The 72089-nt window shown below is 39.4% G+C and overlaps 2 protein-coding genes and 1 long non-coding RNA gene across 3 annotated transcripts in view; all 3 read right to left on the minus strand.

The window, feature by feature from the left end:
• Positions 1–12879: 12879 nt before the first annotated feature.
• Positions 12880–41803, minus strand: LOC141904288 (heparan sulfate glucosamine 3-O-sulfotransferase 6-like). The gene is made up of 2 exons (XM_074792867.1): positions 40771–41803; positions 12880–14112 (listed from the first exon to the last, which is right to left on the minus strand). The coding sequence occupies exons 1-2, from the start codon at positions 41556–41558 to the stop codon at positions 13497–13499; spliced, it is 1404 nt and encodes a 467-aa protein (XP_074648968.1). The 5' UTR covers positions 41559–41803; the 3' UTR covers positions 12880–13496.
• Positions 41804–53685: 11882 nt separating this feature from the next.
• On the minus strand, positions 53686–61685 carry LOC141904290 (rhodopsin-like). The gene is made up of 3 exons (XM_074792868.1): positions 61546–61685; positions 58223–58359; positions 53686–54608 (listed from the first exon to the last, which is right to left on the minus strand). Exons 1-3 carry the CDS (start codon positions 61683–61685, stop codon positions 53686–53688), a joined length of 1200 nt encoding a protein of 399 aa, XP_074648969.1.
• A 9367-nt stretch (positions 61686–71052) lies between these two features.
• The window catches only part of LOC141904079 (uncharacterized), a 2607-nt gene continuing 1570 nt past the window's right edge, over positions 71053–72089 (minus strand). Inside the window, exons 2-3 of the long non-coding RNA XR_012619122.1 lie at positions 72041–72089; positions 71053–71106 (exon numbers count right to left, since the gene is read on the minus strand). The exon at positions 72041–72089 is cut by the window's right edge and continues 144 nt beyond it. This is a non-coding gene — a long non-coding RNA (uncharacterized LOC141904079). The remainder of the gene's footprint in view (positions 71107–72040) is intronic.

Consider the following 72089-nt stretch of genomic DNA (forward strand, 5'->3'; position numbering starts at 1 on the left):
TCATCATTTCAATCAGAATCAAAAAGGTTGATTATGAAAATGCAGTTTAGACTGAAATTATTGGAGGGGGGCTGAACATCACAACTAATTTGAGATGAAAAGTCAAACCCCAATACGATAATAAAGATTTCCCCCTAATACGATTCATACGAATGTAGTTTACGAGAGGTGTCTTGCTCTCCATAGCAGAAAAACGTGTCAGATTTCTCAATTCAGCGTAATACGTAACACTTCAATTACAACATCGACGCCTGCGTATGGTCACCTTACCTGACTTTTATGTCTTCAGGTCTCGGTTGTGAAGCACTACCTAGACCTAATTCCATCCGTAACCGAATCTCTTAAATGCCGCTGAGACAGATTACTATACTATAAACACCTTAAGCACGATCTGTAAGAAAGAAATGTAAAGCATGTTTTTCAAGTATTACTTGTATGAGTATGGGTATGGGTATGAGTATGGGTATGGGTATGAGTATGGGTATGCGTATGGGTATGGGTATGGGTATGGGTATGGGTATGGGTATGGGTATGAGTATGAGTATGGGTATGGGTATGAGTATGGGTATGCGTATGGGTATGGGTATGCGCATGGGTATGGGTATGGGTATGAGTAGGGGTATTTGTATGGGTATTGGTATGGGTATGGGTAGGGTATGGGTATGGGTATGGGTATATGCGTATGCATTGGTAACTGGGCAAAATGGTTTTTGACATTCGTTCAGAATTAGAGAGGAGATTCGATACTTGGCGGAAACTGAGAACACCGCGATACTTTACGTAAAAGCGGGTTTTGACGGAGAACTTTCTGATTCGACGCGTTATTTATGGTGTTGCCGACCCCAATCAGATTCTGAAAATAGCCGTAAAAATCGATAGGAATCATTCCAGGTTGTGCATTTCATTGTCAAGTCTTTCACATTACTGTTTGATAAACGATCGCATAGTTTTAAGACATCCGGTAGACAGCGAGGAGCGAGCGCAGAACGAGCGCTGAGGAGAGAGAAATCTTATACCAGTTACAGCCCATAATTCAATAGCGTTTCTCTCGCCGTCATCGCGAGCCCGTCTTTCGCTGTCGATGCCATTTAGACCGGCAACAAATGATTACTGTCCAAAGCCTCGGCTACCAGTTGAACTCAATCAACCTCAGCCGGTTCATTACGACCGACCAAGAATTACTGTGTTATTAGTATTAGATCATTCTAGCAAATACTTTTCCATCGATAGGCAATTCTCCGAGGACGCAGATATGATCGGAAACGCATCGGATCTTGTTGAGTAATCGGCGCATCAATTCACCAATGGTCGAAACGAAACCGTTATTACCAGTCTTTAAGTATGTATATATACATCGAACGAGAACTGGTGGCATTTGATAATTAGATTTTCGCGCATTTCGCAAAATACAATGATATTAAACGCGATCGTATCGTAACTGGAGTCAATTCCGCCGCGCGGATCTATCTGATATAACCGCGACAGAGATTGCAGCTGCAACATAGAATATCGCGGCCTTGTGTAACCATCTCCGTGGCCGTAATTTCGTTATCGGAAAACCCGAGTTGGAAACTTGTAATCAAATAAGTTAGTATCGTAGATTCCCCTTTTCGTCCATCGAAATATATGTGCATCCACAAGGCCTTTTTTCGATAGCTTGGTTTAGACTTATTTAGATATCATTTCAGAAGAGGGAATGAAAAGGTCCCTTGGTAAAATAAAATCACTTTTTGAAGGAAGAGGGAACTGTCGGTAGGGCAATATACACATGTCCAAACAAATGATTCTTTGAAAGTTCGAATTCTGCACACTGCGATCACAAAAGAACCTCGCGTTATTCATTTTTTTTTATCTTCAAGCCAGCATTCTCATTCGGCAGAGGTGCAAACATCTTTTGCTCATTTTTTCACCGAATTCGTTCCACGGACGGGAATGAAAAAAGATGAAATTTATTTTCATTTTACGTACTTTTCTTCAAATTTCGGAGGCGGTTCCCGTAAACCAAGCTATTAAAAAAGTTTTACTTAATGATACTGGCCAGTCTATGAAGCTGGTGCATGTGTCTCTCATGTCTTCATTATAATGATTCGAAGGAAGTTAACTCTGGTTTTGGCATGAGAAAACAAACACAAAGGGCCTCGATGGACAAGTCAGGAACTAAACCGTTATTACCGGGGGTAAGTTACCCTTATTTTGAACCTTCTCGGTCGTCAGACGCGCGACAGAACAATATGACAACCCCGGCGTACTTCGGACAAAAATAGACAATAATTGTTTAAGGCGATTACAAAAAGACAAAGCGTGCCTCTGTTTTCTGAAGTCGGATAACATGATCCCGTGGGGCGAGTATTTCAGCCAACCGGAATCTTTTTGTTGATGTTTTGGGTCGTCAGAATTCGATAATTACCGCCTGACGAGAATTCACAATCTCTGCATATCTTTTTTATATCTTAGATAAGGATGGTTGTTCCTCTTATTAAGTTGGTTGATTGGTTATCATTATTTGGCGCGCACGAGCATATGAAATATCCACCGCCACACCCGTCGGTGCGAAGAGGGCCTTTCATTTTGAAATCGGAAATTGTTGGATGATTGGTCGAATTGATATAGTAGTTCATACATTCAAAGTATAATATATGCAGTAAACCTCGCAAAGGACAAACTGGGACCGGCAAAATCGTTCTGAGGTAATCATCGAGTTAAGATTTGACTCTGAGTCAACTCATCGAAAATGAACTAACTTTAATTCGGAGTTAACTCTAACTCACGACTGTGGAAATGGGACCATGGTTTCAAGTAAACTTCCATTCAGCCTATACTGCCATTCTACGAGTGAGAGAGACTGTGGCTGGGTTTTTTTGTTGACTGCCTTTGACACAGATTTGGAAATACCCGAGATCGTCAAGATCGCGCGTCGTCCGTCTTAGTATTTTTGGTCATTTTCCACGTGTACTATTTCGCGTGAGTCTGTGCTGAAATAAGCAAATATGAAAGATGGCAGTGTTAGTGGTTCGTAGCTCTATCGTGGCTGAGTTGTGAACGGTTAGTCGCTGTCCATGAAATATGTATCGCGTGAATTATGATGGATGTTACTATGAATACTCGCGTATAGGTTTTTGATATTGATATACGACCAGAAAATAAAGGGCGTGAACTCCAATAATGGTTTTGGTTTGTAATTATTGGTATGAACGAAAGGATGAAATGTGCGTCGATGCACACGTAAAAAATAATGGTTTATGCTCTAAAAGCACTATATACGTGCTGAATATGAATTGCTACAAAAAGAAAAGCAAAACAAGAACCAAATTCGTATGCATTATACCATTAAAGTCAATTTTTGAGACCATAAATAAGACTTTTACGACTAAAGTTGTGAGATTAAGACCAGCGCGTACGACTTGGAAACAAGTTACTTGAGCTGACGATCGACTGCGACACCATGTGAGGACTATGCTTTTTGGATTATCTAATCATGCACCAAAAAAATAATTGTTATGATTACTACATGTCCTCAGTAGGAATACTGTACGCCACAACACGACCATCATGGACCTCAGTGGCGGATCCACGGCCGGGCGCACCCGGCGCGCTCCAACAGTACCCCCATTTTTCGGCCGACCAAGCATTTCAAAAACATACTTAGTCATAAATACTGCTCTCAAAACTTTGGCACAAAATTCGTCACTACAATCTTTTGATTTTTTTGGCAAAAAATGCCCAGAATGCACCAGAAAGCATCTAATTTTCAGGTACATGACCCAGGCCCCGAGTTGCAGTGCGTTCGGCGTTCGCAAAAGGGTGGTGCACGTGTTATGCGCTCTTTACCGCATCATCTTAGTTCAATTGTTCCAATTAAGACAGCTTTCCAAAATCACGAAACCGCCCCTGTATATGAATTCTCAAAAAACATTTGAAAATGGGATAATAGAATGAGTGCGTTGAATACAGTACAAATGCCGAATGTAACTATGTAAAATTGAACATCGGTCGTTTGTGAGTTCAGAAAAAAAGTTTTACTTTTACTTTGAAAAAGAATGGCCAATGCATTTATACATAGCGCCTCCATGTATTCTGCCTTATGAAGAAAAGATGATCGTAACCCGGACCGATCACCGAGGGAAACCAGCAAGAGCGCTTTGTAATAATGAAAATTGCCAATTGTATCGGTTGTTGTCGGGTAGGAAACCATTATGTTCGCGTCTATCTGCACCCTACCGGGTCGTAAATTCGGTTCCGTTTCTGTTGCTTATTGACCCAGCAGGGGGCGCTATACTTCGAGAAGCCTTTGCTATTGTAGACGAGGAAATGATTGCCTCGGAAATTTGTACTCGCACCTCTGATCATTAATACATTGTAAGTAAAATAGGGGGTAGATTATGACCTATCCATGCGTACCTATACATAATGATGCCCTTCGACAGCTGTATTGATATCTAATTTATGATACAAGAGGACCATAAGAGCCTAAAATCCTGGGTAGCAGCGTGTTTAAATAGCAGCGTCAATATTGTCATTTTCGTATTTTGTCAATTTTTCGTTCGTCTAATGTGTTTCTTGGCTTTTCCATAGATCAGAGACAGATATTACGTTGTTTGCATCAACATGAAAAAAATTGCGTTCGCGAAACATATTCGTATCTAGTTCATACGTATACATGAAGTTGTCAATGGTAACAATATGATGGCTGCCATTAGCGATGCTTCATATAGAGCTTACACAATTCTACCTGTATTTTCACATGATCGATCTTTTGTTCTGAGAAAACATTATCATTCGTGCCGAACAATGCGTTGTAAGGCTCGACTCGTGTTTCCGCCTCACGGGAATTATTTTACGACGAACGGAGGGAGAAGTCGCGGAGGCATTTCCGCCTGTCTGTTCTGGGTCTTCATTATCGATCCTGTTGCATGCAGCGTGACATACCTGCATCCAGGTTCAGCGCGGCGAACTGTTTTTTTCCTTTCTGGTGGCCTCCGGCATTTTCAAATTTAAACGCAAGACCCGGATCGATACACCTGTCGAGCTCGGCCATTTTGGTGTTATTGTCTGCAGAAATTTATGAAACGAGTTTTTAATAGCTTCGATCAATCACCCCGATTGCGAGGTATGCGCTGGAGAGCTTGGCAAAACCTCGGAGTAATCATTTGATTACTCCGAGCTAAAGCCTGTGGAACTGACTCCCCGTATACAGGGCCTACATTCCGTTTTCATCCCATTCTTCGTAGATCAGCGACCTTGCCATTTCTCGCCATTTCGAAATCAGACGAACGTTATCGGCAATGATTCGGCACTGATGCCGTTCAAAATTGAATTTCTATCGAATTCCATATCACACGGTGATTGATGATTGCAGATCGAGCAAAATCATGAATATCACACAAAATCCCGGCTTCATCTCTCAGATATCGTATATCGATATATCTAGTGAACTATTCGAATATCAAAGATATATCATGCGTTATTATCTGATGGTAATGTAACATATCAGATGCATTCATCTGTGTGATCATTGTGCGCCATTTATACCTGACACATTCTGGCTCCGCGATAGAGAGAGACATCGGATGAATGTTTGATGGGAATCCAGCATCGCTCCATTCTTGGCTCCGTTCGTTCGCCATGTTCAATGAAATAGTGTATATCCAAAACTAGATTCTACCCGATTTTTACACCCCAGATTGAATACCGAGTTAGCAATTAATTACTTAAATGTCGGGCCATTTTGCATACATTTTCCTTTGTATTTGCATTAGGCCTTTTTGTATTTCCTTTTTATTTGCATTTTCAAATTTCATTCGCAAGACTTTATGCCGAGAGCTGATAAGGAATCATTGATGCTGGGGCGTATCCAGAATTAGACATAGGGGGATTACAAGGTACATTCTTATCAACTGCAAGTGCCGAGCGCCGAACCTTTTTTGGCGGGGAGGGGGTCTGAAAAATAGGAGCCTCCAGATGCATTTTCCTGCATTTAACCGTTTCCTGTATTTAACATTTAGTGACGTTTAGGAGGGAATAGCAGTGTTAAAAGGAAAAGAACATTTTTTCAGGGGGGTTCCATGGTGTTTACCATCCCCCTGGATCCGCCCTGTGATGAATTATTGACAATGTAGGCCTACTGGTGCATATTCCACGGGCCGTAGTAGTATAGATGTCTACGGTTGGGATACAGTTTTTTTATTTTATTGCTCCGGTTTTATGCGGCCGTGTGTTTGTATATTGGTTGTGTAAAAAGCTCAATAGATCATTCATTCATTATAAATGACTCTGTGATAGATATGTTTACGCAACTAATATCAGGTGAAACGAAATGAACACGAGTCTCAATTATTAAAAAACAATTTTCATTCACGTATACGGTATACGGTACCGCGGCTGCTCGCGCGGTTCTCACATTCCTACGGGGAATATCAGAATAAACATATCAATACGCGAACATCGATTAAAACAACCGCTTTTTACATAATCGATTCGCTTGTAAAATTCATATCGGTACATCATTTTAATTGGATGCAGGCTCAACAAGTAATATTTATGGCCATAGCGATAAAATGATCTGGAAAACGCGCTGTCGTTGACAACATAACCGAGCCACACGATATAAGGGTTCCAGTTTTACAATACCCGTGCGGGTTACAGTTTTTTACCTATAAATGCAATTGATTCACTACGCATCGAGAAATTGTATTTCGCTTAATCATTTAGGAAATATGCAAATGACCTGGATGCAGGAATGCCACGGGCTACAATGACATGTATACATATATATCTGTACACAATATGGACCGCAGCATATGTTTTAAAATGTTAATACCCAAATGTACAAATTTGATAGAAGGCCATTTGGATCCGATCATGAACACGTATAGATTATATTCTAAGTTCTTCGTCCACGATCTGATGGTGATGTGGTGAAAGATGCTATAACTTTTTACTGCATTTTAGTGCCAATTCACGGCCCGTGTCGAGCTTTTTAATGGGCAGTTCTATTTCCAGAAAAAGGGCCCTTTTTACCGTGAAAATGACATTTCCTATTGAAAGAGGACAGATCTTAACATGAAGTGCCCGGGTACCCAAACCTGAATAGAACATTTCAGAATGGATAACTTTTTATTTTCTAAAAAAAAATCATGAAAATTGTATCCAAACTTCCAAAATCTTGACCCAAATTTTTTGACACTAACTTTTTGAAGGGCACTTTGAAAATTTTAGGGGTTCGTTCGCTAACCCCGAACCTCCCCCCCCCCTCCCTCTCAGCACGGGGCTAATCCACTGGATCATGCGTGGACATCGGCTCTGGCATAAGACATTCTATTTCGATTCCCATCCCAGGAAAATCACGGATAGACTTTATTTGGTGGTCGTATAGTTGTAATGGACTATTATACGGCAGGTATCGTTAAGCCGGGAAGTTACCAATACCGCCTACTGGGTTTAGTTCTGGGGATGATGGTATACGTATAATTACGCTAAACTTACCGGGGTGATGAATGAAGTAACAATTTTCGCTCTTTCGGGCTGATGGTGTATGTTTACCGGGAAACTGTAACAGTTGCTGCAATCCTGCAAACAGAGTCTCTATAGTTAATTACGGATAAACAATAATCATACAATTACTGAGGTGGTGCAGTTATTTATATCATTATACAATCATCATTACGCTACTGTTAGCGGTATATTAACAGCCAGTCCCCCTGCTGTTTATTGCACTCGGTGAACAGGTTTTCATTTTTCCTCGACAAAACCGAATCTTCACAGCACAACAAACAACCTAATCCCATTGTTATACCTCTTTCACACGGAGTCTCGTACTGTATCACTTTATCTTCTCCGGCAGAACAACGCTGAAAAAAGCTGAAAGAAAAACAACTCACGAAATTTGAGCTGATCATTGAACTGTTCATTATCTAATAAGGAGTCTGCAGTCGACTGTGGACGTTGAGGATTCGGCTTGTGGAATCCAACAGGTTGCAGCAGTATGAATTCGGACAACGATGCCGAATCTTTCCTCAGATTCAATCAGAATCGGTCCAAGATTTCTCAATTTCTACACGAATGAACGCTTAAGATCAGTCATAGTTTATCAGAAGATCACGATTTGCCTTACAAATTTCTGACGTAGGCAAAAGATCTCGACGAAAGCCATTCGATAGGATAAACTAAATTTTCATCATTTTTTCTTAGTGTTAAGCACGCCATCTGGTGGCGTTGCTGACGACACGGCGTCCTCATCGATACGTCAAGCAAAAAGAAGTTTCTAGTTTCTCAATCATTCAGACTAGAAGAACTTACCACTGTATAAGCGTGTGTAAGTACGTATTCAAGGGTAAAAAGAAACGTATTTCGATAGCGTGTTCAGCGAGGGGAATTATGTATATATGTGACGGCATTGAGTACTCGCGTTGAGAATCTCTCCTGTGATGATGATGATGAAAGGCTATGTGAACATCATCGTATAAAACAAACCTTACCCCACTATTTGATCAAATGATCGATAAATATATAGCATATCTCCTCTCGCATCATCCGTACCTTATCTGAGGGCTGTGTCATAGCAACCGTATCCATATACAATCGAAAGCAACAGGTTTGTATCCGACTATTTTGAAAATCGGCATTCGTTAAAAGATTTTGACGTTGTTTAATTCAGAGCGGAAAGTGAAGCCCGAATTTATTGATATTCATTTTTGTTATTAAAATATTCAAACCATTATGTTTCTTAGATCTCCTATCGGCTGCTGCCAATCTTGTGCATACGTTTACAGGTAAATCTGGGACCAGTTGCTCAAAAACTGGTTGAAAACAACCGGCAGATAAATACCATATTTGCAATGAACTTTTAATTGCCACTATGTCAACTATTCACTGTTTAACTCTAACCAACTTTTGAGCAACTAGCACTTGTTGTCTAACAACCATATCACCGAATTGAAGGGGAGAGGCTGTTAAGAAAGATGATACATATCCCTATTTTCAGAACATTAAACTATGAACTACCGGCATATTTTATCTTTTGCTAACTAATAATCAACACGGAATGATTTATATGTATCGATATATTTCCCTTCATTAAGGTACACATTAAGCTAATGACGGATTTTCTTCTTAGATTCTTTGCAGACGCATCGCGCACATCGTCTTTTCATCCCGACACGCGGATTCCACGGCTATGACGAACGCCGCATAGCATAAATCGTGATGGAAATGTTTGCTTATTAAATTGATTAGTCGTGTCTCATGTAAAAACCGTCGCTGTAATTAATACACTAAACGTACATTCTGAAGAGACATTAAAATGTGTACACTTCGACAGACCTTCATTAATCATCTTATCTCCGGAGAAAATCCTCAGATCGACGGCAGAAGCGACGATTGAATATGACGAGATGCCAGGCAACAGGATCAACTAGTAGTCTCTGCAGCACTTGAAAAGTAAACGACGAATCTTTATGTAAACGTGACTGTGAGCTCTTCACCCAGCAATTGATGTTTGGATCCCAGAACGTTAGCGAAGCTTGATCCTGTTTCACTGTCTGGCGTGTCTTCGTAAATGGTCGTATGTACAAATTGACAACTGAATAGGTGCGAGAAGATGAACCAAATTCTTCTATCTGCTTAGATTCTTTAGACTATTTCTATTTGAGTAAAAACCCTCCAAACAAATGCGCGGGCCGGGTTTACAGACTGGTATTACCTTAACCTGGGGGCTAACCTAATTCATTTTCAATTTGATTAGCCCCTGGGGTAAAGGTAGTACCAGTATATAAAACCGGGCCCAGAATATCAAAATGTATCTGAATTTTCACGCATTTGGCAAATGGGCGCAGTTCTTTTTATCGCTCTCATGTCGCAATTTGAGAAATAAATTTCCCATATATATCTGTGATTTATTTTCATCATATTTTGAAGAGTTAATCAACTTATAACAAATAAGCTCGTGACCTTTCAACTTCTCGACGAATATGAATATTTCTTTGCACATGGCAAGACTCTAATCAAGACTGGCTGTTATTGTCATCGGAAAACCTTGGCGGAAATTAACTGAGCAACTGAAAGAATTTTGCGATCACGTGTCACTTGTTGACGGTAGCTGTCTTGTTCGTATCTCCCGTCTATCGCGCTACACTGAATAGAGTAACCATCAGTAATTATTGGTTGAATCCACGGGGATTTCTTTGTGTGTGCAGTACCAATTACTTGGCGCCCTCGGTTGCGCGGATGACGCTACACGCCGTTATAGATCGGGGCTAAACTTCGATTATTTCAAGTAAATACTGACACTGCCAATTTCCTTATTACTCCCGCCGAGCGGATAGTTTACTTTGGTTCGTCTGTAATAAGGTCGCCGCCGGAAGTCTATTGCAAATGGCTACCGAATGGTCACGTGACCGCTATCGCCGCCAATCACACATGATCGGTTTCAAGTTTTGAATTCAGTTCGTCGCTCCAAAAAAGGTATGCAACGTTTCCAACTGCCAAACTGCCACAAAGTTGTCCTTGCCGAAGACCAGATTGGAATGAAAATGTTTTCCATCGATTTTGTAAGGTATATATACCTGTTAGCAAAAATTCATAAAGACTAGACTAACAACAGTTACCCGGAATAATTTGACTTGTTCTAGAATATGCCACGGGCCCGGTACGACTTTTTGTTTGGGCCAAAATCGGCCCGTTTCAAACACGGGCACGAACCGGGGGCACCGGTGTGTGGACGACTGGCCCGAGCCTAATATGGCATGGGCCGAATTTTGCCCGGATCATAAAGTGCTCGTGTGATCGGCGCTGTAAACAGCTGCGAATTAAAGGCAAAAATGGAAAAGAAACACGTTTCCTTTGAATCGGTGAAAATATTTATTTTTGTATGGTAAACAACAAAACAATGATCAGGATTTCGTTACGTTATATTTATGAATTGTCTGTAGCAAATTTTTTTTTTATCATACGAAAAAATACACTATATACAACGTACCAACCGATTATGATATATGTATACAATGCACAAAGTGCATGCATATAATATATACGTATAGGATGGTGTGTGAGAATATGAAAAAATATTGTGATAACTTCAAACGAGACGACCAATTGGAAAAGATGTAAAATCGTGATTACGTTGACATTAATTTCCGGACACGAGCGATATTTTGAAAAAAAAACCCAGAATTACAGTTGCTGAATGACATCACGCGTTTATTCCACAGTCGAAACATTCATTGCTTTGGGATAATTTTTAAGAATCACGGAAAGCACCAAAATGACAAAACACTTTTAGATTCGCCTAGCTGTGAAACATATAGGTTTCATCGTTTGGTCGTTTAGTTATTGAGGCTTAAATGGAATTCTGGAAGTGTGAAAAATCAGAAATGAAATTCGTAGGGCTACACGTTCTCGAGTTATTCAAGTTCAATAATAGCGAAATGAACAAGTGACATTCCAATGCACAGTATAACCTCGTTTTAACGAGTTCGGATATACCGATTTATCGGTTATGACAAACTTTGAATTTTGTACCAAATACAACAATATCGATTACTTTCATACTGGATACAACGAACTATCGGTTATGACATGGACTCTTAAGAGTCCATGGTTATAACGAACAAATTTGCTGGTCCCCTGAAGTTCGTATTAACGAAGTTCCACTGGTAGAAGGTATTTGAGAAAAACTATCAACAACATTTTCTAATACGAGATGGATGGTGAAAGCTGCAGACATCTTGCAATTCGTCTCGGGATTATGTAAATACCAATTTATCGATGTTCTAAATTGAATTAATGAAATACCGCGGGAGAGTCAACTGTGTCCTAATGATGGTCAGTGAATGTATATGCTACAGGCGGCGGATAAACTGGATTATGCAAACTATCTACAGTAGCTACAGGTTGATATAACTTTCACAACCTTATTAGCGACAACCGAGCAGTTATAGACCAAATCGTTAGACGTATAGCAAATTCACGGATCCATCCCGATGCTCGCGATACTTCTACGACGTTCATCCCCAATTCGATCCACGAGCAATCATGCCAACATCGCTCACTGATTCGATGTTGTGTAACGGTATACATCGACACTGATGTAATAAAGCACATTTTCGATACAGTGGATAAAAAAATAAATCAAAACAAAAGAGCTTAGTCGGAATCTTAAGTTGATGAGAGAGTAACGTAACTACCATTTGGGGGATCTAAGACATAGTTTGATTGGATCTCTATTTGGTGGCAAATAACAAGTCTGCAAATTATAGCAAATCCGAATTACAGAAATAAGAGAACGATTATATGAAATAATGTTACCAGTAACTTGCCACTTCCAGTCGATTTACATTATATGGCACATAAATATAATTCCAATTACAAATTACTATACAAATCTACACACAAATAAACTGGCAAGCATCCTGTCATGGAGTCAACTGCTCCGACTGTCATGATGCTCTTTGTTTCTTGTTCACATAAATATTATAAGATGCCATGGTGCGAGGTGAAGCATCTTCAAAGATGTAGTGTCTTAACTGGAGAGAGATTCAAAATTCACATTCTTCAGATGGAAGAATATCCCTTATACAAATACTACCATAGCCTAACCTCGACATATTTTCTTTTTTTACAAATAAATAGTAATTATCATACCTCAATGTGAGGTAAATTAAACATCTAGAAATGCAGAAAAAACATAGTGACGGTATATGTACATTTGCAATTGATTCATCAGAACTTGTGAATTTGGAAGATTCAGTTCGGCCGTTCCGAATTGCTAACGACCAACTCGGAACTATAATCTTCAGTTGCCAATCCGCAACTGCCGAACGGAATCTAGTGATATTACATATCGGTGCGGAGTGAACAAACAACTGGATTTTCCACACCCTAGGAATTACACTGTAATAAGCAGGCTGATGACAGACTGACCAACCGACCCCGAGAACCAGATTGATTCAAAAAGAAAGACATCAAATTGACGAAACGACATTTTTCCGAAAACGGTTCTTAAAAGGATCAACCCGTAACGTTCCGAGGAGTTGGCATACAAATTGACAAACACAAGAACATTAATTTTTAATAAATCAAGTCCAACTAGTTCCGCGGTAATGATAGAGTGCCGGTCGAATCACGACAAAGACGCAAACTATCATCTGACAATAGTTATTGTGACATGGCGACATGTATTTTATCGCCTAGAGGGATGGTGTCTACTGGGTAAATAACGGTTGTAAACCATACAGAGACAGCTAAGTTCCGGACACACTCCTCGCAACACTTTTACGGACAGCATCTCATTAACGACGTGTCCAATGTTAATTTTGACATCTAACTCATAAGACAAAACGCGTTATATTCCCATATACTTTTGAAATCACGATAAAGGCAATAATAGTTGGGATCACATTGTACATAGTCAATATCGATACCACCAATGGCATAATAGTATATAATATCGGAAATACATAGATTCATCTTGATGTAATGTATTTGTGTCAGTACCTTAGTATTTAGGGCCATCCAAAATCTTTGTTTACGGTCTGATAGAATTTTTGATTAAATGGTCTAAAGAAATCACGTAGTCTCTGTAATGCCTTCGGTTCGATGTGCGGATGCTGGCGACCTTTAGTTTTCCCGAGACAATGGGGAGTCGCGTTGCCTTCGCCTTTCTTCAGGCAAGGGAATCCCTTTGTCTCGTTGAAGTAGAAATGTTTTTCACTTACGATACGCTTCAAGCCTAAAAAGTCTTGCACATCGGCCATCACCCCGGCAGGGTCTGAAATGAGTCTTTCGCCGCTCACAAAATGCATTTGTTCCAGAGGGAAATGTCTTAGCCAGCGTTCTAAATGTTTAGCGTACATGCCGATCCTTATGGCACCCCACGATGCATCGACTATAGTCGAATTGTTCAAAAATGCCATTTGTTCGAATGGTTTTTGTGATGGTCGCTTACTGGCGGTTTGAGTGTAGTCAGATATTGCCCTCGTCACCGGATCTCGAACTACTATGATTAGTTTGACAGCTTTAGACATGGCGGCGATGCGTTTTGGGGCGCCTTTAGTGACGAAATAGCAGGGAGTCTTCTCCATAGTAATCTGGCCTGGTAACGTCGGCGGCATACGGCGTCTGCAAGATTTAACAAAGTAAAAATCATTAAGACAATATTTACGAACGTATATAACATAAGTAGATTCTTAGTAAAATCAATTTTGAAAAAAAAATATGTATGGTATCAAATGATAGCAGACAGCGTTTACCAAAATGGTGGATTCACTAATTTCAATACATAGAGTTATCTTGGTTTGATCTTGGAGTAATCATTTGACTTAAATGATTACTCCAATTTTTGATACGCCCAGCAATCGTTGCAACGCATGACTAATCTCAGATCAAGGTTGTGATCGTATTTGGTCACGAATCTACATGATCAGTGTCAATTTTGACCGGCATTGAAACTGAATAGTACGTTATGTACATTTCCTGACATAGATTTATGAGCTGTATAGTTTGAATTCATCCGGCAACATGCTAACTAACTTCGACTACCTTCCTTTTTGACAATCGTTTCATAATTCCTGCATTACGACTGGACATTATTACATTATTACATTACTAAAGGCGACCACTCTCGATATAGCTCCTTAATCGTGATATTGGTATTAGCGCCTATAATCTAGAATCATTGTCAAATGTCATGTATTTCGTGTTGTCTAAAAGCTGCACAAATTGCGCGTTTAACATCAGCAGCAGAAGAAAAACTCTTCGAAAAAAACATTCTAAGACATTGTTTCCGTGTAAAAGGTCGATGATTCACCCATCCTCCGGAGGTTGACAAAAATTAAAAGAACTATGTCTCAGTCTATCTACTACTTTATAGAAAAATAAAAATACTATGACGCGGTGTAGTGTTGTCTAGGAAATCACGACGTAACTGCGTGCGCACACGCGATCGGCAACCGGAAGCCATTGCATCGTGCAAACCGGCACCGATCTCACGTAAGAGCATCAATAGTTGATGGTTTTTCAACTGGAACATTGGAGGATTAGTCACGCGCAAACAGTTACGATATTGGGACCTTGTACCCATGCTGTGTCGTACAAGCTAGTTTCTCTGATGTTATTTTTATCAGTTTCCTGAACGATTGAACGAAACGTTTTCCACGATATGACTAAAATTGACATCGATGTATTGACGTCCAAACAAACGGCCGTAAATGTAGGTTGCACTATACACAAACACACAACATATCAACGGTGCGGCGAGAAAAATCTCTAGTCCATAAAATACCTCGTCAACTGGCAAGGGACAAGGAAATAATTTGCTGCATGAAGCCGAAGAGCGAAGAGCAAAGGAATGTTGCCGCTTAGCATAAGAATGCAATCAAACCGAAGAGACCGAGACAGATATCGCAGCAGATGTCCAAAACCAAATAAGCCGGCTAAAATGTTTCCGTTGAAATCCGACCTAAATCGAAAGAGAGCGATGAAATACTCGTCGCGTAGGAGGCGGTGTATCGGACAAAATGGCACAAAATTATGTCACCTGAATAGCTCGCGCAAAAGCCGGAGACTCGATGACGTTGTTGTTTGTAAGAAAAAAGGATCAAACTATTTTCGAAGTATTGTTCGAGCTATTGTGTAGAGGTTTGTGAATTCGAACTCTTTTAAACGGGTTATTATTGTAGTCGAGCTATTGAATGAGGGGTGGTTTAACTGACAGGGTAAACGCTTGTAATCCCATCAGTGAAGAGCGATGAACACACAGAATCGAGCCAAAGTTTACTTTAAACCGGCTGGAAGAAATTCCGGACCGGATTAACGCTTTCCGCCAATCACCGAAGAACCGAAACGCATTTTCTAGGTTAGTCTTTATCGGCTAGGGAATCACGCTTGTCTTCATCTCTGTGAGCTTCGATCGAATTTCACGCTAGAATGGCATTTATATATCTCACTGCTGAAATGGAAACCAATTTTTTTAATGTTTACTATGCTTCGAGAGATTTGTATGTCGGTGCTCATAGCCTCGTCTGGGTTATATACGGTGACCTTTCTGGTCGCATGAACTGTTTACGAAAAATCCCAAAAATCTTATTTTCTTGTTTCAACATAGACTAATGTTCATCCATCGGTAAAATACCATACAACTTACCCACACAAATCCGATTTTTGACGCCGTAAAAACCGTTACAACAATGTTTATATACATTGATACCTAGCATGCGTTATTCAAGGGGTTCTGTGTGAGTCCATGTGCACTACGTCATCAATATTGGCGTTTCAAAATAACGATTACCATGAATTTTGGCGTTTATTTTGAAATCTGATATATTTCATAACGCTTATTTCATTTTCGATGAATTTTATTTATCATTTTTGAGAGGGTGTGTGCACTATACGTCATCGATATATCGGGGCTGGAATGGTTGCCGGTCAATTCAATTCAATTATCGATATATTCAAATTAAAACAACTGTATAGATCCTTAGCATTATACATGTATAATGCATAACATATTATCAATTGTCGATAATAGTACGCAATATATGCGTTATTTCTCAAGGCGTCAATTAACTATCAAGTTCGATTTCTTGTTACGTCGGTTGGAGAGAATATCTCGACTAGAGAAAAGCAGTCAAGTAAAATATAGTGGCGCCAAACTACCCGTTGTTTAGGCCGATAATCCTCGGTTGTGATCTCATGGATAAGTATACAGCTGGGCAGGTGATAAGTCACGTGAGATAAGGATAATACTTGTAGATGACTGAACAGCTGAGAGACGTCAGGTGTAACAGATAAGCGTCATCTAAACCTCGGTGAATTTAAGCCCTCACTGTGAGAACCAGTTTGTTCAACAGCACTTGCACGAATTTAATCTCGATAATAAGCACTTAAAGTCAAAGTTTCCCGCAGTTTCGGGTCAACAAATTCGTGTTTTTTTATTCGCGGAAAATGAGCTGGCATCTGTTGAGATAGGTGATGTCTATAGAGCTACGATCGCCTGTGCAATAGGTTCATATACATCGGGGTATAAAAGTCAAATGTCTACCGACGATAAACTGAAATGCCACTTCCATACACTATAGTGATAACATTGGGAGTTAAGCGGGTTACAACGAACCACGAAAAACCATTTTTCAGAAATCGAATAAAATCTCTTGTACAATGTCTTTGCATAGGTATGTGGAAATGGCATTAAATTAAATTCCAATTCAAATTTATTCAGTAAAACCATACAATGATTACGACTGAAGTAAACAAAACGATAGTACAACATTACAAGCAGTTGCAATATTCTACATACGATTATGAAACTGAATTTCATAATAAACGAAAGGGAGAGGGAAAAAAGGATACAACAAAATGTATACACGCATACAAGTGCATCTTCGAACTCTTCAGGAACTGCGAGCGTATTAGCCGTCACAACGCTACGATTTACCTTCGTTTCAAGAAGGTCCATCAGAAAGGTCCGCATTTTAATTAAATCGAACTGCCCATTAAATCGGTAACGCTTGGCCTGAACTTCGTTATCCATGGTAGAATGAGAGAGTTGGAAAGGTTGTGTATTTTGCTTTTAATTCTCGATAAATAGAATTCGTTTTTAATCTCTTAGATTATGTATATAGTGGCTTTAACACTTATTCGTCAATGATACTTGTAATTCGAGATTAATAATTGAACGGCGTGGATGAAAGTTGTTCAAACCGACGATTCGGAAGAACCTAATCTCAATTTCTCCGCGAAGTGTGCGGATAGTTCGGACTGACCAAAGACGGCAATCAGTAACATTTGTATTCACAAAATTAACTGATACCGTCAGCGAATGAAAGCGCTTAATTGGGTTACTTGTTCCAATATTACTAAGTTAACCAGATCTCAAACCAGATCTGAAGACAGCAAAAATTGTATTTCGTTGATGAAAGACTCGTTCAAGTGAAGCGCACTAGGAAAGTAATCGAACTGGTCTTCGGTTCAATTGCGTTTCGTGATCTTGCTAGTCATCTTTGATTCTTGGCCGAATCGAAAACAAACAGCTTGCTAATCCGCCTCGGGCGACGAGAATATGAGATAACTGTTGATTTGCAAGGCACGCCGCGCTGCTGGAATGTTAGCTGTTGATTCCGCGAACTGTCGAAATGAGAAATCGGGAATTGCGGAGGAAAAGTCGACGCACCAACTAAATCTTATTGATATGATGCAGACAGAAAAAGTCGGTTGTTCGTCGTCTTGGGAAAACGGTAGCTCTTTCTGTCTGAGATATCACCGGTTAATGCGCGTCGAAATATATTCGCTTGGAAAAAGGGTTCCTCCTTATCATACCCTCGTATTCATAGTTAACATTAAAAAATGTGTTGAAATTCCCTCGATCGCATCCGCCGAGCGAGAGATGGCACTTTCGCTAAAACAACCTCATCAGTCACCATACAATAGAGTATGATAGTTAGACATATGATCTACGTTTTGTATTAAGTAATTGCTACCGCAGGCACGAATCATCCGTAGCACTATCCCTGATTGCAGTTTTAGATGTGTGACGTCAAACCGTGGCAAACATTGGTCACGATGCGTCGTGGAGGTTGTTAATATGTCTCGCATTGGTTCCGATATTTGCCGTACCCATGAAACTATTACAGAAACGGACACGGCGACAATTAGCCGCGGCGGTCTGTTGATATTTTTAATCGTGGTTCTGCGTCTGAGTGGAATAAACAATCGCTCAAATGGACACATTTACACACGCAAGGGGTTGGTTGATGTGCATACGGCTTAAGTAACGATACTTTAACTTCCAATACGTTGTTCGCATTCCGCTGGTTTGTTATGCATTGCAGGGGCGGATCCAGGGGGATTCGAGGTGTCTGGAATCCACCCTGAAAAAATGTCATTTTCTTCTAACACTGCTGTTCCCTCATACGTCACTAAATGTTAAATTTTGCTGATCAAATGGAGGAAAATGTATCTAGAGGCTTCTATTTTTTTTAGAATTCAGCATTTAGGAAACAAATCTATCTTGGAATCTCCCATGTCCAATCCTGGATCGACCTCTGCATTGTAGGTATATTTGCAGTAGATCCGCTGTTCTTACGATTCTGTCAAGCTATTCAGACTGATGGCATTGCGATCAACGCTTACCATGTGATTTCAGTAACTCGATTTGTAACTCGGCTATAGCCTCTGGCGGTTTACGAATTTTCAATAGCTACTACAATATCCTTAGAAAGATGGATGCCGACAGCGAAAACGAAGACAACTAAACCCAGATTTCTCAAAGGACAAGTTTGTGAAAAATAGCCCGCATCGGCAGGTGGTTCGGTATCGTATGGGGGTCCAAACTATAGTATTCAAGTGATGGCCTGGATCTCGAGTGGGGTACTTGAGAAAATGTCATTTCGACAACCATTTTAAAGCTGAAATGAACCTATTTCGGCGTATGATACTTAGCCCTCGGCGGTTCTCGGCGATACAATGCTCATTCGGCGGCACAATGCTCAGAACCAACACCTTTCCATTTGGAGTTGTGATATATGAATTCATCAATGGCGATCATTTGCCAATGCAATTTGAATACGCTAAAGTCTATACACAAAACGTTCAAACGTCTAACGAGGATAAGATGATCAGATTAAGGAGATTAGAAATCCATTGGTCAAATATTTACCGTCTAGAATTACAGGTTATCCCTAATTGACAACAGAACTGAACTATAAAAGGCATATGTTTGGCATTTGTTATGTACACGTGGTCGTTTGTATTACATGAATACAGGATTTGAATGATATTAATGTGGAGACTGCGATAATTGTTATTTTGGAACAAATTTGAGCAATTTAATCGTGTAGTCCTCACGCAAAGCGGCAGATGCGTTAGCGGCACTTGTGTTCTGACGCGTGCAAGGAAATGTGACAGGGACATGGACTGAGGGCCATAAAACAGTCGACGGACAGTACCGGTCATCTGGTCCACTGGATTATCGGAACATGGACGTTAACTCTAGTTTGTATTGCCCCGTGTCAGCCTGTTCCAGGGACCAGGTTGTATCGCTGTCCATAAAACATCAATAGTTGGGTTGGCACCATCATTATAAGCATGGACGTGTATAAACTTGTCCATGCGCATCCGCGGTTATCATATCTAAGAACAAGTATTATGACAGATTCAATGAAAAAAAAAGCCATGATTATTCTAGTCTGAACGATAAGAGCCCGAGTTTGACCAGGCGGGCGAAATACACTCTGAATTGGCTCGGGCTTAGAATATCGACTGAAATAGAACTGGATGCCTCGTAGTAAAGGTTTATACGGACTACGAGGCAGTACGCGCTGAAGATGGATGAAACTCATCTCTGAGCGGTGGATGTAACAGTCAAGAGACATCGCTTATCCATTATAGAACTGCGCAGAAAATATAGATTTGTTTATATGTGGCGTAGATTATTGATAATTCTATATGCGCGGTGTGTTGTGACATTAAGATCCTGACTGATGATGACACTGCTGGGTATTAACTAGCTATCTCCAACAACACTCACCTATATAATTATATGCGCGGCGTCGTCATTAGGGTTGATATAGCGACAAAATGTCGACAACCTATTTCTTTTGTACTTCCCGAGCGTTAAATACGAAAGAAGAAAGGCGGATTTTTTCGAAAGACGCAGCACAGTAGCAAGAGAATAGTATATCTCACCTCCAAACACAATACAAACATAATCTGCGACAACCCAACCCGTTACGATTGCTCCAAATTTGCTAATACATCAACTTAACGTTCATTATTCATTATTATCGTTATACATGTATTTCCCCCAATTACAATCTAATTTTCTTGTAATTTCTCTAGTACGAGCTCATCTGTTTCTCATCTTTCTCTCCTGCCTTCTCTCTCTTTCATTGGGTGCCTGCGCTAGCGGCCTACAAGGCTTTGCAAGGCCCACAATTGAAAAGCACTCTACAATTTTGTAAATTTATATATATTTTTCTTTCTCTTTTTTCGGATTGTTTAAGTTGTAATAATGTTACGTTTTTCTGTGAAATAAATTGAAAATAATAAAGATGAAAGTAAATAGTGGTCGTCTTGAACTTAATTTGAGTTCAACCATGGACGTGTAAACTAGGATATATATATACGTCCAAGGGATTGGGAACCCGCTACCCACGCGGGACTCGTACATATCCTCAAACAGCGTGGCATCAAAATCATCAATTCATTAATGAAACTCGTTACTCGGAAAATCTACTTTAATTATCTAAATTCACTTTCGGATGCAACAGAGTGTTCGTAACAAGAGTAGACAACCGCTAGACTCGTTAGAAATCGATTAGAGGATTACGGAGAGGAATATCATTTACGTACGTCAGTGACCAACGGCAATCGACCGGTCTACAGGGGCTTGGTAAATATACCTTCAGAAAGATGAGCAACGTAATGGCTGCGATGATCAGCAAGCATCGTAGCTTTTTTGACTTCGTAGAAACGGGTCACAATAATGTTTTTATAATACATTGATAATTACTATGCGTTACGTATTCAAGCGGTACTGTATAAGTCGATGTGCACTACGTCATCATTATTTGCGTTTCTAAGTAAAATAACATTTGTGAATTTTGGTGACCGTTTGGTTATCAAGTATATTTCGACTAATTCTACATGACTATGTCATTTTCTATTCAAAAATTCTCGTGCCTTTTTGATAATGAAATTTTAGTGGATGTGCCCCACGTCATCAACATCGGGGCTAAGACTGGTCGCCAGTCGATTCAATTCGATTGTCGATATATTCAAATTCAAATTAACTTTATTGATCCTTAAATGTTATGCTTTACTATTTATTGCCGATAATGTTAGGCGATTTTAACGCGTCATTTTTCTTCAAGGCGTCGAAAGTTAGTTTCCTCGTTACTTCAAATATAAGTTCTAAACCGCGTCTGTTGCATAATGTTGTGTACGGCGGCGGTGATCGTGTATCGTATCGCGCACACGAGTCGGTTCTTTTACTGAAACGTTAATTAACCTCGAGACCGAACGCAATAAATCGACGTCGCCGCGTTAACTTGAGAACAATTTCAGATCGAGAACAACAAGACTGAGAGAGAGAGAGCGCGCGGAGAGTGAAGGAATGGCTTGTTGATTTCTTCATTCAATTTACATATAGATGGATACGGGCTGATTTATAACACCGGGAACAAGCCCGACGCTGTCACCTTCTCAGTTATAAATAACACGGTTCATATACAGCTACCATAGTTTGATGCCGTTACATATATGTAAGAAATCGAAGAAAAATTATATGTAAGAGCCGAAGAAAAATTATACTCGAGGAATTAAAACTGATCTTTCTGATGTAGAATGATGTAGTCTAGATAATATTGCTGAGTTTGTACGAGGCGATAAACCCTTGCTTAAAGAATCTGGAGTTGGGCTTCTTAACATGTATAACCCTATTGGGGAACCCACAACACCAGCTATCTCACCAGATGGCGTGACGAACACTCGGTCATACATTGTCAAAATTCGTTCATTTTCAATGAACTTTGAGCTGAATCGATATATCATCAGAGCACCCACCAAAATATACAATGAATTCATTTTTCTACTCATATATCGGTATAGTTTCCATTAATGATTCATTTTTTGAAATGTAGAAGAAATCGTTCGCGGAAGACCGATTAACTACTAGCGAACCTGGTGGATTCCCGCCCGCCATACGTGGAATCCTCGAAAGCCGCGTGAACCCCATTTGCTACAACAATCAAAGGCATCCGACAGAGGGCGCCAGTTGTTATCGTTTGCAATTCAGGCAACTGCCATTCGTTAAATCTACGGGGTCGCCTACAATTGATTTGAATGGTTAATAGCATAAACGATTAGACACAAAATGTCATTTTGTCGTCTATAACACATTCATATATAGAGTAACTGTAGGTCTATTCAAAACGTGTTTTAAAGGTTTTATACGAACCTACTAAATAACGATGACTATAGCGGCTTTAGTGAATAGAGGCACTAGACTTGCCGAGAAACGAACACAAAATCCTCGCTTGAATGATCGTATAAGTGTACAAGTCTAATAATGGATTCGTTTTAACAAGATTTCTCAGGCTTTGCCGTTTGTTATTTTGTGTTTGGAAGCGCGTTTGTCGTATATGCAAATTCATTTCCTTTACACCTCGAAGACAAGCGTTCGGAACAAAAATCAACATTCGTGTCAACAGGCCACTTTACGAATGGGGATTGTGCCGCGACAGTGTGGTTAGAAATAACTTTTGTCGTCGAATCGGCTGTTCATATCCTCAAGCATTTCGGTTGAAATTATCATGGTGAAGTGAAGGTCAGAACATCTATAGAGTCATTTTAGAATGTATATATACCATAGATAATGAAGATGTGCACATGCATCACCACCCATGAAAATACGAATCTAAAAATTGGTGCACTTAACACGTGGTCCATTTTGAACTTGAGGTCCACTATCTCTGAGCTAAAACCACATTAGCACAATAATTCTAGCCACTGCAGAAGATAAAACACCGCGTATAAATACTAATTGCGGTTTGCGCATTTCCCAATCTGTTCGGTCGTCGTATCTAATACTTCATTTTCAAATTTAAATTTCTCTTTGATTCAATTTGAGTAACGTTAATTAGCCCGAGGCTGGGAGACTGCTCACCATCTGTCATGAACCATCCATCCACCGCGGATTGTCAAAGGTATACAATACGTTGTATCCATAGAAACAAACACAATCGTTACAATTGCAATTGGATTTTTTACTCAAATTCACTTCCAGCAAACGGGTTTACAGGTTGCGCATCCCATTGTAATGATAAGACGACATCTTATATCCATAAAGCGTCGTGATGGGGCTGGCCTTTACCATGAATCTGATTAAGCTATTCGTGAATAAAGAAACTACTATATAAGCTGTAATCCCGAGATGCCTACAGTCAAAACATAAACAGTTTCAGAAAAAATAAAGATATCCAAGTTCTCTAAAAACGATGCGTATCTAGCCTCGGGTTAGGGCGTTCGTGAAAGCCACGTTTCACTGATGACGTAAACACAAATATCTCAACGGTTCGGTTAAAAAAAGAGATAAGCCCGAAAGACGATGATATACGTAATAGTTTTTTTTCTCAATGATTAGCCGGGAAATCGGTCGATGATTGGTGCGACTGCGCGGCCATTGAGAACTTAAGCCCGGTAGCTTCGAATTACCATTTCCACAGTTGGACTTTTGACACGAAAACGCACATCCATCCAGAATCCACAGTCCAATACATAAACCACGTATACACCGGGAGTAAATGGACTGAATTGATCTCGGCAATAAAAACGCACAGAGACAGCAGCATAAATCACCGATGTTCATCTTAATGTCGGAGTCAAATTTTTAAGCGGGGGTTACACACAGCTATATCGCTGATTGAGATATCAGATAATCAATCTCATTTCTCATGATACACTAGATTTATCACCTGGTCATAATCTATATCCAATCCTATTATTATCCCTGGCTCTCATATTATCATCATTAATGTCATGTGACGGAGCGTATATGAACAAATGGCTGTTTTATGGGCCTAAAACGTCCCGGGTTATATGAAATCCGCTTTTAAATAATTTACCCGGCACTCAGGGCAAATTGGTTTCACCGTCTACCAGAATTGTTGAAGTTTCCCGTGGCTTTTATTGCTGTTGTTATCAAAATTATGAACAAGGACTGCATGATGTTTCGTCAGAATCCAGGAAATGCTTTTATTCAATCAAAAAGAATTTTCGCGGTTGTCTGCGACACGCTGTGACCGTACACGAGTAGGAGTGTCCCATACTATGTAGTAAGGCTAAGCACAAATGAGGGCAGTGAGGGATCCACAACCGGCTGTGGCAAATGAGGATTCCGCCGGTGGCAAGCGAGGATCTAATAGGTGGCAATGACATTTCTCAACATATTTGATTACGTCTAAAGTTCTGCAATAGATAATCACAAATCACGCTATAAACCCTTAAGATAAATCTGGGTTGTTCCTTTTATAGTATACGCCACCTGGTGGGATAGCCGGTGGACGGGGTGCAACGATGCAATAAAGATAAATGAATTGAGCGACGGTTAGATTGAAATCATGTATCTGTCGCCCTAGCCGCATTACTACTCCACGTCAGTGCTCCACGTTACGGTAACGTAAGAAAATAATCTAAACTAAATTATCCGGCGACGATAAATTTGCGACGCTCATAAAGCCGCCATTATTGTGTTTACAGCGCACTGATCTACAGACGACCGCAGTTGTCATTACGTCATCAATCATTGTCACTAGACGATATATATTACGAATGCGCATGAAACAATGACGTCACGAAAAAAGTAAATCGCCTAGGAAACTGACAGGTTAGTAAATACAGGGAGATAGCAGTGCCTGTGCGATCCAGGGTTTTCAAAGGGGACCGGACTGCTGTTGCAAGCCATTCAGCTGTACGGCAAGACGATTATGAAAATTAGTCATTGCCATGCATTCTGAGCGTTTTTGGACCCATATAGCCAGCCATCATCGTGACCTCCACACAGTTATCAATTGGTGTCACCAGAGGGCATTCGGGGCTCGAAAAAGAGCACCGCTCATTGTTCTTCATGCCTAAGAGAACGAAAGAACTAGTTCAAGGCGACCATACATGCACATTTCAAGGTACTACATCCTCCTCCCCCAGTGGTTTCATATGCTGGTGGTTTTTTTGGTCTGCGTCGGGATAGCTATAATTACCCACTTCTAAAAATGATGGAACAGCGTTATGCGTACGTACGTACGTACGTACTAAACGAACCTTGTCGTGCTGTGCGATGGAAGTTTTACTATTCCTTTCGGCAATCATCTCGTTATGGCCACGAATCAGCGATGGCACTGTTCGGTGACCCGTGTTTTATGATATGGGTCACTATATGTGGCAGATGTGACTCGCGTACGAATTGCAGGTGTCTCAGAGTTATTACTACTGCGGCGCGGTATCACATGTTGAAATTATCTAGCAAGTAGACAGATGTTATTACGATTCCAATTACGATTACTTTATATATCAAAGATTAATCCATTGAACGTCGACGTATTCGATATGTTTATGTTGGCGATGACTTGAGTTGCGCTAGAGCGTACGCAACCAAAAACTGCGTAGCAACTGGCGAATTTCAAGCCCTAAGGCCCGTTGCGTAGTCATGGCTTAAGGCCCCCGCACACTAGCCGAAAACTGCTTACGCAAATGGCGCAGCGCAGTTTTCGGCTCGTGTCCGGGGCCTTTAGTCTTCCCAGTCTAAGACCAACTTAGTTCTATAGCCAATTTAACTTAAGACCAGTTTTCAGATTTAAAACCACTTTTCGACCTAAGTCACGACTGTGCAACTGGCCCCCTGAAGCCAATAGTTCGAAAGCCCTGGTTCGATTCCGACCCTTAATTACATGAAATATATTTAACCATGGCTATAAAAGTGATAACGACAAGTTTGAGATATCTTAAATGAATACTAAGAATAATAAACTTTTATTATTTCGCGAAATCATTAAAAACAATGTGATAGATAATTCACGTTAGAGAAATGATATCGTTATCGGTTATAATACAATTGGCGTCGGATATCTCATCGTGTGAGAGTCTCAAGATAACGACAGATCGACGACGACATAGCGTTAAAACTGTCAGCATCGATGAATGTTTCTTTTGAGAGAGAGCGAGAGAGAGAGAGTGTGTGTGTGTAGCCTGTTGCAGACGAGTCGACGCGCAACACGTTAACGTCTTCTAGTTGTATGTGTTTTTTTATCGCGAACACACACAGCCCTACGGGAAGCGACTGATTGAACCTTCACAAACGAAGTTACCGTTAAATACCCTTGTATCGAGACCCGCGTCGCAAATTGCCGCCGCTGTCTTCGCGTCGACGGCGAAAATTGGTCTGCTTGTGTATATTGAATTTATGAAGGCGAGATGCAAGTTGCTTTGATGAGCTGAGCAGCGTAAGTCTGATAGAATAAATACTGACTGCGGTTGATGGGTGTTTGTTCAATGTTGAACGAATTGCTCTTTTTACTGGTGTAATCTACTTCGCATCTCCTCAGCCTTGTCGACTACAGATGTTCTTCGGAGATCTAGGATCCTTCAACTGACGGAAGAGAGGTATACTGATTTCAGCGAGCCCGAACTGACAGCACCAGCTATATAGAGCTGTCTCCGGGGTCATAAATTATTTCTCAGCCGCTTCCACAAGTGCTGCTCGTCATTTAGAAAACTGACAATACCTCCTTCAGGCCAGGAAAGTGACCGCCTCGTTAACGGATAACTATAGAGGCTGACGCTTCCGTCGTGAAAAACAAATATAAATCGACCCATGATGACAATCATTTAAAAATCTATCAAAATATAAAATTCTACTTATTCAACGGACTTCCCGGCAATCTAAAGCCATCCTATTTTTTCATAAAATTACGAAATTTGCCTATCTTTATATCTATAGAACCTGTGTGTGTACATGGCCTTCAGCAACGTGCGTTGACAAGCCACATCTGCTGATATTGAGTATAGCGTACAAAATTCGGACACCAACGTGCGCTGGATTTGAAGAGTCCAATAATCGATTTCGGATCAATTTTTATGTACACCATTTCTATAAGCCAGTAAACCATTATGAATGTTATTGCGTGTGACACTCACGTCCAAGTTAAAATGATTTAATAATAAAACGTCGTGCACAAATTGAATTCGGCCGAAAAATGAAAAAAGAACGTTCGCGTTGCAGTCTTCTAAATTCCAGTCGTTCCACGGGGATTTGTATGGAATCTGTGTGGCTTTAAGATAGCAAGCGAGGTTTTTAGGACCACCCCTTTGCCAATGCTAGTAGTTTTAGTTTGGAAAGTCGGCTAAATCTTAGATAATCCACTACATATATCGGAAAGACGGCAAGGGGTAAAGGTATGTTGATAAGACTTAAACCGTGCAATCAATTCGACCGGTTTAATGTTATCCAAAGGAATACCCAGAGTCGATATACCGCGAGCTGATGAACGGTTTTCCAGAGCCAGTGGTACATTTCACTATCCAGGCTTCAAAGGACATTGGCGAGGGTGACCAATATCTGACAACTGATGTTTTGTTTAATGATTGAAAAGAGCGCCCGTATGTCATTTGTATCGGTCATTTGTATTTATACATATCATATGGTATACTAACCCTTGTTGCCAAAGGTCAATAAAGTGTACCCCCTGTTCCCGGGGCTAGAAAATGGCCTTTGTTTCCCGGGGACGGCGATTGTAAAACGTATAGAAACCAGCCAAATGACTAACATGGTCGGTATATTAGCATTATTATTGCGAATGTATATAGAACTAAGTTTGTAAAACGCTTTGATTTATCGTTAAGTCAACACTTAATCTCATACGGGATGATTGTGTGTCGAACGATTAACTATTTGATGTTTGAGTGCTTTATAACGACACACAAAACTGGCACAAGCAATTCATAATGATTGACGTTGAGTGTCGTTGACTGGTTTTAGTCGAGGAACATATCCACGTCTCTCCCTTTTTCCTCTCTTCAAGTCGCTTGTCGTTGTCATTATTCGTGACAACACTAGTTGCGGTTTCTATATAAACGTCCTCAAATTACCCGTTACACCTCGTGTACAAATTTCATCGCTCTATAAAAAGAATAATCTATATGAATTATATCAATAAGAAGCCAACCGACTTCGAAATATATCAGAAATATGTAGGATATCTATATATGTGATTTAACTGGCAACATTGAGGAGGCGGCGTATTATAGAGTGTTTTTCATTCCAGCAAAATGAGAAAAAAAAACCGTATACACGCATTACATTGCCGAATAACTGGTGAATAAAGAAGAATGTATCCGGACAAGTAATCCGTATGTGATAACTAGCAGGATACGCGGTGGGGTGGGGGGTGATGTGGGGATATATCAGCGTGACATGTCAATAATACAGCGTAGTGATACGAAAACACCAATTTCATGAATGTCCTATCAGGGGGAGACATAGGTAGCAATATGGCGGCGAATAAAAGTTTAATCTACTCTGATGTTTTCATTTCATTTGGTTTTGATTTCGTTTTACTAAATCTAATGCCTGCTTGTAATCATTCACATTTTAAACCAAAAAAACAAAGCTTTCCCAAGGTTATTTAGACCCAAATAATTGTCACATCCCGCCAATAACCACGATGTGTCCTCCAAAAAACCTTCAACCAATTCATATACTTATCTACATACGCCGTTCAGTATATTGAAAGGTCGCGGGGTTTCTACGATACGCTAATTACATCGGAGGACGGTTTACGTACATAAATCGTCTTAATCAACCGTCATACAGCCCAGCTATACGCCTTCATAGACGCGCCAAAATGCATAAATTCACTTCAAAGCTGTATTTGCTCGTTATGGCAGTCCGCGGCGATTTATGTCTGCAGAAACGAACGTATGCGATAAATTTCAAATTCGTTCGATAATAAAGCTATAGAAATGACGGGTTTTATATCAGCGGTTTCAGTGCGCATATTTTCTCCGGTAATTCTTCGGGCCTTTTGTTTGGCGAGATCAATTCCAACTCATTTGAGTTTTTCGAGCCCACTCGCCGAGAAATTGTCCTTACGCCACGATGCCTTCCGATTACATTTTTCGCTTACGGAGAACGCGCTGAAATGCGCGATTTTCACGTGGATTCGAGCGCATTGTCGGCCGTAAATGGAGTGAAATGGTTGAGCCAGAAACCTCCGGATTTTCACCTCACTGATAATACAAATTTACCGAATCAGTTATTGCGCATAATGCCGAGTTAATCCATTCATTGTCTGAACTAATCTAAATGGTTCTGTGTCCTCAGATAGCAGTCGTCATAAAACATCCGCAGTTATCACTGCTCCCGCCATAAACCGTCTAAAAGACTTTCTACTTCCTCGGAAGTATATTGCGAAGAATGCGATCTATCTGGTGATTTATAAATGGCATTTGCACTTTGAGAAAAATACTAATTTCACCGAAAATGGTATAATTTCATTACTATGGAATCATTTGACCTTCTTCTAGTACATAGAAGTATCACAATTACGACCAATGACCATTGCGCAGTTGATACCGGTTAAGGTCGATTCACCAGCATGTAACAAATCACCATCTTTGAGTAGTCTTAACCTAATCAAGGAATAAACGACTTCTGAATAACAAGTTAAAACCTACAAGTTTGATATTGACAAGTTTAATTTTGCTAACAGTTTCATTTCGGTTTCTCTGATGATAAAAATAAACTTGTCACTGTCAACCGTGGCTTTTTACTTGTGGATTTTACTTGTTGACAATATTGGTTAATCCTAAACCTGACCTTAATACCAGTCAACTTCTGAATAGAAACAATTTCAACATTAAAACAGTAAAAGCATTACGAATATCATCTTCATCCGTTGTGCATATCTCTAAGCACTTCAAGCGCTTCAGACGAAGTAATTTGTTTACATCTTATTCGATATTTCTTTCAATGAGAAAGCTGAAAGATGCACGGAACCCTGTATCAAAGTCAATCAGCAATGCACTTCAAAATACATGTGCTCCAGGCTTCAAATGACCACATCAGTACTAAGGTAAGTAGTAATGTACTAAAACGGTATCCTGGGTGCGCAGGATGTCGCTTCTCACAGTCAGTCTAATAAGTGTTTAGTGTTTTAAGTACCGGCAGATGGAAAACATTAATCAGCACAACAACAAAAGATCTTACCAATAGAACTCTTCATACCGACTATATTTAACTAGCTTTACGAGGAACTAATTACTATGTTAACGAGAATGAAATGTTTGGTCGTTAATCATAAACTCGATACGAAAATTGCCATGAAAACATAGCCGGAATAATTAATACACCAACGGTAACTCAACCCCGGGGCTTGTCGTGTTGATATCTATTTCGCCTGAGGTATTTTTTTTAGTATAGTTGACACGAGTGTGGTAACGAGCCGGCTTCGCGATGTGGACACGCTCCGACAATGGTCACTCGGGACAAGAAAACATCCCTATTTTATAGAAATAGAAGTGCTAGGGGGATATTTGTGAAGTTGTGAGGCGTGTATTTCAATCATATTAGAAGGCCTCGGTTACCATGTCAGAAACTGAAGAACACCTCATCATCACCGGAAACCTGCTGGCCAAAATCTCGCGGCTTAAGTCGAGTAGATGTACAATATGCTAACAAATTCATGGCTGAAATAATGAAGTAATTGTGGTTGAAAGAAAGGAGAGCTAATATATGTTTGTATTACCGGATTTAGAATCGTTGGAACCCATTGAAATGAATTGTTGACACCACTGATTTAAAATTCTAATTATCTACTCCGAGATATTTGAAGCCACACTTTATTAGCAGGTTTCATTGTAGCAGGGCAACAATAACTAACGGGTTGTGGTCACGTGGCCAGCCGGCAGACGAGGGCAACTACGTCTAACACACGCGTTGGTAATAATCGTTTGATAATCAAATAATCTCGCATTATTGTGTTAATACGTGTATACAGATCGTAATCATTGGCAATTCGATATAGAATGTATGGCTGTCTTCGTCGTTCCTGTGGAGAAAACCGGCGAGGACAAAGGACAAAACTGCGTTTGTTTACCTGAAAGCCGCGACGATGATCACCGCTATTCAATAACGGATCGATACGTATACAATCGCGCTTCCCTGGTACAATGAATGATACACTTCGCCTTTCGAAAGAAAATCGCATCCATAGGTTTTGTTAGTAGATACAGCCCATCCTAATGTCATCATTTCACTACTTCCAGATGTATCGACTTCATACACTGTTATGGATGATGAAAAATAAATATACTTAAGATACTACTATACTGGATAATCTGAAATCTTAACCAACACCGAATTAGGTTATGAACAGCCAAAGAAAAATTTTTCAAGCGATAATAGGGGCCTACCATAAAACACGTGAAGGCTTTGATGACAATTTTTCGCATGAAGTTATATTGTGGGACTTTTTAGTTTATCTACAGTTGACACGCACTGATCAGAGTGTTTTATTCGACTAATAGACCAATTATCGCGTTTGGATGATTACTCGTATAGCATACACACAAATCGGTTTCGGGTTTTCGGTTCATGTCTTAAATCGCTTTTGGTTTGACTATTTCACATGGCTCAGGATGACCTTTAAAAATGGGGGCTTTTTCAATCGGAATTGCGTAGGGTCTAGAGGGTCCAGGGGGTTAGGATGAGGCTATAAGTAGTTAAACAGAACCGATTTCAGCAGTTCGGCTTCGTGGTTCAGTTGGTAAAGCGTTATACGCTTACACTATCCGATGTCTTAGAGGTCGAATCCCAATTTCCGTTGTAATTCTTTGGAATTTTCTAAATTTCATTTATAGGCCATCCTGAGCCATGTGAAATAGCCAGACCCATTTGCTTTGTGCGCTAGGCTATCCCCAGTATTGCCTAGTTATCGAGATCTTAAAGAAGTGTCCTCTTTCCGTGAATCGAGTAACCGCGTTTTTGGTTGCATATATGAGCGCGGAGCTCAACGACGAAATCGTAATGGAACTAACGCGCCGCGAAATAGTTAAGAATCTTTTATTCCATACACAAAACTGGTTCGTTCGTCGCTAAAGAATAAAAAAAATCTCATTTTGCAGTCATCGAGTGCGTATAGCGGGCCCGAGTGGATCCCTTATAGTCTCACAATGACGAAAAAACAATAAAGCGAGCTGGAGAAAGAAAAACGGAAATTACGTACACCGAAGGGCTGTTGAACTGTTTTTGAAGAGCAGTTTAGATGACATTCTAATCCTACTTAACACCTATAATGCCGAGTTCGGCAGTGTTCATATTATGACGAAATCGGTGAAACGAAAAAAGATTTCTATATTCTGGCCTAAATGCTTGTGGCGCTAAACTTGTTCACATATTTGGTTACTTCGACCAGTTACATATTCCAAATCAGTCAATTAGTGACACAATAAAATCAAAGAATTTGTGTTGGAGACGATGCAAGGCGTGTGGTTTATAAGCCTCGATCACACGAAGACGATTTGGACCGGTCCAAATCGGCACGCATCAGGCCCGAGTCAAATTTGGCCTGTGCCTAATTAGACAGCGTGCACACGTAAACCACTCATTCGATACAAAACAAAGGAAAGTGAGTCACTTCCGGAACAAGTTGCAATTCACACGCAATGTATTGGCTCGTGGTTTACTTGGACTTGGGCCTGGTGGGACTAGGTTTTTGGTCAGGCCCAATTTGGCCCACACAAAACAGTTACGGGCCCCTTTAGCATCCGCGTGAACAGTTGTTCCTTGCCAAAAATGCGTGTGTGATCGCGGCTATAAGGTTGACGTGTGTTTCACATGTCGAACACACGGATATGATTTGGCCTGGGAAAAATTGGCACGGATTAGGCCCTTATCAAATATGGCCCGCGCCTAGATTGTCTCTCTCTTCACGACTCTACAGCCTCAAGGCACACCCGCCCGACAGTGCACGGAATACGCAGTTGATACGGCCATAGTGACGTCTGCACCCAACTACAATGCGTTAGTTATCGTTTTAATTGATATCCACCACGGCGCGTAGAATGTAACATTAACACGTTGTAATGACGAACGTCTGAAATGTGACCGTTAAATGTGTGACTCAGTGACGTCGGCGGCGAGATTGCGTTTCTGGCGCCAGTCCGATAATTCTATATGTCAACCTTACTAGATGCGAGTACGTATTACAGGGCGACCTGTTCCAAGGTCGTTAATAACGACGCCGCTGATCACATGACACATGATTGTTGTAGAGCGTTGATCTTGTCTTCGCGTGATTACATCCTTCACTTCATCTCCGGTTGGATTACTCAAGGCCTTCTTAATAACATATACCAGAAAACACACCGCCCTTCACACCAATCGAGGTCGAAACGTAACTACGTCAAATTAATTTCTTGAATTCTACTATCGTCTTGCATTCGATTGAAATTTCTCTATCTTATGACTTCAGGACGATGCAGGCTTGCACGTAATCAGTCCTATAAAATGTTGAAAATGGTTCTGCTCTAATACTTAATACACGGCAGAACTGTGGCTAGCCTGCCGATTTTCTACAGGACTGCCGCTGCGGATAGAAAAAAACCTTCAGGTTCTGAGATATGAGGAAGATTAGAGAGGGCATGTCGAGCTAGTTTGTAAATATATAAATGAGCCGGTATAAACGACTGGCGGAGAAGATCATTTGGCTTCTCCGTATATTGCTAGTCGCTCCGGTGATGCAGAAATAACTAATGACCATCCAACCAAGTAAACCGTCGAGAGTTTATACGTAGGGAGACGAGGGAAGCGACAAGAATACAGGGAGAGATAGACGAGGGAGAGATGGATTAAGAAGGGAGAAAGGACGAGACGGAACAGGAAAAAATGAGTGGGAACCAAGCATAAACCAGTGGATCAGGGACGCCATGCCCACTTTATTTGGGCAGTGGTCTAAAATAACCATCCTCAACAAGAACTGATAAAACTGGACTAGCTGCTGGCCGAGTAAGAATGAATCGATACAATGATCAGATTGTTTCGTCAACAACGTCTTCGATCGGATCTTACCGACCTTAAATTTCTTAAAGTTATATGACAAACCACAAAAAGAAGCTAGAGGCTTATATAAGGTATCAGACCTAAAAGTTTTGGAACAATATGGTCACACGGCCATCTTGTTTCCGATCGACCAAATTTTTCTTGTCATGATAGGCCGTAGGGGGATACACATACATACCAAATCCGTAAGAGAATTGATCAAAGCGTCTTCAATATAACCCATAAAATGTGCAGCACTTAACTTGTACCGGTATTGATTTTGCCGAACCACAGCCCGTGAGAGGAGAACGAAAATGAGAGCTAAGAGAATGAGGAGCAGAACCTTAGTAAGGTTAGACAAATACAGTCAATTATCCGATCGTGGTCGCGGAATCCATCCCGTATTCTCAATTCCAAGTTGAACATCTTTGTCATGACTTCAACAACGTAACCCTAAACAAAAGTGAAAATGGCACCGACGTCGTGGAATCCGTTCTTTTGTCTTGAATTCCACCGGCGGCAAGCGAGTGTACAGTTACACTATGCGGATAATTATTGAGACCGTTTACTGACCGCGGGTCATCATTACAATAGTCCGGGTGTATCGCAATAATGAGACAATATACCAAGTTCACGTATGGCTTTAGGCAACTCGATCAAATATCCCCGCGCCATATATCCACCATCATATTCATCCATATACACATACACCGAGAGGTATAGCTTTTGAAGTGGTTTATTCATATGAATCAATATCTAGATATCGGAATGGATTTATATCGATTAATACCAGTTTGTCTGTTTAATGACCCGTTAATAAGGTACGACCCACAGGCGATGACGTAACGTGTGGATTTTGCGTCATATTTCGGACAACGGGCATTTGCGTGTGGCATTTGCTCGTTCCAGTAGACAATGAAATTGGACTGTCTATGGAGTCCGCGAACGTATCCTTTTCGGTAGAATTATCTATTTAAATGATCAACGTACGTGATCGACGAACTCCCCCATGAGGATAGCGGAGGCAATTTCAATCAGCGGGCAGGAAAATTTATCGGTTGAATTCGACCTATAACTGGTTGCACCGAGACTCCTAGATAGAAAACGATCAACCTAGAGACGACAACGGAGACCCACTAATGGACACGCGTGGAGAACACGTCTGTGGGCTCCATATGGGAACAACCGTGGCAAACCCCCTCTAAGTATTGCTAAACGGCGGTATGGACGCCAAACTTATATCATCTGAAAGCCACGCGCCTTCTCAGTCGAAAACTGTTGGGACTTGCGTTCTAGTTTACAAGATATAAGCTGATAAAAACTTGGCTTTGCATCTGCACAGTTTGTGGCGGAAGTGACAACACTATTCGTTCTTCAACTACTCCGTGAACTGAGATTATTGTTATACAACCACGAATACCAATGATTGGAGCGAATGGGATAGGAATCTATGACGCAACTTATCAGTCCCGGGCAGTGTCCACTTCATAGCAATTCATATTCAAATTCAAACGAGGCGATCAAATATAGTGCACGCACGAACTTTTCAACTGTAGGTATTCAGATTGAACTCGAGGTATAATTTCCGATGTAACCTTTAAATGGATGACCTATTTACGAGCGGATAAAGCCCCCCTGCAACTAGACGAGCTCGCCGGTATCGACTAGGCCTCACAGGGGTTCTCAACGTGAGATCTCTGTCGTGCGTTACTCTGCGATTTTCTCTGCGAAGGACCGAGCATTGTGTAACTCGATTGGTAGATGAAATTGACAGCTCGAATCGCGGGGAGTCGAACCCGCTTTTCGAGAAACCTGTCATAAACCATGTCTCTCGGCGTATTTACACAAAGAACAGTCGTTCGCGTATTTAAGTCTGTGTGAAAAAAAAAGAATCGCCTATACACAGTCAACAAACCTGCTCATAACACAGGAGCTAGGTATTCTTATGACACACCTTGAATCTCCGTGACAATTTGCCCCGGTTTCGGATTCGATTCGTTTCATTCATATCTATCGCTTATTACCTAGGGTGTGGAATATCTATACACAATTCATCCGAATTAACGGAATTTATTGATACATATCCTAGTTTCGATATTGATTATGGGTCATTAACGGTGTTTTCAGCGACTGATATTTTATAATACGTCGATGACGTCTTGATACTTTATAAAGACGAACCACAATAGATATTCGTTAACTCATATTTGTAATATCGTCCATTATGTAGAATATTCTAAGGAAATTAAATTTTGATTTCAATTTCAATATAAATTTCGAGAATTGTTTGTAAATTAACAATTTTACGCGAAATTTACGCTATTCCGGCAAGTTGATAATGGTGACCTTATCTCTCCAGATGGCGCGACGAGCACTCAGTTTTTTAGCGCTATTTCCCTTGCAAAGTTAGTTCATTTTCGATCACCTAGGCTCCCGGATCCGTCCATTATTACAGGACCCACATACATTTCATTCAATTTCTACTCCGCGATTGGCATAGTAGTTCCGTGGATCTTTGCCAGCCAAATCTTCAATATTTCAGGTGCAGGTTCCTCATTTTTCTTACCGATAATTCCAATTCTTATTTATTTACGAAACAGAGAGGCAAAAATGTAAAATTACAATCAGAGGAAAGACAAACAGTTAATCAACGACACAAGCAAAATTGAAAACCACCGCGAAAGATTCGTCCGAAGGGCACACATAAAAAATAAGTTTGTCTGCGATCATCAAAACACGGAATAGCCTCATTACCTGTTTACATATTAATGTATTGGAGCTTTTAATGGCAATAAGACCGATGTATAAATAATTAAACAAAGTCAGATAATTAATGAGATTGAGATGCCGCTCGCTGCAGCGTATACCGAGACCTCATCACTCCCCGGTTAATACCCGGCACCACTGAATCAATCGTGGAAGCTCAGGCCATACGCATATATTCCTAGTTTTAAAAACCCAAGTAACACGCGTAACGCGCCAGAATTTCTATTTTCAATCAAATATCTAAGGCTCGTATTTGCATATCGACGACAATTGCATCCAATTCGACCAAATCTTCATACAGGATTTGCGGAAGCTCGCTAGATCGCTGTTTTAAATCAGTATTGCGCTTTAATGAAACGTTGATTCACTTCGGCACGGCCTGCTATCAGTCAAGTCTCGGGGCGGATAATCGCCTTGTTCTTTAGGCCTTAAATATCATCAAAGGATCAAAATTAAGCCAAGAACAAAGACGAGTTTACACGTAAATAAAAGATGCATCGAGATCCATTAAAGTATACACCATTGTCCCCTATTTAATGGCTTGTATCGGCGACAACGGGTTTAAAACAAAAGAATGTCGAACGAAATGTAACATGATTTTCAATTCGACGCTAGAGCAGATGCCGATTGTTGATTTATCGTCGAAATCGGTTCAAGTTCAATGACAGCAGTGATTTTACATCGTTAAGCCACTTCAAGCAATTCGCTATTGGGAAAAAAATAGTGTTTACCGTAGGTTTGAAGATACACCACAAATCTATAATTTTCTAATTGAAAAGAAAATTTGCGTTCGTGGAAAGAAAAAGTCGGAATGATTCGTACAACGTTAAAACCTGATCCGACCTGCTGATTACATTTTGATTCGTAGTCGGTTTCAAGGAGGCCCCCGGTTGTTACAATCACGAGAGTCGACACACTCAAACGTAGAGGTGTGCCAACCCGAATCAGGTAAGCTAATCAGGGAAGAGAGGGCTCTCAACCGCTAATATTGTTCAATATGCAACTCAATACGTTGCATAACAAATTTCATCCCATCGGGGTTCACTGCTGATAAGTCACTCGGAGATAAGATTCCTGTCGACAAACGCCATCCCTATGTATGAGAGCTATATATATATATATAGAGAGAGAGAGAGAGATTCCTAGAGAGCGATCGATGAAGTATCGGCAATATCAGTTTAGATTTACCGGCGCCCCTCAGAGAGAAAGCGCCGAGCAAGATTTATCGATCTGCGCCGTCTCGCTTTATAAACGTATATATCTGTATATTCTATTTTAATTAGATTTCAGTAGATATAACGGGTCCAGTTTCGCTGACGGTATTGAAAATCTATAAATCTGTGGGTATCTAATAAATACTCGCATAGAAGTAGAAGAAATACTCCCCTCTATGAGAAACGCCCGCGATTGAATTCCAAACGGCAGCCAGTAATTAATTTTCCCGCACTTATGAAACTCGCGCGACGCATTTTACCGGTTATCAATCTCTGTTTTACGAAACTAAATCAGGTTTAATCTACGGATAGACGCCGCAAATGTTCCAATCAGTCCGATACAATGAAAATATACTTGTTTACGCAAACATTTTCCACAGTGTGGTGTAAAATCTGCTCGACACTTAATTCACAGAGGCAGCGTTCGGTGTTCTGTTCATTGTTGGCCCAAATGCGTCAAATTAACATTTTTAAAATAAACACATCGAACCAAAGCACACAGTTCTATAATCAAATTTCGCCCAAGTGATAACCGATAGCTCGCATGCGCTGATAAGACTTTTATATTCGACAAAGCATTTGAACATTTCGCGATTTTTAGGCGAGACCAACAAAGCCGAGTCGGAATAAGACATACGTATTTTCTGTGAAGCTATTCGAGCCGTAGTTGTGGCCTAGTTGTCTGAATATTTGGCAGGTAAATATTAAACAGACTTCTGACACCGAGTCAATCATATTAAAGCAGAAATCAAAGAAATATATGTGTATAATGTGATAAATAGCGATTATATAGTGTAAATAGCACATAAATAACGCGTAATAGATCTTACTAATGTATAAACAAGATCAACGCAAAAGTACGTAGAGGTCTGTGCGAATTAACAGCCCACACATGAACTGGAAATATTTCTGATAGACAAAAAATCAGTAAATTGATGATATATGATCATATGGTAATATGAAACCCGCCGACTCCTACAGGCGACTCGAAGTTCGGAGAGATATCTCGATAATTCCATCCGAGTTTCGGCGAAACAAACAAAAAAAAATTCGATAATCCGATCTCCCCTCGGAGCGAGGGTGAATATGGCGTTATTTTACGGCGACTGGATTGCGCCTGAGTTAGAACACGGGAAAGATGATTCTATTTCTGCGGGAGTATAACCGAGTCTGAGCCTCCAGACAAGCCCTGTCTAGTAACATTTATCAGCACAATGTTATTACAATTAAATAGATTAGCATTTAATTAAACACTTTCACTGAAACCGTTATCAGATGTGTTATAACATTATACAACTCCGGACAGTAATATTGAATAAACGTGTTTAAGCAAATTGATTCAATTATGCTATGGATATTCTCGGGAGTCATCGCGGGTCCGAAACCCTGGTCGAACATTCGCCAGCGAACACATAGAACAGACAAAAGAAATTAGCGCCACACCTAGGGCCGCGGTTGTTAAGTCGCCGCGGTGTCGGCTCCGGGCAAACTCGCAGATAGCTCAGCGTCTGAAGCGTTTCAGCGTTGATTGACGTACGTAAACGCTGCGCGTCTATTAAACGTACGAACAACTTAGTAACGCTAACAATTCTAACATTTGTTACCTTAGTAATATAAGCGTGATACATATAAACGTACGCTATATCACACCCGGTAAACGCATAATTTGTAACCGAACACTTATAACGCTTAACGTTAAGTATTGTTGCAGCGGTTATTACATTTGTAAAACGACGTCAAGAGGCGCCAGGTACATCGATATCCGGCGTAAAACACGGAAACTATATATGCGTCCCCCTAGTTTCATTCATCAGTTCATGCGCGGTTTCAAAATGACATTTCAATCCAAATAGTTCATCGATGAACTATACAACTGGGTTTGTCATTTTGCTGACCGATATAGCGTTAGAATCAAGAGGATGGTAACGACTACAGCCTTTGCTTCATGAGATCTTTAAGGCCAGTTTTGTGCACCTTTCCACACAGGAATTCATTGATTTATGCTAGATTTTTTTTTCAAGTTTTGCCTTGAAGAAATGAAGGATCTCTCTCTAGTTCTCTATTCCTTCAAGGTATTTTACCCGAGTTGAGATTTTCACTCATCTTAACAAACGTATCAATATGCGTTGATTTTTATAATCTAATTCTAACTGACAAATGACGATTAAGTTTAATATACTGTCAAAATATATCAGAACATTGAATTCAACTTACCGGTACCATTCTAATCCCAGGTCGTAATGTCTGTCGAAGAAATGAATTTCAGGACCGGGCGCTCTCACGTCAGGGTGTATGCGCAGAAACTCTAGTAAAGCTCGCGTTCCGCCTTTTTTCACTCCGATAATAATAGCGGTCGGTAGTTTGCGGGTGCCCCCGAATCGAGTCCGTACCAAGCCGGGCGAAATTTGTAACTTGTGATTCGGATGAAGATGAGCCGCATAGTCCTCCTCATTTTCGTGGTACTCATCGTCATTTTCATCTTCGTTATCCGCGTTCTCTATCTCACCGTTTATATTTACACTTTGAGCAATATTTTTCGTCAAATCCTTACTTTTCATATCTACTCCGCGATCGTCATCGTCGTTTCTATTATAACTACTTACATCCATAACGTTACCGACTGATATATTTTTTCGTTTATATTTAATAGCACCACCGTTAGTTCTAGCATTAGTCCGTTCGTACTTGAGGAGGCTGACGTTCGGCACAGCCGTGTTTAGCCCGTTTCTATCGCCCCGTTTAGTCGCCACCGGGCGCGGGTTCGAATCGGCGACCAGCGGAATCGAGCTTTCATCGTCCTCGACAGAACGGTAAAACCTGCGCGACAGACCGATCGATTCGGACAGCGTCCCCGGCTGTGTTTTGATGACGGCGCAGTAACTGAGGCTTACGCTGTAGATGACCACAGAAAGCGCGATAATTCCCGACGACATAAGTATCAGGTTAAATACTTTCCACGCTATGATAAATCCGGACAGGTTCTGGTATCGGCCCCATGCCATCGTTCACACCAACAACGCGAGTTGCATTAACCGCGGAAAACTTTGACTTCGCCATCCGCTCCTGATGGTGAACATGTTACTGTGCACTGCTGCGCGTCGTATAGCGACGCGGCTGAGTTTATCGATAATCCCGAACTCTATTCGTCGCTACAGCTCGTCTCGGGTGAAATGTTTTCGGTCTGTCTCCAAGCCGTGTAAAGAATATATAAACGTTCTCTATGGCGACTCCGTTGTTATCGTTACAATGTTCCACATCGTACTAAAACTTCCATACGAAAATCGCACGCTAACCGAGAAGTTTACACCACGTGACAGCTGTTCGACCGCTCTGATTGGACGCGACGAAGCAAATGGGAAGAACCCCGTGCGATTGGCTGTTAAGTGTCACTAATAGTAGTTAGTTCCCCGAGGCGGGTTGAATGTACAATAATAATGACAATGTAAAATTTAGTATGATAGCCTACGCATAAACGAGCGGTCACGTCTACGTGCGTATATATGTTTCAAATCCATAAAACTGTTAACACCATTTTCGAACAACATTCCTCAGAAATAGATGGCGTATTGATATTTCATTTCCATCATCTCATTTTTATGGCATTTCCGTGAAAAACAGCCTTGGATCTATGGGATTTCTAGGTAATCAAGGCAAAAAAGGCGGCTCCGCCGTGACTGGCGATGTCTACTTTGCAAGTGTTACGTGGAACCTTTTCTCCTGTAAAGCTTTGCTTTCGCACCCGAGCTTCAGAAATCGATGATGATGACGATGATGATGAACAAGATTTATGTAGGGTCAGGATAAGCAAATCTTCGTATACTTCGGTGCATTTAAAGCGATTATTCTGGCGACAAGGCAGGACCTAGGTTATGACTTAAAGAGTTATGACTGGTCTAAGACCGCGTTTATTCTATCTACGCAACGACTGAAGTTAAGTCTTTAAGGATATCACTATTGCGGACTTGTTACAACTAATGGCAACCGGACCCCGAGTCTTGATAAAGTTTTCGAAGAACCCTCTTCTAAACCGTCTCACAAAGAATGGACTATAAATTTTCCCGTCTACTGTCGTCTACTCTCCGGAACTTTGATGTTTCCACTAAAACCTGAACCTAAAGCGATAATATTCGGTTATCTCGCAGTCGCTTTGATTTACTGGCGTCGGTAGTTTATTCAAACACTTATAAAACCGATTAGAAATCGATTAAATGTTATCGATTATTATTCATTTATCGAAATGTTTTGGGTTTTGGGATCGTCAGTGTCGAACCGAGGTGTCGAATGTTTGTAGAAGCCTTAACGTGATATTTCAGTTTGAACTATATTTAATATTATGATTTCGCCTCCAAATAATGCATTCCATTTATGCATGTATTATAACACATTTTCATTCGCAGCCATACAATGAAAACGAATACTTAGAAAACGTGAAGCACAGGTATCTCAATTTCCTAAGCCTGAGCTAGGGTGTTCTTAGTTAAACCAAACACAAGGAATACATCAATGATTGATGATATAAGTAATAAATCGGAATCGATGAATTTAGGGAACTACGTTAAATTGAGGTTTAAAAATTATATCTAATTTGATAGTTCGCAATCGTATGCGCACAGATAGTACGGTACAATTATTTCCTGGACTTTTTTCCTGTAAATATCTTTTGTAAGTTTGTGTATATATTTATTTTCTTCTGGTGATTCCTTTCTTTTCACTGAGAATCACGTCATTTGATTATGACGAATAAAAAAAACTGAAACTGAAACTTATGATTAGTTGCTAAAATTGCTTAAATTAGAAACTCCCGAAAAAAAACTTGCTCTTTTCTTTAGTTATATATATTGAATGTTATCGAATATATATATATATATATATATATATATATATATATATATATATATATATATATATATATATATATATATATATATATATATATATATATATATATATATTTTCGGGAGTTTGTAATTTAAGCAATTTAAGCAACTAATCATAAGTTTCAGTTTCAGTCGAATTGAAAGCTCATCTATCAATTCGAGTCGAGACATTTTGAAATACACGTAGGGCCTATTGTAAATAAGAGTTTTTGTAGTAGAGATCGAGTGATGTGCCGACGTGTTACGACTGGCGCCATCTAGAGACAGGTGTTATAAGGTTATCGGCGCGTTGAAAGGGCGGCTGACCGACGGACCGACAGACTGCGCCGTTCTGTCATAAAACTGTCTTACAATCGCACGCATGCATGCATAATTAAAGCGAGCAATGTACTTTTGAAATCAACCAAAATATGAGGTGCTATCATATGATAAGATTGAGGCAGAAACGTGCCTTCTTTAAGTTGAATATGGACAATTTGATAAAATACGTATCGCAATGCAAGCGTAAGTCACATTAGTTAGGATTCTATTAAACAACAGGCGGACGCACAGACGCGCATACCAAGTGTAATAGGTAACAGGGATTGTGAATTACATGGATAGTTAATAAATGAAGAAGTCCCGCCGCGATGGAATCCTATGCAATCTCATGATGATTCCTCTCATTTTCCCACCTGATGATGGCTGTTAATCAACAGCATTTTGGTTTCATTTTGATACATTACTATCATAACATTCTATTGTGGGACCCTTTTTGCGACAGCGCCACGGCGCTGGAGCATATTAAGTCGATCGAACCACCTGGTGTCTTCCAATACCACCACCTAGTGGGCTCAAATTCAAGTTCAAATATACTTTATTGATACTCATCATATATACTTAATTGTTACTTTATTCAATACTTTATTGTTCCCAGTACTGCAAATACATCGGATTTCCGCAATTAAGTAGACAGAACACAAATAAAATTAAGAATTTTTTAGTATTCAGAAAACAACGTACATGTTATTATTCAACTTTAATTAGCAATGAGGAGATAATTTTTTGCGACACTCACGCATTCCCTTTCTGGAAGGCTGATCGGCTCTTCCCTGAAAAATTAATTGCTGAATCGACGTCCCGCTAATGATGAATACTATTTTTAGATCCCCTGATTTCAAAATTCAAAAATATAGATTTATATGAACCTTAGGTCTACCTTGTAATTAACAAATTATTCGAAAGCAAAGATCTTGCATTCGAGTTTATTCATTTTAAGCAGTTTCTTTATTTCAAGCCTCGGATTGATTGTCTAAATCTCTTTGCTCTTCTCATGACTTGTATTCAATTAAATTTTCTATTCTCATTCTACAATTTGTACGTGAATACTATGAACGGTAGCTTTTGTTTCTTTTCGTTTCGTTTTTCATAATGATTTTGTAATTTATTTAAATCTTCATTTTATCGCGACGGGTGCTTCCGCTTTTAAACTGTTCGTTTATTACTTCCGATTTTTTAATCTTCATTAATTTATTCATTCTTTATGACTTCTCTCTCCAAAATCGGAATTGTATCCTTAGACGCTTTTGATCTTGATTTTTAATGACTTTGCAAAACCACCTGTCGCAGTATATTTCCTTTTAGAAATATACCTTGTCTCATTTATCTCACTATAGTATCCATGATTGACACGGGGTATAGAGTACATGGATGGTTAGTTTTAAATGTAGCCACCAGATAGAGACACCAGCTGGTTGCGCACCCCAATGTTGGCAAGAAGACGGAATATATCTTACAGTCGTTTTGATAATTTAATATACTGGTGCAAATCGATGTTTACAAGAATTTCATATTCAATTTTAGATATCGCAGGTCTATCATCCATAATCATATCCAATAATTGAAGGCTAAAATAGAAAGAAACGAAAATCTTATCCAAATCCATGCTTACTAGAATTTCAAATATGATTTCAGACATCGCGAGAGAAAACCAGTATCCATCATTTTGAAGAAATAGTCGATGCGTAGTTATTGGGGGCTAGTTTCCTTTAGAGGCCGGAAAGTCGTTTTCGTAGTTTTTGAGAATGTAGATGAGGTTCAATTTCTAATTTCCTACTTTCCTAATCCTAATTTCTAGGTGAAACCATAATTTCTTTTTCTTTCGATGAGCAAGTGAACCGCGATTTATGCACTAAGGATACAAACTGGACGGATGTCAGTCACACGTTTCTCTAAGGTAGTATAGGCCTAGTAATAGTAAACTTCGAAGTTGAACACGTACCCTGAATTGTTTTACTCGTGTAGCAACATTTTGGCTATTGAAACCCCTCTGATTTAGAATAAATGTACCCTAACAAAATGGTGGCGATAGTAAATCTGAAATAGCTTATTGAAGGACCCTTTTTTATTTGTGAAGATAATATATTGATTATGAATGTAGTATACATTTTGATTTCATTGAATTTGGATTAAGATAGTACGATTTAGGTGCTTATCTTTCTAGTTCCTTAATTTACATGCATCGGCATGCAAGTTAGCTGGCGATTCTGCCTGTTAATAAATCATCAAACCTAGATTTTTTTTTTTTAATTGAAGTTTGTGTCCTGCCTGCAACGTTTAGGTGATGAACTAGGCCTTCGTTTGTTCAAATGTTTACTATAAATCACTCACAAAATGCCGTAAAAATTTCTGAAATCTGAACTTTTACATATCGAAAATCCTTACTTGAGAAATAGCCTAATTTATTAGAAGAGGTAGTAAGCCTATTGTGAATAAAGTTTCTCATATCCTAAGACGATCATATTCTAATCATGTATGGATAATCCTTTTTCCTCGTTAAACTATGGAAATGTTGTGAGTGTAAATAAATCTATTATCCTCTTAAAATCGGCGAAACGGTTTACTCAATATAGTTGAATTAACGGCATGACTGTAACAAATTTCACCCAAGCTCCACCTGGCGTATAGGATGATGGCATAACATTAAAAAGTTCAACACTAAAGCCCGCAGCACACGGCACAACATCTGTTTCGCCAAAACAGAGATCACGTTTTTCAGAAAAACGTTTTCGACTACTCAAAACGTCTTTCGCAAATCAAAAAGTGCTTGTTTCGTGAAAACGTTTTTCTACCCCGCACACGGCATAACAAAACACATCGAAAACGTTTTTCGCGAGGAAAAAAACGTTTTTTCGGTGCCGTGTGCGGCGGGCTTGAAACTGTTGAAAAATATTGTTTGTAGAATTGAAAACTGTTGAAACGCCCCATAAGAGGCATCATGAATATGACTGTCTCACCTGTACCATTCCAGTCCGAGAGAATAATGCCTATCGAAGAAATGAACTTCTGGTTTAGAAGCTTCTATTTTCGGATGCATATTGAGGGCGGATATCAGCGCTCGAGTTCCGCCTTTTTTCACTCCTATTATTATAGCTGAAGGTAATTTTCTTGTCGCCGGGCACCGAGTCGTTTCATTCAACGCGGACAAGGATGCTACGATAAAAGTTGATTAAAAAATACATTTCTATACATATTCGTGTTCATAATGGAAATCGTGTTCATTTAAGGCCGTTTCATCAAAGTTGGATTACGGATTTGATGGGCAAAAATTTGAAAAAGAATAAGTTTTTCTTAGAACGTTGGATTCGTTACCAATTCGTTACCAAGTCATCGGAGCTCAGGGGGATTTGAAAGAAAAAACATTTCTTTACTAAATGGTTTTATTTTGTGGGTCGTTTTTGATAATTGTACCCGAATATTGTCTCTACGTATTTACTAGTAAAAGAAACGGCCTAATGAATTTAAGAAAGAAGCTGTAAATAGAAAATATTTCCGGTCTTGAATATCATTGAGCGACAACCCACAATATAAATCTAAAACAATTGCTACTGTTTTATTCCTTACGCTTTGGGTGGAATCCTTCCACCCATCTTCAGAGTTAATTGGAAGAAAAAAACAGTTGCGTAGATTTATAATGTGGGTTTTCGCTCAATAAAGAAATAAGTTTTCAGTTTCTAGGCGTCATATTGTGGCGGTCCCTCGACGTCCCAATTTTGTTGCGATCTATCGCATTTCGTTGAATATCAATTAGCTACTCTGTCAGTTAAAGGGAATGAAATGCGGATTATTGCTAGTGATTTTCTGGTCTTTCGAACGCAATAAGAGCAGCGATGATATCAAACCAAGGACTGCATATTTTACCGCGTGTCAAGAAATTCGCTTATTTAATTGATCATGAAATATCTTAGTATCCGTAAAACCTACATTCCCCATTTTTCCAGAGATGGTCGCAATTTTTTGGTCTGCATTAGAATTTTTTGAAGACGACAGGTGGTTAACAGAACCATTCACAATATATTTGCAACTATGTCTGTATAATCTGATGGCTAATAGCTAATCATGACAAAGTTCGCCACTTCTTTAATACTGGTGTTGAATGAATAGATACGCGCAGTTTGTCAACAACAAAAATTAAGAAGGAACTAATGATAAATCCGGGCAGAAATTGGCAAAATGATAACGAGGTATCATTTACGCCTAAAAAAACAAAATCATTACTTTTCCTTTCACTTTTTCGCAACTTTTTTTTCCCAAACAAACTTTTTGTTTCGTTTGTACTACTTTTCTTAACACGCTCGTGGTAAATCCTACTTGTGTTATAACCTTTGCGAATCACGTCAACTTCATATTCATCTGTATGTTCTGGACCAGTTCTATATCCTCTTCCACTTCTGTGCGGTAATTCATTTAATTCCCAGTCTAACCGGAGGGGCGACAGACGGCTATTGCCAATGATCGAAAGCATCAGCATCGTTGTAATGATAATCAGTATCAAAAATCGTATAGCAGACTGCCGAGTAGGATCCATTTCTGTACGTATAACTGTCGAGGTTGGTTATGGACCCGAAGGACAGCAAATCTTTATAGTACCAAATGGCTGCGCTCGTTGGAATGGAACTTATTGAGTCGATATGGCATTCGATTTGAAACCATTATAGTTCTATAAAATCTAGTCACATTGTCCCGAATATATGGTGGCTGATAAGGGCCATAGCGTAAAATTCCTGGTATGTAAATGAGGGCGCCAGAACGCCAGAACGCCAAAACGAAAAAAACGTCCAATTTTCTCTAAAAGTTCGTTTTGGCGCGGAGAAAATTCCGTTTTGGCGTCCCCGCCAAAACGAACTTTCATTTTGGCGCCCACGCCAAAACAACGAAAAACGTCCAATTTTCTCTGAAAGTTCGTTTTTTAAACAAAAAATTCTGTATACTTGACCGTCTATCACACAACTCAAAATTTTCAAAACCAAACCTTTCGTTTCGCTCCCGGCAGGTGTGGTGGGTTTGTAAGGGACACTCAATCAAAAAAAAAAGATCAAACGATATTTATCAACAAAATAAATAACAGGCTCAATCCCTATTTTTAAGATGAAAAAAGGTGACGATGTATTGTCCCATTAGGCATGAAAAATAAGCGCCACCAGTACATCATTTCTTGATCCTCATTAGGTTTGGAAAAAGAACTGAACAAACGGAATGAAAGTCAAACCAACGACGATTTAAAACAGGCATTTTATTGATAACATAACATATTGTATACAAACATCAAATAGAAAGTATATTGCGACCGAAACTGATTTTGGCACCAATTATATCGAAGCGTGTTTATTAGCATCGGCTGTTGTTTTGTGCGCAGATTTCTTATATTCTTACATGAAACGACGAATTTATACACAAATTCTGATTATCACATATCCACTCAGGTTCCAGTTCCACAGTTCCGAGTTACATTTCACTCTGAAAATGAATTTTTTTTTTAATTCAATGTTTACTCTAACTATCACAACTGTGAAACCGGTAACATATGTTTTAACAACAAACTTCAGCACCAACAATGGAAATGTGCAAGTGCGCCAACCCCTATAATTTGAATCGAATTTATCGAAATATACTGAATTATGAATAACACATCAAGTATAGTACTCAACAGATTTATCCAAGGGTGTATTGGGTACTCTTGCCTTACCACGCTCACGAGCACAGTAACCCTGGGTATACCAGAGAAAAAAATGGCGGCTCTCATACGCACTTCGGTCATATTTGATGCAACGAAAACAAAAATTATTTACTCGAGATTGAGTACCCTATGTGTCCGCGGTAGGTATATATATATATATATATATATATATATATATATATATATATATATATATATATATATATATATATATATATATATATATATATATATATATATATATATATATATATATATATATATATATATATATATATATATATATATATATACCTCGATCGAAATGCGTCCGCAATATGGTTACTCATCAACGGCGCGTTAATTTTTCTTTCTTACTTGCATTTTCTATAAAGTTCGAATTAACTTTTCCCACTTGAAAAAAAGTTTTTAAAGTGAAATCTAATACCGTATCCTGAGTGGGAAAGTCAATCATCGTATCATTGAATTGTTTGTTAATATTCGGATTTGGAATCCTGCTAAACCAGTTCAAATTGCATCATGAATAAACTAAGTTTAAATGTATTCAACGGACTGTTTCATTCACAATTCGATCGCGGGAGAGACCAGCTCGTCCTTGGAATGAGTTGTCAGAGTCAAACTTAAGCCACAAATGTGGAACTGGAAGCAACACCTCGCGGTCACAATAACACAAGACTGAAGACTGATAAAGGGCCTTGAATTGAACAGGCGCCATACTGGGCGAACTTCGGTCATCGGGGTTAGTCGACTATCTGCGAACTAAGTGAATAGGTTACGACTGAACTATGTGCGTTCGGTTATCAGCTCCTACTACTAGTCGACTAATTACGAAAACCGAAGTTCGTCCTAGTGTTGAACGAAAGCTGGCAAATCCCTGAATGCAAATCACATTTTGGTGCTTACAATTAAAAATACAAAAACACATTTCCAGTTTTATAGATATACATTCAGTTCAAACATAATGATATTTAATTGTTATTGCCCACACATCAGTTAATATATTGGCAATGGCTATTGGCTAATACTGGCTGAATAAAGAAAATAGTTCTTGGCGTTTTGGCCACATTCAGTATTAACATAAAATCACGAAATTAACATATGATAGTCGTCATCTAGTGCCACCAAAGTGTGCATTTTCCAATTCTGACATTATACGTTTGTTGACCATTGATAAAACACTATGTGTATATATTCGTGTTGTGACGATTCTCTACATATTATATATCTGTTATAGGAGGGCAAAATGATATTTTGTTTCTCATCACACTTTTTTGTAAGGAAGGTGGCTTTCATCGATTTATTTGGTAGAAATAGAATCGTCTCTTGCGCCTGCATTTATCAGATGCGGGAGAGATCATTTTATCCAAACACAACTGACTTAGATATGGACTGAAATTTACTGCTAGATGATTTTGAGATACTTGCGCTCATCGGTGGCAATTTTACTCAAGACTAGTATACTGATTTCATTTCCTCAGTAACTATGACATTATCAAATGATCCATAAAGTTTTCAAATCGTTCACGCACAGTAGCCCCTTCGATCGCATCGGCCATCGCGTTAGCAGCTTTTTGTGCTTTTTACAACTATATCGACACCTGGACATAAACCAACATTTAAAGATGAGAAAACCATATTTCAGAGCCTTGAGAGCATATTCTATTGCTATATTTTGCTAGTATCATTTCCGATGCTGGCGGGATTTGATAGCGACGAGGAACAAGGTGTCATTGTTTGCTTAAACTGATGATTCTAACTTTTAGTGTAATAAGTTAATCTTTTGCAGTGCCTAATAGATAAGTTAGTATGCGGTTTCCCTTTCGTAATAGAAACGCAATAGGTATGTTTTTTTTTCAAGTTCACATCTTATACGTGAAAAATACCGAAATAGATATGAGTGCAAATAGAATGTCATCAAAACCATCAAAACTAGTATGAAATTAAACCGTTATTTTCTTATCAAGAATAAACGTTGTACACAATACATATACGTAAAAAACGGAGCCATATGAATTGACAAGTTACTGGCGCCACTTGATCAGCTCGCAGAAAAGCAATCAGAGGAGCCGTTCCTGACTACATGCTTTGGTTGATGAAATGATCGTATGATCAGAGTCAAACTTACATCTGTGAATCTCGATGATACAAATCTATATATTATTGCTTTGAAAATACAACTATTGATACAAATACATTGCACGATGAATTGAGGACGGGGTGCGCGGCATTTATGCTTGTCACAGTATAGCGTACGAACACAGCGCTAATCTCTAAGTAAAAAGTTATAGCTAATCAGCACATAATCTAACAAGAACAAATATTTTACACGATGTTGGCTAATACCATTATGAAACAACTAACAAAAATTCAACGATTGATTAATTCAAAAATTCAAAGATTCAGTCTCAACCTGGGATTTATCACATGAGTTCGTTAGATTGGCTAGGAATAAAGTAGCTACGCGATTTAAATCGATTAAGCCCCCGATTAAGCGGTAGTTTAGGAGCAGCTTATAATATTGACCGCATGGTGTCCGTTCCTTGTGTGCTTGGACGGCGCACGGCCCTGCGCAAACCCCCATCAAAATATCAAAATAAGACGAGTGACATCGATATTCAACCGTTGTCGCTTGCCAGGGTTTGAAACCAAAAGTTTTGAATTCTCGCGCGAGAAAACCAAACTTTTTGAATTCTCGCGCAAGAAAACCAAACTTTTTGAATTCGCGTGCGAGAAAATCAAAACGTTTAGTTTTCTCGCGCGAGAAAACCGAACTTTTTGAATTCTCGCGCGAGAAAACCAAACTTTTTGAATTCTCGTGCGAGAAAACCAAAATGTTTTGTTTTCTCGCGCGAGAGAACCAAAAGTTTTGAATTCTCGCGCGAGAAAACCAAAAAGGGCCACTGTGATAATTCTTTTATCGTTGCTCTAGCCGTACAGAAAATTTTTTTAGTATGGCCCGAATCAGCCACCATACGTATCGTAGAATGGCAGACAAATATCTCTTATTAGCCATAGTTGATTTACGATATGAGTTCAACGATGTCAAGTTAATAGCGTCACTAAGAGATTGCTATGTATTTGAAAAATCGTTACTTCATAAATTCCATCGGCCAGTTTATCTAATCACAATAGTAAATATTCTCAAAGTTATTCGGATACTCTAACATACACTCTCCAGGGCCGTACCTAGCATTTGAATTTTCTTGGAGGGGGTGGCCGAAAAAGGGCAGTTCAATAGGAAAGCATCATGTCCCCTGCTTAATGAATTGTGGTACCGCCAGTTCTCTAAGAGTGCTGCGAGCAAATCGGGCGATGCCAGATTTGCAGCTCCCCTAGTATGCTTTGGGCTTTACAGACCTGCTGCCCATTCCAATGTTGCAATATCAAGTTGATCGAAAAGATTTACGTTGACAAGACACCTACCGGTGGTCCTAACTAGTCCAACTAACTGAATTAGTAGTCGGTATTTTGCTTCATGTAAGAAGAGATTTGCTGAATCTCTTCTTGCATGGTTCGTAGTGTGACGACATTATATTTTCGATATCATCGTAATCGCAGCTCAGAATAGATTGTACAAAGTGTCTCGGTGGTGAAATAGTGGACGATTATCTCTAATTAGCCATAGTTGATTTATGATATGAGTTTACGATACCGAGCTTAAGTAGCGTCATTAGGAGATTGTTACGTATGATTTATTCCTAAAACCGACGAACTGCGTATCTTCCACGAGCATTCGTTTTAAACCAATATTGACACACGCACCAGGAAGTGTTGATAAGTCTTTCTTAATTAGTCAATAAGTCCTTCTTATACTTAGTTTTATCATAGCATCGAATATATGAAACGACCTGTAACACTGTCGGCTTTGCTCATTTACATCGATGGTCACCTAATCAATCGTTGGTGGCTTATTGATATATCGGATAAAGCTTAAAACCAACCAAATTGTTACTGAAGTTTATTTCCTTTCAAAATACGCAAGTAGCTGCAATGATAGCCTAGCCCTTTTCTCAATCAAAAATCATACGAATTTACGTATTTCGATTTATAGTACGCGGACCTTCGTTACATATCAGGGCGTTTAGCAACCACATAGAAATGGCTACACAAAAGTGTGTGGCCTGACGGTTTGTCAGTAAAATTCAGAAAGACTCTTAACTTGTGGGCACATTCAGATTTCTATCCCCTTTTAAAGAGCTGGTGTGAATGGACGAGTAAACCAATATTGTGCGTTAATAGACAAGTTTGCAAACCGAATCACATATGCATCTCAGCTTGTTGGTTCATATCCTGTTGACTAGCAGATGTTGGAGTGCCGATGTTTTTAAGTTCTGTATTCTGGGTGACAGTTGTAGCGACGGTATTCGTGCTAGGACTTTGAACAATGCCAGGCGAAACGATATCGGTTTCACTGGACGCTTGCGAAATGCTCCCTCCCCTGCCGGAGACCCCGCCTGTATCTGTACGGGATAAGCTTTTCTTCGGAACTGAGATGAAGCAGGCCATACACGGGAATTCTTTCACCAGGGCGATTTTATATTTAGGATGGCTGATGGCGTACACTATTGGGTTATAAACAGCACTGGTTTTAGCGAATAGAACGGGTATTTGCGCCACATACGGACCCAGTAGAGCTGAATCACCGATCAAACCCATCAAGGCTACTGTTGCGTATGGACCCCATGATAGGACATAGAGGGCCACGAGTACAGCCGAGATTTTAGCTGCTTGGATATCAGATTTTTTATCTTTACCAGAGCGCATATCTTTGGCGTTCATGGCTTTGGCCATTTTAACCATTTCCCTCTCGTGCTGTCTGACGGCGAGAACGATTTTTACATAGCAGAAAATGATGGTCATCATCGGGAATGCGAAACCGAAAAGATACAATCCTATGTTGAAAATGATATTGGAAAGCGAACGGGTCAGGTAGTCGAAGGTACAGCTACTTTGAAAACCTTCCGGGATGTAGGCTCCGAACCCGAACAGTGGTAAACCTGCCCATATTGTCGACCAAATACACGAGAATACTATCATGATAAACGCTCTTTTCTTCGTCATTCGTTTCAATGCGTCAAAAGGCGTCGCGATTACGAAATATCTGTCTAAAGCTATGAGCGCCATAGTGTTGATCGATAACAACCCGAATATACCGCCAAACAATCCGTATATCTCGCAAGCTGGAAATAGACGAAATAGAGCATTTATTAACCTGTTCCTCGTAATGTTTCTTGCAAGTTGTTTCTGTGTTCTTGCTTCGTATTCCTATGGTATTTCATCAATTTTATATCTAGCATTAAGGTAACCTCTTACCTCTTCGCCGTGATTTTATAGTATAGCGTTATATAAAGAAATGGAATATTATCACTATTGTTATTATTATTACTAAAAAAAATGAATTAGTCAAACAATGTAAGTCTACCATTTTACAATTGTATACCAATTTTTGTATGCCGATAAACTGTAACAGTAGAAAAACGAGAGTGAGAAAGTATGAATGTGAGTGTGAGAGTGAAGAGTGTATTTGGGTACCTGTTGCTACAAATAAAAGCTTTTAACAGGTTCACCCAGCTAATATATATGTTAGAAAATTATGTAAGCACTTCTTTATTAACCCATGTTTATTAGCTGAATAAAGAACAATAATACAATAATACAATATAATAATAAAGAATATCAAAAATTATTGATAATGTATCAAATTGACACGACTCTTTAGACTCGTAACGTGTATATTTTTCTAATCGTTAGCAAAACTGTTTGTTTCCATTCTCTTTAATATCTATTCTATATTTAATGCTTTGTCGCTCGTTCATACTATTTTTCTCCTGACTTTTCATTTCTTTAATAGACCAATGAAAGACGTGCGGCCAGGGTTTGTGCTGGTGCGAACTTCGGCGGTAGGCAACCAAGCCCTGGCAAGCAAGTATGGGGTAATATTATGTGAATCGATGAGATCATCGATCTTAGCGTTCCCAAAATAACAATTTCAATTGTTAAAATTGGCGTTTAATTTGAAATGGATTTATTTTCACGCTTTTTTCCAAGGTGTCAATTAACTTTCGAGATAGTTTTCTTGTTAGATATTTACTTCAGAGGGGATGAAAATCTTGATGGGTAAACGTTTGAGACATATCGTGACCCAACAGATATTCGTACTTGTAATATGACTGTGTACTTTTACCTTTGCGTGTTACTTGTCAGTCGCAAAGCCTGATGGCGTGACAAGCGACAATACGTAGTCGAGGACACTATACCGGTCTCTTATATCGTTACTGTGATTACGCGATAAAAAAGCCATGTTACCATGACAACAACAAAAATTTTAGGACATATAATATCACCGAACCCCTTGCAGACTGATTGCTTGATTCGATCGATCGATTAGCGGTAAATTGATTTCTATAGATTGGAAATAATTTGAAAAATCAAGCAGGCTAGAGGAAACATGGTGAGGTCATTATATGGTAGCAGATAGCGTAGATATCTTGATAGGCAAATTAAGGGCGATAAAACGCCTGAACGCCCAAACGAGAAGAAAAAAGAACGCAAAATCGTTTTAAGCAGAATCGGTTTAGTGACCCCCATCAGAAGAAATTTCGGAATTCAGTTTTGGCGACAACGCTTAAACGATAGGTTAAAGTATAACAAAAGTTCTACACCCGGTAGTTAAGATATAAATCCCACAATCACGAAATCAAAAAGTTATTTAGAAATATCGAAACTTTAAAATTTATTGAAAACCCGAATTTTCGGTTTTACGCTAATCAAAAACCATTCCTTGATAATGGTTTTTGATTAGCGTAAAACCGAAAATTCAGGTTTTCAATAAATTTTAAAGTTTCGATATTTTCAAATAAATTTTTGATCTCGTAACTGTCGGATTTATATTTTAAACGTCTCTCACGATTCATTGCGTAGTTTTACCTAGTTTTACACCCGGTTTCACCCCGAAAGGTTCAACTCAGGGCCCAGTTTCACATACGTATTAAGGCCTAAATCGATTTTAAGATCGCCGGAATTAATGAAGAAATTAAATCGATTTAAGAGTTAAACTTTTTTGTGAAAATGGGTCCTTCAGATCTTTGGTTAAATTGCCATTGGCAACTTCATGTTTTCATGTTTTCAATGTGGTAACAATTTTAACCTACTGTCTGTCACGCGTCCCCTGCGCGCGACGTTTCGATCCGTAATAATCAGTTGATCTGACTTTATTTTCATTATCCATCAGTTGGATTATGCTTTCGGATTTAAACTGTGAATTGGCATAGACTAGTTTCTGGTTTCATCTATCAGCGATTGTATACCTACAATATGCTCGCGTAATGCTGAAAAATGGCCCCCACGGTCCGTAATGTGGCACCGCCTCCTGAATTATGTTTTGCAAATTGATATGCGATGACTTCATAGCATCGTCCCCGAGCGTCCGTGGAGCAGTTTTTTGAGCGTGAGTAAACAATCGGTGATAAATGAAAAAGAAAGCAACTGAAGGAAAAGACGTCTGTTATTTCTGAATGCAAAATTCTAAAGCCGGGCGTAGGTCGTCCTTGCGACGCGACGCGATCGTCGCTGGCGGTCACAGTGAGTCGCGTCGCAGTGAGTCGCAAGCCGTCGCAAGGCCGACCTATGCCCGGCTTTACTGTCTGGGGGCGTAAGTCGGTTACGATGCGATTATCGGCGACTGTGTGCGACTAGTTTTTCAGTCGCAAGAGCGTGTAGGTCGGTTGCGACGGTCGCGTCGCGTAGCAGAAAGTAGAACATGTCCGACTCATTGCGACCGTGTCGTCGCTGGCAGTCCCAACCCGTTGCTGGCAGTCGCAAGGTGGCGTAGGTCACAAGGCTCACCTTCGCCCGTCTTAAAGCTCGCCGCACACGGTATAACATTTTGTTTTAGCACAAACAGAAAACACGTTTTTCACAAAGCGTGAATTATTTTAAAAGCGTGCTCAACGCGCAGAAAACATTTCTTGCACCATGGAATCCATGGAATCCACAATAAACACAGTTATTCACATCAATTTTTGAATATACGTCATGTGACGCAGCGACTGATTGGTTACTCGGCCGTGTTTTGCAAAACGCAAAACATCCTACGCACACGGGACAAAAAACGTTTTAACTGGACCCAGGACCCGGTGTCACAGTTGTGAGTTATGATCTTGGAGTAGATTGGTTGAAAATTAACTACATTTTCAATCAGTGAGGAACTGGGTCCTGAAAACTATTCAGGCGAATTTATCGAAACGTACCTAATTCTGGGTACAGTACTTTACGAGTATAGGGTACTCAAGTCTGGGTATCCTTTGGGGATGAATGAGTTTTGTTGATTCTCATTGCAACAAATATGGCCGAACTGCAAATGAGTGTGGCCGCAATTTTCTTTTCTCGGGTATGCTCTTGAGCATGGTAAGGCAAGTGCCTTACCCGAAATTGAGTATACCCTTGGATAAATGTGCCGAGAACCATACTTCAAAACGAGTACATGCGTCGATAAATGCGCACTTACTCACACCTGAGTATGTTTCGATAAATTCGCCATGCTATGGTGGCTGATTCGGGCTTGACTAAAAGAAATTTTCTATACGGCTAGACCAACGATAAAATTGATTTTCACATCGGCCCGTTTTTTTTGGTTTTCGCGCACGAGAAAACCGAAAAACTGGCCAATGTGAAAATTTTTTAATCGTTGCTCTAGCACTAATCAAATGTTTTAGTATGGCCCGAATCAGCCACCATACCATGCCGATTCTAAGGTCCACATAATGTGAACGTATGCAACCTGGCGAATACTTACTTTTCATACCGAACGTCCATCGTCTTTGGAAGGCGGATAAAGTAAACAATGGAAATCCATTAACTGCTGAGAAAGTTGTATCCGATAACGCTAAACATATCACAAACATATTCGGCGGGGTCCGCAAAGTTTTTGTCCTGACAATAGATAATTCAAACCGATTGTTATAGTAAACCGAACATCAGATATCATTAATATCACACATTTTCTATCACATAATACGTACACACTTACACTATGAAACTGACGAATAAACTGATAAAATGTACGTACACGTACGGAAGCGTCCTTGGGACATATCTATCTTGAAACAATTTTTCGAGGTAAATTCAGAGTTTTTAACTCGGAATAAACTAGTTTCCTTCAATTAAAAGTGATATTTCTAGGTTTCCGAGGTTTTTAGAAATTGCTTATAATTTGATTTAAAAAAAAAACTAGTTTATTCGGAGTAACAAACGCGGAATTTACCTCAAAATTATTTTTGAAATTGATACAATGATATACGATATATTTGACAAATAACATCATGTACGGGGCTTGAACTTAGTCCCAGGTTTGATCAACCTTATCTATGTAATGAGAATGAAGCTTACATTAAGATATCAATTGCTCGTTCATAATGGAATATATATTTTATGCAATGACAAAAGAACATACATTAAACGCTGTTGTTGTTCGTTGAATATTTCAAGTGGCCGATCTAATTGAGAGAGAAACTGCAGTTTTCTCTCAAATTCAACACACACTGTCATTTTCTACTTTCAATTATTGAAGTAGGAATTTCTTCAACACGTTAGGACTACTTTTTACGCTTTTCTTGTTAAAGTTGCTAATTGGGTTAGCTTCGCCGGTATACATGTCTATATAAGAAATGTCTATATAAGAAATTCAGAAAAAAAAATGAATCATCTCGTGGCAACAAAGACAAATTGTTTATGTAGAGTATCAGATCTTATCGCTTTGGTTTCTATGCTTTGACATTGTTCAATATCGAAGGGGATTTAACATGTGTAGGCAAGAACTTCATACAACAAAATGGCCTCAATGGTTTCACATCGTCACTGATCTCAGAATATTCAAAACGCGTTCAAAATACTCTAGAATTGCCATCAAAATTCTAAATTCTTCTTTAAAATCATGTATGAATTATGATTTTTGATGGAATGTTAATATCTAATCAAAACTTTTGCTGCAAAATAGCGTAAAAGTGACCTAGAAACTGAAAACATTGAACTGCTAAATGCTGGCAAGAAATTCTAAGATCGAGTACACGATGAACTTCAAGTTATGTTCTCGCTTGCGTTTGTATTTTTCTTGTCTACTTTTAATTCCTAATGTCTTCCTGTCGTGTTTACGCTGGCGCAGCAAAACTAAACAAACAACGAAATCGGATTTTCCATGGCGGGTAAAATTTGATGTTGATTTCAGGAGCGATGTTATATAAAGATCTTCGGTCCTGCTTCCTATAGCATACCAATATACCTTATGATGAGAAATAATTTTTAAAAAGTTTTTAGATACACTACCAGTACCACCACCACTGCCATCATCCACAATAACAAAAACAACAACCAACTATTTACCACCGACAACAACACTATCACCACCACCAACCACCATCACCACGATCATCACCACCTTCTCAAGCATCACCAGCCACGAAGAACATTCGCCGCTTCGCTGGGCATAAATAAGGGTTTTCTAAGTATTGGAAGGAGCCCGGCCTGTGTTTCTTATTTAGAGCTTGATCACATCAAGATCACAACAAGAAGACTGAAGTCAGTCCATTTTAGGTACCCGGGGATACACAGTGACAAATCAAACAATTTATTGGTTTCGTCAGAGTAACCAGAGAGCAATTTGCCAAAATTTTCTTTTATATTGGTGCGAGTTTACATTTACCCTAAAACAACGAATAGCACGAAGGGAAATTTTTAGAATGGATTTGTATTGCATCTACGCATTGATACGCGAACGTAGAAAATCACCCCATTGAGCGATTCGGTAAACGGATGACACTGGCTTGAGTGAACACGCAATTGAGAAAAAAAATCTCGCTAATTCTTGAAGCTTTGCTGTTGGCGAAGCGGATGATAGACAATGTGAACGTGCCTTCAATGGTATGTCTTTGTGCAAGGCCACTAATCAAACTACACAACTGATAAAAACGATATAGCACTGTAGGCCCTCGCTAAGGTAAGTAACTCGCTATGCGATTAACTGTGACAGAGATATAAAATCCGATTAATGAAACCCCAACATATCATCCTTAAAATCGATATCTTAAAAGATCATATCAAGTCAATAGATCATTGGCAATATTATGGACGCGCGCGCTGTAAACGGAGTAACGTGGCACAGCGCATGCGTAATACACAACCAATGACGGGATTGCCAGATTTGATCATGATCAGACGTTGCCATGCCTGGCAATCCAGATTGCTGTTGGCGAGTAAGTTTAGATTAAAATTACGAAGTCTATGTATAAACCATATACGGTATGGACCTGGCTCCTATTTTGCTGAGCCTACAGGCGTGTGGTGGGCTTTGGAAGACGATGTTTCAATCATTTCATACGCATTGAAATCATCAAAACTATGGAATTTTTACTATTCAATGTTGCGGTGTTAGGTCTAAGAAAAGAAGATGGAACAAGAAAATCCTCTAACGATTCTAATGATTCTAAAACAGATAAAGATTCTAAAGCGTAACGAACTTTCAGCAGGAAAATGGAGAAAGTGACCTAAATTTTAGAACGTAGAATACCCACATTTCATTCACATCTGATGATAATCTCATTAGCGAGTGTCCAGAATTTCGTCGTATCACTTTAAATTCATTGGTTTCAATCATTGATACAATTCGGTTCGATAACTATGATTTTTTCTTAGTTCAATGAAGTGGGCTTTTTGAAATATTATTACATTTTGTCTGCGTTTAATAACGAGCGGTAAATTCATTTCAAGCGGTCAATTCATTTCAAGTAGTTTCAGCGGGTATTTCAATTCAATTATAATATTTTTCTGTTCATATAAATCGGGCATTTTTTAAACGTTTTACATTTTTTCTTCAAGCAATCAAAGTTTTTTCTCGAATTACGAATTTACTAATTTACTGCATGCGTAGGTAGTTTCCAGTTTATATTCTACGTAATTCATTGGTATCATTCATTGATAATGTTTGGTTTGATAGTTTTTTTTTCTAATTTCATTAAGTGGGCATTTTTACATTTTGTGTGCGAGCAATCGATTCTTTTTCTCAACGGATTTGCTAATTTACTGCATAGGAAGTTTCAGTGGATATTCTGTTCTTTTTATACTCACTTGCAGAATACAAACACTACGAGCATATTACCAATAACGCCGATGATTCCGATTATACCGATATAAATTCCTACCAGGTAGAAATGTAAATCTGGAATGCCCGGTATGTCGAATTGTCTCCAATGTGGGTGGATATACATGTCATCGTAAACCCACCATTTAGTCGTGTTATCTTCGGGTGTCGTACAAATTCCGGAAGTGGTGATCGGGTCTGCCGATGATGTCAAGATCGACGTACTCGGCGGCGGCTCTGAGGTTGACATGATTTACTAGAAAAGAAAAATGGCTAATTAGTCAGCAACATTTATCTAAGATATTAAAAAATCGATATCATAGAAGATTTTGTTTGATTTGTTTACATTTGGCGTCTCTTACAAACCCACCACACCTGCCCGGAGCGAAACAGGGAGTTCGATTTTGAAATCAGAAATCGAAGTACAGATATAGTTGTATGATCGGCGGTCAAATTTACATAGTTTTTTGTTTGAACCGAAGTACATAATTGTAGATTTCGGCTCCGGTTCATTGCGCCGCGACTGATTGAGGTTAATTTTGTTGGCTGCCTAATTTGTTTTGCGTTTGCTTATCTGTTTTGGTCTCTATTTATCATAGAAGCGCTCCAAAAGTAAATTAATTAACATCGTCTGACAATTCTAAACCCACTAAGCGAGAAAAAAAACGATGGCATTTACCAGATGGATCCACCAGGGATAAGATTAAAGCCGATTTAAATTGAGACTGTCTCCTCTGAAATAGGATGTCACCTGCAAATGTCTTTAGCAATCATCCTATGGCTATCTATTTCCGGAAATGCTGTATACGAATCGGCGATCTGTCGTAATCAGATAGCTCCGCAGTCGCATAGATAACCAACTAGTGCCACGACTAATCAGCCGGAAAAAACTTCTATAAATGTGAGGTGGCCAAGAAGTTTTCATTTCCACGGATGCAACAAACCGATAGATCTACGTATATATGCTATGATAAGTTGTTAAAGAAAACCGTTGTGGCGTGAGTACTGAAACCCGTGAACTCGTCGAGTTCGGTTCACTGCTCCTTTCCTGATTAAAATCATTATCACATCGAGCTTACATTTCAAACACACACCCATTAATAACTAACTACAAGCAAAATAAGCTAACTAAAATGCATCTTGCATCTTTGATAAGACAACGGTACCACGTGTGCGGATTATGTCATCATTTTAGACTGGAGTGTCAATTTTTCAACGATATTAGGAATTCATTAATGAATTATACCTTATACATAAAGAATTGGTAAAAATCGTGGTAAAATTCAATCAATTGCGTGACAAAACAATGAATACCTTATCCTCATTGCCTCTCTCCACCCAGGAGTAAATGGGTACTTGGCCTGATAGATGACTCCTGAGCGTTTGTTAGCAGCTCGGTGTTACTTCTCCCCAGGGAGAGATGACTGATACATGTTAGAGTATAAAATTGGCCGGGGTAATAATATCGAAAAATGTAAAGCGCTCTAAGCAGCCTGGCTGGATTTAGCGCTATATAAGACACATATTATATTATATATTATATTATATACCTACAATACAGTTCATCAGCTGTTATATGGCTACGAAATTGCAAGCCTCGATATTTATTGTGATATCATTTCGTAATGTTTGGAAGAATAATTGCATATCTTTTTGCAGCAATTAACCAAACTTGAAACTCGAAGCTCGGAAGCCCCACTCACAATAAGGGGCGATTTACCTATTGTGTAGTCGTTGCTTTCTTGAATTGATATGTTGTGAAGACTGGACAGTGCAATAACGGTCAATTCTAGTAGCGTAATAGCTTTTTTCTGCGGTGTTTCCGGGACGCCTGATTGTCTGTCAAGGAGCGTCGCATTCTAGGTGATACGTGTGTTACCCTCTTCCTAGACCATATTTTACGCCATATCGCATGATAAGCCGTGTATGATGCGTCGCGTTTTAATCACGCGGCTTGCAGCCACGAGTAATGACATGAGAGATTGCAGGGACGCAAAAATATTGCCAAAGGGAGAAGATGCATTTGGACATGTTTATTGTATACGAACCATTGCGGGTAGATGTACACGCCTACTTCGATGAGATAAGTTTAAAAAAATCCGAAAAACTATCTATCTATCTATCTATCTATGACACATGATCTACGATCGTAGGTGCACCATGGCAGCCCGCAGCAGTTATGCGTGTCCAAGAACCTGTCAGCCATCCGAATAAGCTGTGATGTTGCGAGACCGGTGCACTCTTTGATGCTGTCCATCCGAAACCTTCCCCGCCTTCTTCCTCCAGCAACAGTGCCTTATAGGTCTTGGCAAGTGAGTTATGCATGTGAACTACCTATGATATAATACCATCGATAGCTCACAATTATTTAACCAGTGAAGTCAGTACATTTGCATTGCATCAGTTCTTTTTAGTATTTTTTTACATTTCCCTGAAGCTTACGGACTCACTTCCCGATTTCAATTTTCACTGAATGACAGCTTCATGATGGGGAAGTAAATTGTATCCGAGAGCTGTAAAGATTTCTGTGACAGTGATGTATATCCTAGAAGATTGGAGCGAGGGGTTCGTTTTAACGCCACAAAAACTAGATTTTTACGCTACGTTAAAATGAACTGTTCATCTTAACGTAGTCTTTTTGGTATTAACGAGGTTTCGTGCCACGTTGAAACCAGTTTTAATGCCGCTTTCAAAAGAGCTCTTCAAGAACTGGTTTTAACGTAGCATCTAAACGAAAAGCTGGTTTTAACGTGGCGTTAAAACGATAAGTTGGTTTCAGCGTGGCGTTTTAAACAAAAAGTGTAAAACTAGAATAAGAATTGGTGAACATCGAGTGTCATATTTTCTTTTTGTTATTGTGGCCCGAATCACCCATCATCATAAGCCAAAACGCTGTATGCTGTATTAATTTGGACTGTGAGTGCGTCTCAAAATCTTCTACAATCTGTCAATCATAAAACAAAATGGTGGACGGTTCATTGCAGCGATAAAGTGTAGTCAATTTCTCAGTGATAGGATGCTTTTCGATCTATGTTACGCTCACTTTCATCTACGAATTATTTGACTAATTGATTAGTTTTTCAATAGAAATGTTATTCAGATCCTGTCGTTAAAGTCCTTGCTGAAATTCTTATGCAGGACACTTTCGCATTTGATCGATGATGAGCGATCGATACGTTACGTCTTGTCGATGAGTATGTTGAATTTTACCTCGATAAAGTTTGAAGTTTGGGGATTTGAATTAAAAATCGAAAAGAAAACATCGTCTTACTTAACATATATTCATATAATGACGATTGCGTGGTTTTACTGTCATTCCTTTTAAGGATAAACGTCCACGCGAAATATAACACCATATACCTTCGGCTTCTTTTCAACTGAATGGATGATCTGGCAAACTTGAAATTAATTTTTAGGTTTCCGAATCCGAAAATGATCTTTCAATGGTAATAAGATTCGCTTTCTCACTCAGTGTATGGCAAAGATTTCCGTAAGAATTTATTTGCCTATAAGAAAAGTTGACTCGAATTTGAAATTGAAGTGCGACAACCCAGTGCTAGTAGCGAACCTGGTGGAATCCTCGTATGCCAAAGTTGCCGGTATAATATAAGGAGTTTCGGCGTTTAGGCCACACCAAAACAAATCTTGGGTATAGTTTTGAAAATTGGGTAGGTCACCGTAAATACTTTTTACTGGACCAAATCTGTAGTCAGGAATATGATGAACAGCTAGTAGACCACAATCATAAAAGGGAATTGAGGTGTTAGCACAATTACCTATAAAAAAAACTATATTTTGAACATATTTCACGGAATTCCTGGAATTTTACAGTCCAAGGTCGAAATATCGGGTCGGTCGGGCCCGAGAAACAGGTTTTTCTTTTGGTGTGGCCTTAGCGGTTACCCTCAGAGCAGGGCCACGTTCTGCCCGGCGGATATTGTGATGCCATCGGGAATCAATGACCTAATCCGAAGCAAAAGCCGCATTATGCACCTCTTACCCATGTCCAGTGGTAGGTTACTCGTTTCATAATCTATGGCTTTATGGATTATGAATTAATTGAAAGTAATGAATGAGATTACCGCTTTGTAGCTTCAGGAACTTCTGTCTCTATAATATAAGCCAGGACGTTCTTTGCGCTCAGAAAATAAAGTCACTTGTGTTTTGCCTAAAACAATGTTTTATGGCGGTAGATCTTTTTCACACGCAGCTCCAATGTTATGAAATAATCGGCTCATCGATCTTCGGAACTGTAATGACATTGATGATTCTAAATCTCATCTTCAGCTTTAAAACTGTCCTTATTAAATCAAGAACACTTTTGTTAGCAGTTTGAATTGTGTTTTATAGCCTAATCGTTATATTTGATAAAAAATATTGCGGTCTATATAAATTGCTATTACCCTATTGAGCAATTATTTCATAATTAGTCCACGACACCATCTTAGTTCTAATGTCTATCTAACCACGACTAAAAAGTACTAAAAATCAAGAACTTTTGGGCTTAAGTTGTGATTGCAATTTATCCTGATTGACCGCTTCAATCTCTAAACGATAGTTGTCAATGTGGATGTTATTTCTTTCCGTAAATCAAAGACTTCGATGTGAAAAATGGATAAGATTATTTGAGAATTGGATGTGTGGGCTTTTTATCTGCGTATTGGTAACGAAATACCACCAATTTCAGTTCGGCTATCATAACATAAGTATCCTATATTTTCAAAAACAAGGACTATGGTGTGGGCATTAAATAGCGAATTGTCAATAAGTACATCTAATCGCTTTTTTTCTGTAGTTTGGATAGAGTGTAACTTGAGGTATATTTATTTAGGCAAAAGGTATATTTCCTGCTATGTGGAAACGCCCTAAGTATTTCCCTGCTGCGGGCATAAAATACATACAAAATCTGGAAATTACTGTGGTAGCTGGCGGTATATGTGTGTGGGGGCCTCCAGCTAGCAAGTTCCCCCTGAAAATCTTTTCTTGCAGCCACGTGTCCGGGCCTTTTTTCGGCACCAGCGGAAAAGCTCGGAAACCGCTCGTGAAAACCAGCCTTTATATGTTCAATGTCACCGTAGAAAACAGGCTACCCCAAGCGCGTGCAAAAAGACTACGCGTATGACTATGCATTTTGAAAATAGAATCCTCAGAGATGTATTCCAAAGACCTCCTATTGGAAGGGGGAAATAAGTTACTCTTTGAGTTACCCAAAAATGCCGTCAAAAACAAAGCCAGCCTCACTTATGAAATCAGTCATCACAATTATGTTACGAATTATCTTTCTTGGACAGGTATGTATCATTACTATTCATTATTCATTCTATTTCCCTGATATTCGGTATCCAGACGGTCCGGCGAAGTATTACGGTACCGACGCTACCGGATAAGGCGGAGTTTACCGTATCCGTGAATTCAGGTAAAATATTTAAGAGAATATGTATTCATTAAAAAGAACAGTACATTTCTTCAAAATTCATTCAGCCGATATCAATCTTTTTAAAGTTACTAGCGTAATAATATCGGTGTTTGATTTCATTAGTCAACCCTCGATAGACAGCAAGCCCCCCCCCCCCCCCCCCCGTAACCGTCTTTTCTCCTCTTCCTTGGATCATCAGCATTTTGCCTTGGAACTATTCAAAATTCACCACCGATTTACCGTCAAAATCATAAATCACCCCTATGTGACCGGTACAGCGATGGTTGATTGGTGTAGTCAATCTATTTTTACCACAAATTGCAGTGTGAAAAGTAAACTGCGCGAATATGTGGAATCTGACGACAACACATGAAAGATTGAGTGGAATGTTTTCGACATTGTCAGTTTTGAAATGGCTTGGTATAGCTGATGAGTGTGTGCATTCGCGACTACGACGTACCGTATAATCACTACGTCCTTCGACTAAACTGGTCGGTGTTCCGGCACGGAACGGTTTAGCTGATGATACGTACATTCAGTTTTGAACAGTACGTATAATTTCCATCCTATTACATGCGCAATTTACCAGACAATCTGATTTTAAGCGCTTCCGTCGGTAAAAGCTCGCATATTAAGTACCCTCCAAAGATAAATGATAACTATCTGTGAAAATGAATATTTGACAAAAATTTCTCATTTAGAATGTTTGATGCGATAAACGTAATAGACTCATATAAGCCGTTTAAAATTAAGTAACCGTGTCGCTGAAAATGCGAATCATTGATATATCGAGTGTGTATATGATTACGTTGAATATACTTTTAGCTGAGAGTAGTCGACTTCCGGCGTAACTTGGCGGTAATATTCCTGCGACTGAAGAATATTCGCGACACTGACAGTTTAGCTACATGAGAAAGACGTACGTACTTCTTCCGCAAAGATAAAGGCGTGAGAAACTAATACGCAACGAATCATAAATCCCCGTTTTGTACGAGGATATGCCCGGTAGCTAGCGACCGTAATTATCCCTAACGATACAAATCAGAAAATACGAAATCAAAAAATGGTTATATCGAATTTTCGTTTAAACTTCGTATATATCTGTTAAAAACCTTGGTACGAAAGATCTATACAATCAATTTACCAAATGAAACAGTTTCTTTATTCTTGAACCTTTTATTCTTATAAAAATATGATGGTGTCCCTGTCAGGTCTCTGCAAAAGTGAATCATGGTTCTAAAACTGGGAAAAATCCTAGCACAAACATGTCTGGTGCATACTTTATAGATGAATAATAATAATTATGATTAATGATAATAATAACAACAATTTAATCCAATTAATATAGCGCCCTTTCCATTGTGAAACGACGTTCAACGGCGTGTTGATGTAACTTCACACACGCAGCTTTGAGCAGGCAAGTTTTAAAGTTTGCATCTGAATGACAGAACTGATGTCTCTGAACGGGGTGATAATTGCAGAGAGTTCAATAGGTGCTATAACTAAAAATGAACGGCCACCGAACAGCTTGAGTCGATAACTATGACGGGATAGAGGTCCTGTGAACTGGATCGGAGAGCACGACGAGGGACGTAGGGTGTAATGAGGTCACAAAGGCACTGCGGTGCAAGTCCCTGCAGAGGAATATGAAAAAAGCGCCAGTCATTGATAACAACACCAGTAACGGGACCTTGTAATTGTCAGCGTTATAAAGGAATTCGGTCGCTTAACGAAAGTAAACTTCATAAGGCCGTTATAAATCCTATTTCGATTCATATTCAACATAACCGCACCCGGAAATCCATTCTTATTGCTTTCAAAACCCAAATAAAATGAATTTTAAAATGAATTCCTTGCAATTTCAGTAGGCAAGCATTCCATATGATAGTCTCTGTATTCAGTGGGGATTTCGTTGGCGTATATGAGTGTTGTTTTGGTTGGTTGGGCTAGAGCGCCTTGAACCTCCTTGGCGTAAAAGCTGATGATCAGAAGCGTTATATATTACATCAGCTCTTCACACGCGATGTGAACCGTCTATACATGCATGCCTACTTGAACAGAAAAGAGCGAAATGAAATGATTTTTCCTTTAAAGGCAAATATCAATCATTTTTCACTCAAGTACGAAAAAAAATGTTGTTCAAACGGCATTATTTACTATTCACACATAGGGACATGAATTCTTTATCATGGATGTTATTATCAAGGTTAACTTTGACTGCTTATGTATAACTTTCTTAACGCGCGCGCAGATTTTCTATATTTTTAGCGAGCTGGGGTCTAGTGCTACAATTACGAGGCACAGCTAGTTATCTATTAAAATCGACGAGTTTCTTACGGGTTAACTACCAGTTATATCTTAACCGGCAAGCGTAACTGGGCCCTGTGGGTATCATCATATTGACCAAGAGACGTTTAGCAACGACGAGTTGTGATATGAAATATCTAATAGACGGTTGAAAAACTTACTTGTAAGTAAAACGTTACGTAAATCTATCCGATTAGGTTAAACAGATGTTTGCGAGAGAGAGACGTAAGTCGAGAATCCGTCACTTCACCGACCAGATGACTGGAATGCACGTGTCTCAATCTACACCACACACAGGCGCACACTCCCTCCGTCTCGTTCCCTTATTGCCCTTTATATCAATTCGATTTAATCATCCCCACAGAAAATAGATTAATTATTTTCTCCGCAGAATCCGTGAGCGACCCAACCCATAATAGGATGAGAGACAGTAATCTACAGTGTAGTTTTAATCAAACGTGCCAATATTTCCGTTTGATCAATCTTGTTTTAAGACGACCAATCAGCCAGCGTCTTGTGTGGTCGAAAAACTCGCGTAGATCATCGCAATTTGCGTCTTGTAGCCCACCGTAACTGATCAATCGGTTAGTCTCTTCGATAACGAGTGAACTTATGCAATATTTCGATGTAAACCAGTGAATAAATTATGTTGATAGATTTTAATAACGCATTCGTAATCAATTGTGAATTGTTATGCCGTATTAATGGAAAGACAGTACAAAACACATGACCAAATAAGCCCTTGCATGAGAACGTCGAAGACCCCGTTGTCGATTGATGGCAATCGAGGATTCCGCTAGTGGCAAGCGTGGGCCCACCAGGTGGCAGCAATTGTGTGCATTCCGGCAACATTGTCATATTTCTTCGCAAATTCAATTGAAATCTATCCATTATTTCTCAAATTCTATACATGGATGATGAATGAGAATTTGGCTGTAACCCTAACGATCAATCTGAGTTTGTAATTTATTTAGCAAAATTTCCTTGTGGGATGCTTAAGAGAGTCTAGTTCTCTGAGATCTAGACGAGAATTAACTGAAAATAAACTACATTATGATTGAGTTGTCCGATAGCTTGTCGCGCACGTAAACTGGGATAGCTGGGAGTACTGGTCGCATAGGAAATGTTTACGTAATTTTGAGCGAAAGAAATCTCGGTTAACACATGTCATGAAACGCGTGTGAGTTGAAATTAGAATGATGTCTCATAATGTTAGTTTTTCTTACACAATACCTCGGTGTAGCCTGAAGAAATAGCATAATCACCCTTTGATCTACAAATTTGTTTTCAAGATCCAAGAGGGTTAATTTGCAATAAATCATGAGATGAACCGAACTGAAGAGAAAATTACTGACCACAGACCAGATGAACCTCGCGCCATGCAATGGGAGGATCGTTTCCATCATGCCGATTCGGAATCAATCATCTGCAATTTGAAGTCACGACGGGCGCATGCGCAGAAACATTATAATCAAGGTGACGTGACTGGACGTCTTGAATGGAAATCTCGACGCTCTGTTTTGGAATGATGTCCGTTTCGGGTGACAAGTTCCATTACGGGAGAGTCTCGGGAGGAAATGCATTGGCAATAGCATTAAACCAGCTTCATTCAACAACCAAACATAACGAGGAAATTTTTTCTTGACAACTTATTGTGAAATATCACATGGCGTTACGTAGGCGACTATGAATATTTGAATATAAGGAATACAATATCAAGAATCAATAAAATCAATTGAATTTGAATATATCGACATTGAATTGATTGACCGGCGACCAGTCTAGCCAAAACATCGATGACGCAGTGCACATCCACTCGAAAATTCTTAGGAAAAGAAGACAATTCATTGATTAGAAAATAAGAATCATGAAATAATGCCTAGTAGTTATATTTGTATTCTATCGGTTTTTACGGCTTCAAAAATATGTGCGCATGGAAAAACAGGAAAGAACATTCGACTTTCGTTAGTCGAAACCTCGCATTGCATCTAAAAATCCAAAAGCCATCATCCACTGGATTGAATAACTATTAATCGAATATTTGCAATCTTTTGCACCAGTATTTTTAGATGCAGTCTAATTTCAAACAATATTCAATATCACTATTCTCCTAGAAAATAGACACGTATTTGAAAACATGAAATTACCGAATAAAAAAACGTTACAAACAATATTCGATATATATTTTCCCCCCAGGAAATATATATCTAATTTTCCCAAATGAAAATGTATGCGTAAAAAAGATGTTTGCCTTTTTGTCATCGGAATCACTCTATATTTGTATCAAGAGCCCTTAATCATTGACCGGGAACTTGACGTGCCTGCCTATCCTCGACCTTCCGGAACAGTGACCTACGTTTGGCGTGGTTCGATCAGCTGCCCATAAATTAGTTTCTGACGCAACAGAAAAATCGACCAGTTGACATTCGTAGGCCACTGTGGCCGAGTGCACTGTCTTAGGTACCGGTTTAAGACATAGGTCCATCAATGGGCATGGCTTCGGCTCCCACTACCATATCGTATCTATTTGACGTGTGAACTTAGAATTTTGTACACTTCGTTCGAGTTTTTCATTTTCAAATAGTGAAAGCAGATGTTAGTGTCTAACATCACATATTATAACAAATGGGATTAAGCGATTTTTTTGGTAAAAATACTTGTAATTCTTGTTGTATTTAGAAAACAACGCAATTTTTATACTAAATGGATCAGCTTTGGAGCGTAGAGAAAGTGATGTTCCATGATGCTATCATTATTACTTTCGGTGAGTCATTGATGCTGCCTTCTTGCTTCTTGTGACAGCCCAAC

This window comes from Tubulanus polymorphus, chromosome 4 (genome assembly GCF_964204645.1).
Source record: "Tubulanus polymorphus chromosome 4, tnTubPoly1.2, whole genome shotgun sequence".
In the NCBI taxonomy this organism is placed as follows: domain Eukaryota; kingdom Metazoa; phylum Nemertea; class Palaeonemertea; order Tubulaniformes; family Tubulanidae; genus Tubulanus; species Tubulanus polymorphus.

Bases quoted from the DNA above. Each gene is read 5' to 3' on its own strand.
- LOC141904290 (XM_074792868.1), bottom strand. From the start codon at position 61,685: ATGTATATCCACCCACATTGGAGACAATTCGACATACCGGGCATTCCA. The intron at 58,360-61,545 runs GTGAGTATAAAA...ATCTATTGTCAG, and splicing joins GTAGTGTTTGTATTCTGCAA to GACAAAAACTTTGCGGACCC. The intron at 54,609-58,222 runs GTAAGTATTCGC...GTCTATTTCCAG, and splicing joins ATGGACGTTCGGTATGAAAA to CTTGCGAGATATACGGATTG.
- LOC141904288 (XM_074792867.1), bottom strand. From the start codon at position 41,558: ATGGCATGGGGCCGATACCAGAACCTGTCCGGATTTATCATAGCGTGG. The intron at 14,113-40,770 runs GTAAGTTGAATT...TAAATCTTGCAG, and splicing joins CTGGGATTAGAATGGTACCG to ACGCCGTATGCCGCCGACGT.